At 46.7% G+C, this 61,691-nt stretch overlaps 1 protein-coding gene across 1 annotated transcript; it reads left to right on the forward strand.

The window, feature by feature from the left end:
• Nucleotides 1–48,300: 48,300 nt before the first annotated feature.
• Nucleotides 48,301–49,738, forward strand: LOC125548670 (peroxidase 2-like). The gene is made up of 2 exons (XM_048712230.1): nucleotides 48,301–48,713; nucleotides 48,805–49,738. Exons 1-2 carry the CDS (start codon nucleotides 48,393–48,395, stop codon nucleotides 49,546–49,548), a joined length of 1,065 nt encoding a protein of 354 aa, XP_048568187.1. The 5' UTR covers nucleotides 48,301–48,392; the 3' UTR covers nucleotides 49,549–49,738.
• Nucleotides 49,739–61,691: the final 11,953 nt, after the last annotated feature.

Here is a 61,691-nt window from a genome sequence, read left to right on the forward strand (position 1 = left end):
GTATGCTTGAAGTATTATTATTTCTATGTCAATATTAAACTTTTGTGTTGAATCTTTCGGATCTGAATATTCATACCACAATTAAGAAAATTACATTAAAATTATGCCAAGTAGCATTCCACATCAAAAATTCTGTTTTTATCATTTACCTACTCGACGACGAGCAGGAATTAAGCTTGGGGATGCTTGATACGTCTCCAATGTATCTATAATTTTTGATTGTTTCATGCTATATTATATTCTATTTTGGATATTATTGAGCTTTATTATACACTTTTATATTATTTTTGGGACTAACCTATTAACGGGAGGCCCAGCCCAGAATTGCTATTTTTGCCTATTTTTGGGTTTCGTAGAAAAAGAATATCAAAGGAGTCCAAACGGAATGAAACCTTCGGGAACGTGATTTTTGGAACGAGCATGATCCAGAGGACTTGGACCCTACGTCAAGACATCAACCAGGAGGCCATGAGGTAGGGGGGCGCGCCTACCCCCCTAGGCGCGCCCTCCACCCTCGTGGGCCCCCTATTGCTCCACTGACGTACTCCTTCCTCCTATATATACCTACGTACCCCCAAACTACCAGATACGGAGCAAAAACCCTAATTCCACCGCCGTAACTTTCTGTATCCACGAGATCCCATCTTGGGGCCTGTTCCAAAGCTCCGCCGGAGGGGGCATCAATCATGGAGGGCTTCTACATCAACACCATAGCCCTTCCGATGAAGTGTGAGTATTTTACCTCAGACCTACGGGTCCATAGTTATTAGCTAGATGGCTTCTTCTCTCTTTTTGGATATCAATACAAAGTTCTCCCCCTCTCTTGTGGAGATCTATTCAATGTAATCTTCTTTTGCGGTGTGTTTGTTGAGACCGATGAATTGTGGGTTTATGATCAAGTTTATCTATGAACAATATTTGAATCTTCTCTGAATTCTTTTATGTATGATTGGTTACCTTTGCAAGTCTCTTCAAATTATCAGTTTGGTTTGGCCTACTAGATTGATCTTTCTTGCAATGGGAGAAGTGCTTAGCTTTGGGTTCAATCTTGCGGTGTCCTTTCCCAGTGACAGTAGGGGCAGCAAGGCACGTATTGTATTGTTGCCATCGAGAATAACAAGATGGGGTTTATTTCATATTGCATGAGTTTATCCCTCTACATCATGTCATCTTGCTTAAAGCGTTACTCTATTCTCTTGAACTTAATACTCTAGATGCATGCTGGATAGTGGTCGATGTGTGGAGTAATAGTAGTAGATGCAGGCAGGAGTCGGTCTACTTGTCTCGGACGTGATGCCTATATACATGATCTTACCTAGATATTCTCATAATTATGCTCAATTTTGTCAATTGCTCAACAGTAATTTGTTTACCCGCCGTGAATACTTATGCTCTCGAGAGAAGCCACTAGTGAAACCTATGGCCCCCGGGTCTATCTTTCATCATATTAATCTTCCAATACTTAGTTATTTTTATTGCCTTTTATTTTACTTTGCATCTTTATCATAAAAATACCAAAAATATTATCTTATCATATCTATCAGATCTCACTCTCGTAAGTGACCGTGTAGGGATTGACAACCCCTTATCGTGTTGGTGCGAGGATTTATTTGTTTGTGTAGGTACGAGGGACTCGTGCGTGGCGTCCTATTGGACTGATACCTTGGTTCTCAAATACTGAGGGAAATACTTACGCTACTTTGCCGCACCACCCTTTCCTCTTCAAGGGAAAACCAGCGCAAGTGCTCAAGAGGTAGCAACCGACGAACCCCGGGCGTCTGACAACCTCCAGGCTCCGGACGTCTGGCCCTCCCTGGACGACCGACACTTCCACACCCGAGCCAAAACTACGGACTTCCGATGCCCCACGGACGACCGACGCCCCGGACGTCCGACCTCGATGGGACGTCCGACCGAAGACCACCCGAGCCGAATCTATGGACGTCCGACAGGCACCGTACGTCCGACCGAAGACCTCCCAAGCCGAATCTACGGACGTCCGACAGGCACCGGACTTCTGGACCCTCGTGAGCCTCCGGACGACCGGTGACTCCCGGACGTCCGGCGCCTGTGTGCTGCCATGAGTAGGGACGCAACCCATGTACCCCCCCACTTTGCCCCCTTTTGCACTAAGACTATAAATAGGCCTCCTGTCGGTGTCAAAACTGGCGGATCTCGGGTAGGGGGTCCCAAACTGTGCGTCTAAGGCGGATGGTAACACGAGGTAGGGGACACGATGTTTTACCCAGGTTCGGGCCCTCTTAATGGAGGTAAAACCCTACGTCCTGCTTGATTATTCTTGACAATATGGGTAGTACAAGAGTAGATCTACCATGAGAACAGAGAGGCTAAACCCTAAAAGCTAGTCTATGGTATGATTGTATGTTGTCCTACGGACTAAAACCCTCCGGTTTATATAGACACCGGAGGAGGCTAAGGTTACACAAGGTCGGTTGCAAAGGAGGAGATATCCATATCCGTATTGCCTAGCTTGCCTTCCACGCCAAGTAGAGTCCCATCCGAACACGAGATGAAGTCTTCAATCTCGTATCTTCATAGTCCAACAGTCCGGCCAAAGGATATAGTCCGGCTGTCCGGAGACCCCCTAATCCAGGACTCCCTCAGTAGCCCCTGAACTAGGCTTCAATGACGATGAGTCCGGCATGCAGTGTTGTCTTCAGCATTGCAAGGCGGGTTCCTCCTCTGAATACGCCACGGAAGAGTTTGAATACAAGGATAGTGTCCGACCCTGCAAAATAAGTTCCACATACCACCATAGAGAGAATAATATTTCCACAAATCTAATCTGCTAATACGTTTTGGCAGCATGACATCACGCCACGACCCGGTAATTATTTGAACCGTTTTTCTTTAACTAGCCCCACACATAACGCGAGGCGGTTTCTTGACACGTCTTGTCAAAGCAGAGATCGTGTTCCCCTTATCACGGGATTCTCATCAATACGGACGTGGGTAACCCAACCGCGCCACCAATTACGGCGCTTGGGGGATAAGCGAGTTTTACCAGGCTAGTGGGGGGCGCATAGTTTCGTCCGCCCTTATAAAGGGATAAGGTCTCACCTTTTTCTACCCATGCCTTCTTCCTCCTTGCTCATCCATTCTCACGCACTCGAGCTCCAGCGCCCAAGTCCACATCCTTCTCCTCAACTCTCCTCAAACATGTCCGGAGTGGGAGGCAAGTGGATGGTCTCTTCCGTCACGGAGGGACACATCAAAAAACTACGTGAGGCCGGATACTTAGCCGCAGATATCGCGCACCGGCTGCCAGCCGCGGGGCAGATCGTCCCTACCCCGGAACCTCACGAAAGGGTGGTTTTCCTCCCCCACTTCGTCCGCGGACTGGGGTTTCCCCTCCATCCATTCATCCGCGGCCTTATGTTCTATTATGGGCTGGACTTTCATGATCTGGCCCTGAATTTTATCCTCGACATCTCGGCGTTCATCATCGTGTGTGAAGCTTTCCTCCGCATCCGGCCTCACTTCGGCTTGTGGCTGAAGACATTCAATATCAAGCCGAAGGTGGTTGGCGGCCAACAAGAGGAATGCGGCGGAGCCATGGTGGGAAAAATGCCCAACGTTATATGGCTCGAGGGCTCCTTCATGGAGACCAGAAAGGGGTGGCAATCGGAGTGGTTCTACATCACCGAGCCGCGCGACACCAACTGGGTGGCGGCCCTCGAGTTTCGATCCGGAATCCCCACGTGGCTCACTTCCAGGAAGGAGAAGGGCATGTCCTGGGGCTCATCGGTGGATCTAGACGGACTCCAGAAGTGTATCCGGAACATGACAAGCAAGAAACTTAAGCTTGCCAACATAGTCCAGGTCATGCTCTTCCATCGGATCCTCCCGTGTCAACAACGGGATTTCAACTTATGGGAGTTCGACCCGGCCCAGCACCAGACTCTACATGAGCACTTCGACACGGTGCATAACGACATCTGGAGGATGTTGTTTAACAGCGCCAAGGTCCCTCCTTCTCTTACCGAGGACCATGGGCTAAGCGCGAAGCGCCCTGCGAATTCAGTAAGTTCTATACATCCGGTAGGATATTTATTTCCCATAGCTTAACCATGTGTGGGGTCTAAGCTCCCATGCCTTTGATACAACTGGGTGGAGACATCAGAGCAGATCAACTGCCCGGCCCCTCTGCCCGAAGACCCTGCGGACGCTCTCTTGACGGAGATGCGGACTCCGGCTCCTTATGAGGTGCCGGAGAAGACCAAGAAGAAGGCCAAGGGAACCCGAAAGAGTTCCTGACGCCAGGTGGTATCGGACTCATCATCCGATAACACCGAGACGCACTCCTCCCGTGAAAACGAGGAGAAGGAAGATGAAGATTCTCCCCCTCCAGCCGGGGGAGACAAGAAAAGGAAGGCCGCCCCAACCGGGGAGGCCGAAGGGTCCAAGAAGGGAAGGACTCTCCTTCCGGACTGCTCCACCACCGCCACCGACGATGAAGACGAGTGGCTGCTCAGGGCCAAGCCCCTGGCGAGGTCGTAAGTATTTGGATACCAGAGTAACTCATATCATACCTTTGTTGCACTGCTTCTCCTAACGTCGAATATGATTATGCAGTCTGCCCTGAGCTCGTATCGACGTATCCTCGTTGGACGGCTCCCAGGACTCATCGGACATGGATAGCGATCCACTTCCTACCGCCACCTCCCCTTTCACTACGGACAACGCAGAGGTATTGTCTCAAGAGGCACCGAGCCGGGGGGAGACAGTCCTGGAGGCGACTCAAAGCGACCTGCCGGACTCCAAGAGCGAAGGGAGCAAGACTCCCAAGGGCTCCAAGTTCGGCCCCCAGCCGAACGCCGCGCCGGAACCTCCAGTTGTTCCGGATTCCGGCAGGCGCCCCCCTTCCAAGAGGGGCAGGCCGCCCGTGCCGGTGACCTCTGTCTATCCAGAGGCACCGGACAACCTGCTGGGAGCGCTTCGCGGTGCTTCCATCGACGAAGAGCACCGCACTATTATGAGTGCGGTGATCAAGAAGGTTCAGTCCACCAAGAGTGGACTGACTGAAGCATGTGCCAGCCTTCTAACAGGCTTTGAGGTAAGTATTTAAAATATAGGAAAATATTACCGCATAGACAGTAGCCCCTGATGCTCTGTTTGGTGTTCACAAATAAAAGCCGAATAGAGGATCAAATAATATCTGCAGGAGTCTAATATAAGTATGTCTGTATGCGTATGCAGGCTTCGCTGCTGACCTCTGCCGCACTGACTATGGAGGTCGCCGCGCTGAAGTAGGACCTCGAGGGGTCTAAGAAAGAGCTCGGCCTTGCCAAGAGGCAGCTCGAGGAGAACAAAGGTAAGTAATACCTTGTCTATATAAAAAAGAAAATGTGGTTGCGAAATGACAGGATCATCATGAATGTGCCAGGAGCCATGACCGAAGTGGCGACCCTGAAGCAAGCGCTGTCCGAGGCCGAGAACAAAGCGGCCAAGGAGCGCACCGAGCGGGAAAATCAAGAGGCACGGGTGGGCAAGGTGCAACAAGAGCTCCAGGCTCTCGTGAAGAAGCACGAGGCTTTGGAGCTTGACTCGAAGACGCGAGAGTCCGAGCTTGCCGCGGCCCTCGAGAGCACAAAGCATGCCAAGGCGGAAGCACAAAAGGCCCTCCAGGAGATTGAGGCGATGAGGAAGATAGCGGCGGGTAAGGCATTCAATATGCAAAGCAAGCATGTGAAAGTAAATTACTTGTTACTTACCTGAGTCCGGAGCTCTCCAGGAGCATTCGCAGATTTGCCCCGCAGCGTGTCGGATGCCATGAAATTTTACAAAGCCGAGGAGGGAAGCTCGACGGAGAAGTTGTTCTGGTCTCAGTATACTGGGACCGAACACCCGATGCCTATGAGCGACCAGCTGAAGCAACTGGTCGAGCTGCACAAGGCGGACGAACATGCCATGAGGGGCCTTATAGTCCGGATGTGGCCTGGCGACTCCCTTCCCAACAGCTACTTCAGCCTGGTGAGGCGGCTTGTAGATGCCTGCCCACGGCTGGAGGTCATAAAGCGGTCCGTCTGCATCGAAGGTGCACGCCGGGCCTTTGCCCGTGCGAAGGTGCACTGGGCCAAGATGGACGCCGAGAAGCTGGTGAAGGAGGGGCCGCCACAGGGCAAGGAGTATCGCCACCCCGAAATGTTTTATGAGGGTGTCCTGAAGGGTGCTCGTCTTGTGGCGGACGAGTGTGCGAAGGATGTAATTTTTGAATGAATTTGCTCGTGTGATCCTGTATTATGAAAACTTGTTCATATGCAACACTTGTTTGAATTTAAAATATTACCTTCTGTGCGGCTGTTTATCAAAGATGAGAGATGGCTTAGTCGTCGGCTTATGCCCCCATGCCACGAGTGCTGGGGTGTTCGGGCTACATCTGAGCACTCTTTTTCCCATTGTTGGGTCCTTCGAGGGAGGTGCTCAGCTCAACGAACAAGGCAATCCGACTATAATGCTTTATCACTCTCACTTAGCCATAGAAGTCTACAATTTTAAATTTTGGCGAAGCCCCTAGTATTCGGAAGGCCGAATTCGGGGCACTATACACGCCTTAAGTCGGACAAAGCCGACTCCTCGCTCTAAGCGGCATAAGTCTTTAGGGACTCGAGACCTCTCGAACAATGACCATCTCTCGCCTTATCATGACAGTCAGTTTTAGCTTTCTCTACTGAGGTGCTTAGCCCAGATGAACCGGGGCACAATCGCAGTAGTTCTCCCAGTGCTACTTTAGCCGATATAGTGGAATGTAAGGTACCAAAACATGGGAGCCGGGCAAACCCAACTATTGACCCAAGACATGATTCGGAGCTGATGCATATAATGCTATAAGTTCGGGGTGCCGCACTGTCGAAAGTGTTCGGACTTCTCACGCCGTATTATGGGATACGCTTAAGCCCCTGGCATATGGGCCGTACCAGAGTGTACGGGTGCTGAATGTCATGAATGAACACACACATATATATATACATATAAAAAAGAAGAATAGAGAATGCGATAATAGTCTAGTGCTATGCATTGTTTATTCAAAAAGGTGCGTCGAAGCAGAATGATACAAGTAGTGCGATAAGCAAAAAGTAGGACTATTTGACATGTCCCCTCCAAGGGCAAGCTGGGGAATGGTATTTAAAGCAGGTATTTCACTCGTTAACAGAGACCACCTGGGAATTCCTTGATGCGACGTAGCTTTCTGCCTCCTTGGTTGTTGTATCGTGTGTCCGGCAATCGTACTGCCGGACGGGGCTTCCAGAGAGTAAAGTCCTGAAAGAAATAAAAATAACAAAGCGGGAAGCCCCTAGTGCGGTTGAGCCGCGTCCTGTGGCGTGCTGTAGTTGTGCCCCCCTCCCCCCTATGCCCATGGTATTTTCAATGCGTAATTATGTACGCGTGGCATGGATTTCGCCGTTTGGCTGGGACTGGGGTGGGGGCCGGATTGCTATGCAAGCTCGGAACGTGCCAGGCGGTCTTGTTGCTGATTACTCCGGGTGCGCTTGAAGGTGTCCGGGTCCTTAATCGCCGAACTGGTAGATTGCCTTAAGAGGCTGCTTTGCGCTTCTGCTGCAAGGGCCGCAGTGTGCTCCTCCGTACGGAGAGAGCGCTCTGTGTTTCCGTTGACTGTGATGACCCCCCGAGGTCCTGGCATCTTGAGCTTGAGATATGCATAGTGCGGTACCGCGTTGAATCTCGCAAATGTGGTTCGCCCGAGCAGTGCATGATAGCCACTGCGGAACGGGACTATATCGAAGATTAACTCCTTGCTCCGGAAGTTATCCGGGGATCCGAAGACCACTTCCAGTGTGACTGAGCCTGTGGAATGGGCCTCTACACCTGGTATGACGCCTTTGAAGGTCATTTTTGTGGGTTTGATCCTTGAAGGGTCTATACCCATTTTGCGCACTATGTCCTGATAAAGCAGGTTCAGGCTGCTGCCGCCGTCCATAAGGACTCGAGTGAGTTGAAATCCATCGGTGATTGGGTCTAGGACCAGTGCGGCGAATCCGCCATGACGGATACTAGTGGGATGGTCCCTACGATTGAAGGTGATCGGACAGGAGGACCATGGGTTGAACTTTGGGGCGACTGGCTCCAACGCGTATACATCCCTTAATGCACGCTTTCGCTCCCTCTTAGGGATGTGGGTTGCGTATATCATGTTCACCGTCCGCACTTGTGGGGGGAACCTCTTCTGTCCTCCAGTGTTCGGCTGCCGAGGCTCCTCCTCGTCATCGCTATGTGACCCCTTATCTTTGTTTTCAACATTTAACTTGCCGGCCTACTTGAACACCCAACATTCCCTGTTGGTGTGGTTAGCTGGCTTGTTGGGGGTGCCATGTATTTGGCACGAGCGATCGAGTATTCGGTCCAAACTGGACGGGCCCGGAGTGCTTCTTTGGAATGGCTTTTCCGCTGACCAGGTTTAGAGCCTCTGAATCCGGCATTGACTGCCGTATCCTTGGTATTGTCGTGGTTGATGTGGCACTTGTGTTTGTTGCGATGTGACCTGTCATTGCCATCCTTGGTATCCGAAGTACCATGGTTCTTTGATATATTATTGCTGCGAGCCAGCCAGCTGTCTTCTCCCGCGCAAAAGCGGGCCATTAGTGTCGTGAGGTCTGCCATAGATTTCGGCTTTTCCTGGCCAAGGTGCCGGGCGAGCCACTCGTCGCGGTTGTTGTGCTTAAAAGCTGCTAGGGCCTCTGCATCCGGACAGTCGACGATTTGATTTTTCTTTGTCAGGAACCATGTCCAGAATTGCCTGGCTGATTCCTCTGGCTGCTGAATTATGTGGCTCAAGTCATCGGCATCTGGTGGTCGCACATAAGTGCCCTGGAAGTTGTCAAGGAATGCGGTTTCCAGATCTTCCCAACAGCCGATGGATTCTGCTGGCAGGCTGTTGAGCCAATGCCAAGATGGTCCTTTGAGCTTGAGTGGGAGGTATCTGATGGCGTGTAGATCGTCACCACGGGCCATGTGGATGCGCAGGAGGAAGTCCTCGATCCATACCGCAGGATCTGTTGTGCTGTCGTATGATTCGATATTTACGGGTTTGAAACCCTCTGGGATTTGGTGATCCATTACTTCGTCTGTGAAGCATATGGGGTGTGCGGCGCCTCTACAGTGGGCTATGTCGCGACGCAGCTCGAATGAGTCTTGTCCGCTGTGTTCGGCCCGGCCGGATTTACTTTTACTGTATCCGGCGTGACGGTTATCGTCTCGCGTAGTGGCGTGCCCTCGTGATCTGTGGATCGATCTTGCGTGTTTTGCTTTGTCCTCCAATATGTCTTGCAGGTCTAGCATGTTTCCCGCCTTGTCATTTTTATTTGAGTGGCGTCGGGGTGCGGGCTGAGTTTTTGCCTGAAATGCCTCTCTGTCGCGACCACGAGGTGGCCGATCAGCCACATCATATGCTGGAGATGTAGGTTTGAATGCTTCCTCCTCCAGTCGGGGTAGCAACCTGCGCTTTGGGTAACTCTAGGAGGGGCGTTTGAGTCCATATTCCTCGGCCGCCAGGACTTCAGTCCCTCTGTCAGCTAGCAGATCTTGATCAGCTTGAAGCTGCTGCTGGTATTTCTTATGGCTATTTGCCGTGGCTATAAGCCGGCGCTTGAAGCGCTCTTGCTCGACGGGATCCTCCGGCACGACAAATTCATCATCGTCGAGGCTTGCCTCGTCTTCGGAGGGAGGCATGTAATTATCATCCTCCGCCTCTCCATCTGCCGCTCTCTTGGGAGGGCTGACTTCTCCATCCTCCTACTCTAAATCTTGCTGGAGGGGATTGTTGTCGTCTTCGGCACTGTCCAGAGTGCTATTATCTCCTGTGCCAGTGTCATCACTTTTGCTTTGGCGAGACTTAGAGCGGCGCCGCTGACGTCGGCGCTTGGGTTGCTTCTTGGAGGGGTCATCCTCCGCTGTCCCGTCGCCATTGCCTTCTTTGGGTGTGTCCACCATGTATATATCATATGATGAGGTGGCTGTCCAGTGCCCTGTGGGCAGTGGTTCCTCTTCGTCTCCCGCATCGTCGTCCATACCGTTGATGTCTTCGGAGTCGAAGTCGAGCACATCGGTCAAATTGTCGACAGTGGCTACTAAGTGGGTGGTGGGTGGGCGGCGAATTTCTCCGTCATCCGCATCCCAATCCTGTCGAACATAGTTCGGCCAGGACTCTCCTGATAGGGAGAGAGACCTTAATGAGTTCAGTATGTCGCCGAAAGGCGAGTGCTGAAAGATATCCGTGGAGGTGAACTCCATGATCGGCGCCCAGTCGGATTCGACAGGCACGGGCGCAGGCGGTTCGGAGTCCGTGGCCGGGGAAGAATCCGGTAGTTTGGCGTCACGGCTCCCGTGAAGGGTAAGGTCGATCCTCGGCTCGATCGCCGCTGACAATACGGCCTCCATGGCGGGGTCTATCCACCCATCCATGGATGGCGCAATTGGCTCCGAATTGAGGGTCGGAGCGGTTGCGGTCTCCTGAACATTGTCCGATGGTAGAGCTAAATCATGCTCATCGTGACCGTGTGGCGCACTCGGCAGGGGCTCGAATCCGTCGAAGATCAAGTCTCCGCAGATGTTGGCCGCGTAGTTTAAGCTTCCAAACCTGACCTGATGGCCAGAGGCGTAACTCTCGATCTACTCCAGATGGCCAAGCGAGTTGGCCCGCAGTGCGAAGCCGCCGAATACAATAATCTGTCCGGGGAGAAAAGTCTCACCCTGGACTGCATCGCTATCGATGATCGAAGGATCCATCAAGCCTAACGGTGACGACACAGAGGAACTTTCAATGAAAGCACCAATGTCGGTGTCAAAACCGGCGGATCTCGGGTAGGGGGTCCCGAACTGTGCGTCTAAGGCGGATGGTAACAGGAGGCAGGGGACACGATGTTTTACCCAGGTTCGGGCCTCTTGATGGAGGTAAAACCCTATGTCCTGCTTGATTATTCTTAACAATATGGGTAGTACTGTTGGGGAACGTAGTAATTTCAAAAAAAATTCTACGCACACGCAAGATCATGGTGATGCATAGCAACGAGAGGGAAGAGTGTTGTCTACGTACCCTCGTAGACCGGAAGCGGAAGCGTTAGCACAATGCGGTTGATGTAGTCGTACGTCTTCACGGCTCGACCGATCAAGCACCGAAACTACGGTACCTCCGAGTTCTAGCACACGTTCAGCTCGATGACGATCCCCGGACTCCGATCTAGCAAAGTGTCGGGGAAGAGTTCCGTCAGCACGACGGCGTGGTGACGATCTTGATGTTCTACCGTCGCAGGGCTTCACCTAAGCACCACTACAATATTATCGAGGATTATGGTGGAAGGGGGCACCGCACACGGCTAAGAGAACGATCACGAAGATCAACTTGTGTGTCTAGAGGTGCCCCCTGCCCCTGTATATAAAGGAGCAAGGGGGAGAGGCCGGCTGGCCCTTGGGGCGCGCCAAGGAGGGGGGAGTCCTCCTCCTAGTGGGAGTAGGACTCCCCTTTCCTAGTCCAACTAGGAAGAGAGAAGGGGAAAGGAAAGTGAGGGAGAGGGAGAGGGAAAGAGGGGCCGCGCCCCCTCCCCTAGTCCAATTCGGACTCCCCATGGGAGGGGGCACGCCACCTCCTGGGCTGCTGCCCTCTCTCTCCCCTCAGGCCCACTAAGGCCCAATACTTCCCCGGAGGGTTCCGGTAACCCTTCCGGCACTCCGGTTTTCTCCGAAATCACCCGAAACACTTCCGGTGTCCGAATACAGCCGTCCAATATATCAATCTTTATGTCTCGACTATTTCGAGACTCCTCGTCATGTCCGTGATCATATCCGGGACTCCGAACAACCTTCGGTACATCAAAATATATAAACTCATAATGAAACTGCCATCGTAACGTTAAGCGTGCGGACCCTACGGGTTTGAGAACAATGTAGACATGACCGAGACACCTCTCCAGTCAATAACCAATAGCGGAACCTGGATGCTCATATTGGCTCCTACATATTCTACGAAGATCTTTTATCGGTCAAACCGCATAACAACATACGTTGTTCCCTCTATCATCGTTATGTTACTTGCCCGAGATTCGATCGTCGGTGTCTCAATACCTAGTTCAATCTCGTTATCGGCAAATCTCTTTACTCTTTCCATAATGCAACATCCCACAACTAACTCATTAGTCACATTGCTTGCAAGGCTTATAGTGATGTGCATTACTGAGAGGGCCCAGAGATACCTCTCCGACAATCGGAGTGACAAATCCTATTCTTGATCTATGCCAACTCCACGAACACCATCGGAGACACATGTAGAGCACCTTTATAATCACCCAGTTATGTTGTGACGTTTGGTAGCACACAAAGTGTTCCTCCAGTAAACGGGAGTTGCATAATCTCATAGTCATAGGAACATGTATAAGTCATGAAGAAAGCAATAGCAACAAACTAAACGATGAAGTGCTAAGCTAAAGAAATGGGTCAAGTCAATCACATCATTCTCCTAATGATGTGATCCCGTTAATCAAATGACAACTCATGTCTATGGTTAGGAAACTTAACCATCTTCGATCAACGAGCTAGTCAAGTAGAGGCATACTAGTGACACTATGTTTGTCTATGTATTCACACATGTATTATGTTTCCGGTTAATACAATTCTAGCATGAATAATAAACATTTATCATGATATAAGGAAATAAATAATAACTTTATTATTGCCTCTAGGGCATATTTCCTTCAAGTACAAGATTAGATCTACCATGAGATCAGAGAGGCTAAACCCTGAAAGCTAGCCTATGGTATGATTGTATGTTGTCCTACGGACTAAAACCCTCCGGTTTATATAGACACTGGAGGAGGCTAGGGTTACACAAGGTCGGTTACAAAGGAGGAGATATGCATATCCGTATTGCCTAGCTTGCCTTCCACGCCAAGTAGAGTCCCATCCGGACACGGGACGAAGTCTTCAATCTCGTATCTTCATAGTCCAAAAGTCCGGCCAAAGGATATAGTCCGGCTGTCTAGAGACCCCCTAATCCAGGACTCCCTCACCTCCTATTCCTTCTATCTAGGGTTAGCATTAGTTTAGCTCATATTAGAGATAGAGCATTGCTCATCCACATCGGATCTACTCTACGAGAGAGACCGCGGCCCCTCTTCGGAGAAGATCCCTTTGGGTTCAAGACCTCCTCGCGGAGAAGAACATCAAGACCTCCTCACAGAGAAGACCGGGCTACCTTTGTATCGTCCTTACTTGACCGTGGATCGTGTGATCTCTTATGTACTCGAGGATCTAGCATATGTGTGACTACTTCTTGTTGGTTTAGTGATTCTCTCATGTTTCCCCTCGTGTTTTCCCTAGTGTTCTTCGTGTTCTTCGCGGGATCCGCTCCTTTCATGAAAGATCTGGCGATTGGGGTTCTACCCTACATCATCTTGGTATCAGAGCCACGTTGATCACGATTTTGGAGCCTCCCCGTTGTGTTTCTAGCTTAGTTTTTGTTGATCTTATCCCCAATTCGAAAATTCCCCACAAAAATAGCCCCTGACTTTTTTTGTGATTTGTTGGTGCGTTGAAATTTTGTTGGATTTGATCCATGGATTTGCTTAACATTGAGTGGATCTACCTTTTTCCCCCTTGTCTGCACCCTTTCCATCCACAAAATCCTCTGGATTTGACCATTTTCGCCATCACCACCACGAACCCTAGCTGTTCATCCCGTGCCCGAAAATCGCCCTGGCACCGGACGTCCAACGACCGGACGACCGGCCCAGCCCGGACGTTCGACCTTCCCTGACGAAACTGAATTTTCTTCAGTTTTGTAACCAACACCACCCCACATTTCCGCATACGCACTCCCACCACCTATACATCATCACTACTTCCACATACCACCACCAATGCTTATCCGTTCCGCACTCCGACACGTTTTGCCACTCCGAGCTTTGAGAATTTGAGTTGCGGTCCCGTGTCCTATTTGTGTTTCGGCTATTTAGGTACGGTTCGACATCAACATCACCGCCGCTCATCTTCGCCACGGACGCGTCATCATCAACGACCACCTCGACTACATCTTGGTATTCGTGCCACAATTTTGACACCACCAACCGTTTCTTGCTTACAAGGACCAATGAACGGTAACCTCACCTTGGTATTGGACATATCATTCTTGCCATTACATTGATAGCCACCATATCCTTACTCCTTTGCGTCGCTTACCCATCGAGACTAGCCTTTGAGTATTGCCGGCAACGCGATTTGTGCACATTAGTGATCATACTTCCCATAGCATACATACATCATTGTTGCATATCTTGGTATCATCTCTTGTTTCACTAGGTTGTCATCGCATACACAATTGCTATCTTGGTTCATGAAGCATTGCATGAGAAAAGAGCTCAAACAACAAAGAGCCAAACAAGCTTTTAAGCAAAAGGGAAAGATAAGCAAAGAGCTTTTAAGCAAGAACCATAGCATCATACAACATTAAGATTGTCATACTAGATCATCTTGGATCATATCATAGAAACACCTTGCATAGAGCATACTTGGGATAGAAGTCGTTACATTTTTGCTAAGTAGGTTGTGCACAAGTCTTGTATCCGCCTATTGTGCAATTGTGCTAGCGTCTCTCTAGTGTTGTGCAACAAGAGAATTTTTGTGGACTCCACATTTTGGCTCACCCTTGGTTGCACGACCCCACTTATGTTTTTGCGTGTGTGTTTCCGTGTACCATATATTGCTTGGTCTACTTGTTGCATTGCAAACTTGCGAATCTTTTCCAACATTATTGAAGCTCACTTACAATTGCATCATATTTTGTGCCACCATCCTAACCAAGCTCCACCATAAGCTTTTACTTGTGTAGGTGTGAGAAACCGAGAAGAATTGGTACCAATTGTGCTATTTCCTTGTTCCACATTGGAGTGATCATTGATCCACCTTAAACTTCGGTCAAGGTACATTTGGTATACGTTCTTCTCTTTCTACCACTCAGATTTTTCCCTTGGAATGATGGATAGGCCAAGTATTTCTACCAACCCACTCTTCATTGAGCACGACGACGACATGAACTCCTACGTCACCAAGAGCCATCTCTTTGGTGCACAACGTGCTTTGCATCAAGAGCAACAAGCAATGAGTGAACGCATCGACAACCTCACCACCGACTTGCGATTCTCCAAGCAACGTACAAGGGACTACTTCGACCACAATATCGACGATCACAAGCAAGAGAACGACGCAAGAATGGACGAGATTCGTGCTTTGTTGCTCAACCGCTCTTCTTCCACTAGGTCCTCATCAAGACGAACCTGCTGAAATCAACACTCCGACTTCACCCTCTCCGGCTCAAGTACACCGACATCAAACAATCTTTGATGTTCTGCGCGCAACGATCGTCTAGAAGGCATCAATCCTCTACACGACACCGACTCTCAAGAGCATCGTCAATGGCAAACCCAAGCGGCTTTCGCGCTAGCACGAGATCGGCAACGACAACGCCAACATGAAGAGGAAGAGCGATCCCGTCGACACCAAGTTGCACAAGATGCCAAGGCACAACGTCAAGAAAAACCACTCTGTGAAGCTCCAGCACTTGAGGCGCAACAAGCCCTCCAAGATTCAAGTCGAGCCGTAGCCAACTGAGGCCGAGAAGCTCGTGAACATGAAGAAGCACTTTGTGAAGAAGCTCACGAATGAAGATTTCAAGCTTGTGTGCATCGTCAAGTTCCTCCTCGAGCTCGACAAGCCCCTCCACAAGCTCCTCAAGGACATCAAGCTCGCCAAGAGCATGAAGACAATGGAAATCCTCCACGGCAAGAGCAACATGAGGTCGACAGCCCTCCTCACTAAGGGCAAAACAAGTTTGACAATCATCAACAACATGGGCGTCATCATCCTCGACCCCAACACAATGAAGAGCAATGCTACGACAAGCTAAAGTTCACCATGCCTACGTTCAATGGAAGCAACGATCCCGAAGAGTACCTTTCATGGGAATTGAAGGTCGACAAAATCTTCTGTTTGCACAACTATGAAGAAGAGAAGAAGATCGCGATGGCATCCCTTGAGTTCCAAGACTATGTACTCATTTGGTGGGAACAAGTTATCAAGTGCCGTGAGGCAAGAGGTGAACCACCCATCACTACTTGGGCGCAAATGAAGGATGTCATGCGAGCATGCTTCGTGCCTACCTACTACAACCGCGACCTCTTCAAGAAACTCCAACTACTCAAGCAAGGAACCAAGAGCGTTGAAGAGTACTACAAGGAGATGGAGATTGCCATGATAAGAGCCAATTTCATGAAAGATGATGAGCAAACTATGCCAAGTTTCTTGAATGGACTCAATCATCCTATCAAGAAGATCGCCGACTTCCAACCATACTCGAACCTCATCAAGCTAGTGCATCAAGCTACCAAAGGGGAAAGTCAAGTGCAAGACGATTACAAGTATGCCAAGTTCTTATCCAAGTCATACGGCTTCTCCAACACTCAAGCTTCAACGACTCCAACACCGTCTACCAAGCCTTCTACAAGCAACGTCGACAAGTTGAGTCACAAGAAAGCTTCATCGAACCCAAGTCATCCTACAACGAGCAACTTCAAGTCGAGAGCTTCATCATCCTCTACACCAACCGATGAGACCGTCAAGACGAGTTCCTTCAAATGCTTCACATGCGGAGGCCGAGGCCACAAGTCCTACGAGTGCACCAACAAGCGGACCATAATCCTCAACGACGACGGCACTTATGACTCAATGAGTGAAGGAGAAATGGACGCCCTTGAGCAAGTCGCCATGCACCGACAAGTGAACAATGAAGATGAACAAGTCTTTTGCGATGAAGATTCAAGTCCCGCTCTTGTTGTCTCCAAGGTCTTGACTCTTCAACACCAACAAGAAGAAGACCAACGATGCCACATCTTTCATACCAAGGCCGACATCAATGGACGATCTGTCAAGGTCATCATCAATGGAGGGAGTTGTCATAACCTTGCAAGTGAAGAACTTTTCTCCAAGCTCCAATTGCCCAAGACGAAGCACCCACATCCCTACAAAGTTGAATGACTTAGCGACTCCGGCACTATCCAAGTCGAGAATCGAGTACAAGTCTCCTTCAAAATTGGCGCCTACGAAGACACTTTGGAGTGCGACGTCGTTCCAATGACCGTTTTCCACCTTCTTCGTGGACGCCCATGGCAATTGGATAGAGGTGTCATCCACAACGGCCGAACGAACCACTACATCTTCAAGATGAAAGGAAAGGACTTCGTACTTCACCCCATGTCTCCACGCCAAGTGATCACCGACAAGCAAGCCACCCATCGTGGAGAGAATAGTGAGAGAGCGAGCCACCAAAAAGAGAGTGAGCGCCACAAGCCCAAATCGAGTGCCTCCATGATGAGCGAAAAGAAGAACTTAGTCCTATTTGCAACCAAAAGTGAGATAAGAGGAGTGCGTGAGAACCCATTGAGTGTCCTACACTATGTCCTTTTGTGCAAGGACAATGCAACACAAGCTAACACCTCTCACGCTCTACCTTTAGTGTTGTCTTCTCTTTTGCAGGAATTTCAAGATGTTTCCCCGACGAGCTACCTCCGGCACTACCACCACTACGAGGCATCGAGCACCGCATCGACCTTATACCCGGAGCACCTCTTCCGAACAAAGCTCCATACCGCGTCAACCCTGACGAAACCAAAGAAATACAAAGGCAAGTAAAGCATCTCATATACCATGGACATGTGCGTGAAAGTTTGAGCCCTTGTGCCGTCCCGGCCACTCTTGTGCCAAAAAGAGACGGTAGCTTTCGCATGTGCTCCGGTTGTAGACCTATCAATGCTATCACCGTTCGCTATACGTATCCCATTCCATGCCTTGGTGATATGCTTGATGAACTTAGTGGTGCCACTATATTATCCAAAATTGATCTTAAAAGTGGTTACTATCAAATCCGCATACATGAGGGCGATGAATGGAAAACCACTTTCAAAACCAAGTTTGGGTTGTATGAGTGGTTAGTCATGCCTATGGGTCTATCGGAAGCACCGGGTACTTTTATGCGTCTTATGAATCATGTCTTTCACCCTTACATTGGTGTGTTTGTTGTGGTCTACTTTGATGATATCCTTGTTTATAGCAAATCTCTTCAAGATCGTGTCACCCATGTTCGAACCGTTTTGCAAACTCTTCGAAACGAGCATCTCTTTGCTAACATGGAAAAGTGCCTTTTCAGCGTTGATAAGCTCGTTTTCTTGTGTTTTGTTATTTCTTATAAGGGTGTTCATGTTGATGACTCCAATATCAATGCTATTAAAACTTGGCCACAACCAACCAACTTGCATCAAGTGCGTAGCTTTCTTGGCCTTGCGGGTTTTTATCGTCGCTTTGTGAAAGATTTTAGCACCATTGCTTCCCCTTTGCATGCTTAGAGCAAGAACAATGCGCCTTTTGTTTGGGGATCATCCCAAGATATCGCTTTCAACGAGCGTAAGAATTTGCTTACTCATGCTCCCATGCTTGCTTTACCCAACTTTGACAAACCCTTTGAGATTCATTGTGATGCTAGTGGTAATGGCATAGGAGGTGTGTTAACACAAGAGAAGTGCCCCATAGATTACTTTAGTGAGAAACTCTCCGGAGCGCAACTCAAATACCCCATCTATCACAAAGAGCTATATGCTTTAGTGCGAGTTTTACATGAATGGAAACACTATCTTCGCCCTCATGAATTTATCATTCATACCGATCATGAAACGCTCAAGTACCTTAAGGGCCAAACCAAGTTGAACAAGCGTCATGCTAAATGGAGTGAATTTATTGAGTCTTTTACTTATATCATCAAGTACATTAAAGGTAAGGAAAATATTGTGGCGGATGCCCTTTCCCGCATATGCATGCTTGTTACTCAACTTGAATTGGATGTCATTGGCTTTGAGCACATAAAAGACTTGTATGAGCATGATCCTACTTTTGCTACTCCTTATGCCAAATGTTTGATGCATACCTCTTGGGAACGCTATTACATCAAAAATGGATACCTTATGAGAGCTAACAAGCTTTGCATCCCGAGTCTTCTCTTCGTTTGTTGCTTTTGTAGGAATCTCATGGAGGAGGCTTAATGGGACATTTTGGACGCGACAAGACTTTTGCTACGCTCTCCAAGAACTATTTTTGGCCCAAGATGTTTCGTGACGTCAACCGCTTCACCAACCGATGCTCTACATGTCGCAAAGCTAAGTCCAAAGCTCAATCTCATGGCCTTTACATGCCTCTCCCAATTCCATATCAACCATGGGAAGACATTAGCATGGATTTTGTACTTGGATTTCCCAGGACTAGAAATGGGAAGGATTTGGTATTTTTCGTTGTGGACCGATTCTCTAAGATGGCACATTTCATTCCTTGCAACAAGATAGACGATGTTTCACATGTTGCCAATCTTTTTTGTAGGGAAATATTGCGTCTACATGGAGTGCCAAAGACGATCGTCTCGGACCGCGACGTCAAGTTCCTTAGCTACTTTTGGATGACCCTATGCGCCAAGCTCGGAATCAAGCTACTCCTCTCCACGGCGTATCATCCACAAACCGATGGCTAAACGGAGGTGACCAACCGCACACTCTCTGCTCTACTTCGAGTACTCATCCAGAAGAACATCAAGGAGTGGTAGGAGTGTCTACCTATCGCCGAGTTCGCCTACAACCGCGCAAGTCCCCCTTCGAGGTCGTCTACGGATTCAACCCATTGTCCCCATTGGACATTCTTCCTCTACCACTACAACAACACATCAATATAGACGCAAGTGCACGTGTGACCCATCTCAAGAAGGTGCATGAAGATACAAGGCACACAATCGAGCGCCAAGTATAATGACTTGCAACCAAGCTCAACATCAACAAGAAACCCATGGTATTCAACATTGGTGATCTTGTGTGGCTACACCTTCTCAAAGACCGCTTCCCCAACGAATGCAAGTCCAAGATTCTACCTCGAGTGGATGGACCCTTCAAGGTGCTTGCACGCTACAACAACTACGCTTACAAGATCGACCTCCCGTGCGACGAGTACAACGTGAGCGACATCTTCAATGTCAAGGATCTCTCGCCCTACCATGGTGATGAAGATTTTGATCCGAGGTCGGATCTTCCCCAAGGGAGGGGAGATGATGCGGAGAATCCCAAGGTCATCTCCATGGACCTACCTACGTCCCCTACGACACCACTTGGACCAATGACAAGAGCCCGAGCGAAGGCTATCAAAGATAAGGTGAACTCACTCCTCTCTGAACTACCACTTTCCATGCATGAGAATTGGCTACTACCTCAAGTGGAAACCCTATGTGTGATCAGGTGCTTGGAGGAAGGCCACGAACCAACTACACTCAACGGACAAGACAGTGAGGACGCCAAGTTCATGGGACAAGAAGAAGAACTACTCGAAGTCCCCAGGCTCCGGACGACCGACGAACCCCGGACGTCCGACAACCTCCAGGCTCTGGACGTCCGGCCCTTTCCGGACGACCAACACTTACACACCCAAGCCAAAACTACGGACTTCCGATGCCCCACGGATGACCGACGCCCCGGACGTCCGACCTCGATGGGACGTCCGACCGAAGACCACCCGAGACGAATCTACGGACATCCGACAGGCACCGGACGTCCGGACCCTCGCGAGCCTCCGGACGACTGGTGACTCCCGGATGTCCGGCGCTTGTGTGCTGCCATGAGTTGGGCCGCAACCCATGTACCCCCACTTAGCCCCCTTTTGCAGTAAGACTATAAATAGGCCTCCTATTCCTTCTAGCTAGGGTTAGCATTGGTTTAGCTCATATTAGAGATAGAGCATTGCTCATCCACGTCGGATCTACTCCACGAGAGAGACCGCGGCCCCTCTTCGGAGAAGACCCCTTTGGGTTCAAGTCCTCCTCGCGGAGAAGAACATCAAGACCTCCTCACGGAGAAGATCTGCTACCTTTGTATCGTCCTTAGTTGTCCATGGATCGTGTGATCTCTTATGTACTCGAGGATCTAGCATATGTGTGACTACTTCTTGTTGGTTTAGTGATTCTCTCATGTTTCCCCTTGTTTTTTCCCTCGTGTTCTTCGTGTTCTTCGCGGGATCCGCTCCTTTCGTGAAAGATCGGGCGATTGGGGTTCTACCCTACATCACTTTAGCTCCTTGCAACTGGTCAAACATATCATTGATCATCGGCAATGGGTACTTGTTATTGATAATCACTTCATTCAATGCACGATAATCAACAACCATCCTCAAAGTTCCATCCTTCTTCTCAACCAATAGCACTGGGGCTCCCTACAGTGACAAACTTCGTCGAATGTAACCTTTTTCCAATAACTCCTTAATCTGTTTCTTAATCTCCTCCAGATCATTTGCGGGCATTCGGTATGGTCTCTTCGATATTGGTTCGGTGCCTGGCAACAGTTCTATCAAAAACTCAATGTCTCAATCCAGCGGCATGCCTGGTAACTCTTCTGGAAATACATCCGGATAATCCTTCACTGCAAGCACTTCCTCCTGAACAACCCTTGAGAGGGAATTTACTTGGGTCCTCCTCGGCACATGCCTGGACACATACTTGATCCTTTATCCCTCCGGGGTGAGGGAGTCCTGGACTAAGGGGTCATCGGGCGTCCGGCCTGTTGGCCATGGGCCGGACTGATGGGCTATACGAAGACCGAAGACTGCACCCGTGTCCGGATAGGACTCTCCTTGGCGTGGAAGGCAAGCTTGGCGACCGGATATGTAGATTCTTTTCTTTGTAACCAACCTTGTGTAACCCTAGATCCTCCCGGTGTCTATATAAACAAGAGGACTTAGTCCGGATAGAGGAGACTCATTGTCATAGCCATACAAGCTAGACCTCTAGGGTTTAGCCATTACGATCTCGAGGTAGATAAACTCTTGTAATACTCATATTCATCAATATCAATCAAGCAGGACGTAGGGTCTTATCTCCATAGAGAGGGCCCGAACATGGGTAAACATCGTGTCCCTTGTCTCCTGTTACCATCAACCTTAGACGCACAGTTCGGGACCCCCTACCCGAGATCCGCCGGTTTTGACACCGACATTGGTGCTTTCATTGAGAGTTCCACTGTGTTGTCGCCAAAAGGTTTGATGTCCCCTTCAACCGTCCATAATGACGTTGTCCAAGGAGAAACTTTCCTCCCCGGACAGATCTTCCTGTTCGGTGGCTTCGCACTGAGGGCCAATTCGTTTGGCCATCTGGAGCAGATCGAAAGCTACGCCCTTGGCCATCAGGTCAAATTTGGGAGCTTGAACTACGTTGCGGACATCCGTGGAGACTTGATCTTTGTCGGATTCGAGACCGCGGTAGTCGCACCCGGTCACCCCGATGATCATGACGTAAATCTGTCATCAGGCCGCATCCAGGAGATCTCTCCTGTAACCGCTCCGGCCATAGATCCGGAGCAAGCTGCGCCAACCAAGGACGAGAGGATCAACCCCACCATGGAGGCCACAGATTCCACGGTGTTGGAGCCGCATATAGACTTAACCTCTCACGACGTCTCTGTCAGCCAAACTCCGGACTCATCTCCGGCCATATGTTTCGAACCACGTGAGCCCGCGGACGCCGAACTTGATCGTTTATCGATCTTCGAATTCAGAGCCGCAGACATCTTCCAGTGCTCGCCTTTGGGCGACGTGCTAAACTTGTTAAAGAACCTGTCCTTGGCCGAGGACTCACAACCGAACTATATCCGGCTCGAACTGGGGGCTAATGGTGGAGAATTTTGCTTCCCACCCGCCACCCACTTCATAGCCACGGTCGAGGATTTGACCGACGAACTTGATTACGACTCCGAGGATATCGACGGTATGGACGACAATGCCGGAGAAGAAGAGGCCCAGAACCCGCCATTCACCGGACGCTGGATGGCCACTTCCTCGTATGATGTATACATGGTGGATGCACCAAAGGAGAACAGCGGCAAGGACAAGGAAGATCCAGCTAAGGATAAACCTTCTGAAATACGGTTCAAGCGCCGGCGTTAGCGGCGCCGCTCTAAGTCACGCCGCAACAAAGACAGCAACACCGGCACAGGAGAAGAAAACACTCCAGAAGGTGCCGAAGACAACGCAGACCCCGTCGATAGAGCTAATGAACAAGATGAACGGGAAGGCGGGCAGGTTAGCCCCGGTAAACAGGCCACACACGAAGATTTGGATGACGATAACTATCTTCCACTCTCCGAGGACGAGGTGAGCCTCGACACCGAGGATTTCATCATGCCTGAGGAACCTCTTGAGCAGGAGTGCTTCAAGCGCCAACTAATTGCCACTGCAAGGAGCCTGAAAAAGAAGCAGCAGCAGCTTCAAGCTGACCAAGATCTGCTCAATGATAAATGGACCGATGACCTAGCAGCCGAAGAGTACGGCCTCAAGCGCCCAACCAAAAGCTACCCAAAGCAAAAATTGCTACCTCAGTTTGACGAGGAGGTGCCAAACTACATACCTCCATCGTACAATGCGGCTGACCGACCACCACATGGTCGAGACAAAACGGCAACTCACGCCGAACACCAGCCAGCCCCGCCTCAGCGCACACGCAGAGGTAAATTAGCCCATGGTCATACATATGACCTCCGGAAAAACCTGAGCAATAAAGCAGGACATACTAGATCAATCTATGGATCGTGAGGGCGTGCCTCGACACGCGACGACGACCACCTATTCGGACATGACAAACTTAGTCGCCCGCGGGCCGAAAACCGCAGACGGACTCCATCAGAGCTACGTCGCGACATGACCCGATATAGAGGTGCCGCACACCCTCATTGCTTCACTGATGAGGTCCTGGATCATGAATTCCCAGAAGGCTTCAAACCCGTGAATATAGAATCATACGATGGAACCACGGACCCCGCGGTGTGGATCGAAGACTTCATTCTCCACATTCATATGGCCCGTGGCGATGACCTCCACGCCATCAAATACCTCCCTTTAAAACTCAAGGGGCCAGCTCAGCACTGGCTCAATAGTCTGCCTGCAAATTCTATTGGCAGCTGGGAGGACTTGGAAGAGGCCTTCCTCGATAACTTCCAAGGTACATATGTTCGACCTCCGGACGCAGATGACTTAAGCCATATAGTTCAACATCCCGGAGAGTCCGCCAGGAAATTCTGGACTAGGTTCTTAACTAAAGAGAACCAAATCGTCGATTGTCCGGATGCCGAAGCCCTAGCAGCCTTCAAACACAGCTGATACGTCTTCAACATATCTATAATTTTTGATTGTTCCATGCTATTATATTATCAGTTTTGGATGTTTTATATGCATTTATATGCTATTTTATATGATTTTTGGGACTAACCTATTAACCTAGAGCCCAGTGCTAGTTTCTGTTTTTTCCTGTTTTTAGAGTATCGCGAAAAAGAAAAATCAAACGGAGTCTAATTGACCTGAAACTTCACGGAACTTATTTTTGGACCATAAGAAGCCCACGGAGTATGAGAGATGGACCAGAAGAGTCCCGGGCTGACCACGAGGGTGGGGGGCGCGCCCACCCCCCTCCCCCCCCCGGGCGCGCCCCCTGCCTCATGGACAGCTCAGAGATCCACCGATGTACTTCTTCCTCCTATATATACCCATATACCCTAAAAACTTCGGGGAGTGCAATAGATCGGGAGTTCTGCCGCCAGAAGCCTCCGTAGCCACCGAAAACCAATCTAGACCCGTTCCGGCACCCTGTCGGAGGTGGGGAATCCCTCTCTGATGGCCATCATCATCCCGGTGCTCTCCATGACGAGGAGGGAGTAGTTCTCCCTCGGGGCTGAGGGTATGTACCACTAGCCATGTGTTTGATCTCTCTCTCTCTCTCTCTCTCGTGTTCTTGAGGTGATACGATATTGATGTATCGCGAGCTTTTCTATTATAGTTGGATCTTATGATGTTTCTCCCCCTCTACTCTCTTGTAATGGATTGACTTTTTCCCTTTGAAGTTATCTTATCGGATTGAGTCTTTAAGGATTTGAGAACACTTGATGTATGTCTCGCATGGGATACCCGTGGTGACAATGGGGTATTTTATTGATCCACTTGATGTATGTTTTGGTGATCAACTTGTGGGTTCCGCCCATGAACCTATGCATAGGGGTTGGCACACGTTTTCGTCTTGACTCTCCGGTAGAATCTTTGGGGCACTATTTGAAGTTCTTTGTGTTGGTTTGAATAGATGAATTTGAGATTGTGTGATGCATATCGTATAATCATACCCACAGATACTTGAGGTGACATTGGAGTATCTAGGTGACATTAGGGTTTTGGTTGATTTGTGTATTAAGGTGTTATTCTAGTACGAACTCTATGATAGATTGAACGGAAAGAATAGCTTCATGTTATTTTACTACGGACTCTTGAATAGATCGATCAGAAAGGATAACTTTGAGGTGGTTTCGTACCCTACCATAATCTCTTCGTTTGTTCTCCGCTATTAGTGACTTTGGAGTGACTCTTTGTTGCATGTAGAGGAATAGTTATATGATCCAATTATGTTATTATTGTTGAGAGAACTTGCACTAGTGAAAGTATGAACCCTAGGCCTTGTTTCAATGCATTGCAATACCGTTTACGCTCACTTTTATCATTAGTTACCTTGCTGTTTTTATATTTTCAGATTACAAAAACCTATATCTACCATCCATATTGCACTTGTATCACCATCTCTTCACCGAACTAGTGCACCTATACAATTTGCCATTGTATTGGGTGTGTTGGGGACACAAGAGACTCTTTGTTATTTGGTTGAAGGGTTGCTTGAGAGAGACCATCTTCATCCTACGCCTCCCACGGATTGATAAACCTTAGGTCATCCACTCGAGGGAAATTTTCTACTGTCCTACAAACCTCTGCACTTGGAGGCCCAACAACGTCTACAATAAGAAGGTTGTGTAGTAGACATCAACAGCATCCGCGACGAATGGCTCGCTCGCCACCTCGGCCAAGAAAAGCCAAATCCATGGCAGCCCTCATGGCACTGGTCATGACCCGCTTTTGTGCAGACAAGGACAGTTGGTTGGCCCGTAGCAAAAACAATGCAAGCGATGCCGGAACCCCTGAAGCTAAAACTAGCAAGGACAAGTCTCGACACAACAGATACAAGCGTTGAAACAACAGTGAAGTCGTTCCCAAAGAACAATTCAGGCCCATCCAGCTTGGACCACATACTTGATTGTCCGTGCCAGATTCATGGCACCCCAGACAAACCACCCAATCATACAAATAGAGATTGCCGGGTTTTTAAACAGGCCAGCAAATTAAATGCTGAAAACAGGGAAAAGGGAACGCAAAGCGAGGACGATGACAAAGAGCCCCAACAACCAAACACAGGGGGACAGAAGAAGTTTCCCCCTCAGGTCAAAATGGTGAGCATGATATATGCTATCCACATCCCCAAGAGGGAGCGCAAGCGTGCGCTCAGGGACGTCTACGCGATAGAGCCAGTTGCCCCAAAATTTAATCCATGGTCGTCATGCCCGATCACCTTTGATCGCTAGGATCATCCGACCAGTATCCGTCACGGTGGCTCAGCCGCACTGGTCCTAGACCCAATAATTGATGGGTACCACCTGACTCGCGTCCTTATGGACGGAGGTAGCAGCCTTAATCTGCTATATCAGGATACAGCGCGAAAAATGGGCATTAACCCATCTCGGATCAAGCCCACCAGGATCACCTTCAAAGGAGTCAAGCAGGTGTAGAGGCCCGCTGTACGGGCTCAATCATACTAGAGGTTGTCTTCAGATCTCTCGACAACTTCCGAAGCAAGGAGTTAATCTTTGATATCATCCCATTCCGCAGCAGCTATCATGCACTGCTCGGACGAACCGCGTTTGCTCGATTCAACACAGTACCACACTATGCTTATCTCAAGCTCAAGATGCCCGGTCCATGCGGCATCATAACAGTCAACGGAAATACGGAGCGCTCCCTTCGTACAGAAGAGCACACAGCTGCCTTAGCAGCAGAAGTACAAAGCGGCCTTCTCAAGCAGAAGCTTAATTCGACTGCCAGGCCCACGAACACCGTTAAGAGGGTCCAAACTACTCTGCAGCAGGAGAGCTCGGCTCGTTAGGAGCTCGACTAGCAATTCGGCCTCCATCGCAGTTCCGATCAAGTGGTGGCATTCGTGCCATGCGTACATAATTATGCACTCAAAATCCCATGGGCATCGACGGAGGCATAGCTAGCTTGTGGTTCGTAGCACGGCTCAATCGACATTGGATACACACATACTTTCACTTTTACTTGTTTCCTTTTCAGGTCTCAAGCCCATAGGCACCATCCGATGGTCTGGTCATCGGTCCTCTTAAAGGATAAACACACCAAGACGGCGAGAACGCAGACATATGGGGGCCTTTTTTAGGTGATTCCGTTAACGATAACTTTACCTGTTTTTCAGGACCCACATGCAGCTCTCCCTTGGTTTCGGCATGTTAAATAGCCTGTTGCTTATTGCACTAGCTGTATCAACGCGCTTTGACATGCTAATTAAATTACAATAAGGATAGTTTGTAGCTAGAGCTTCAGGACCCCAGCCTTTTACCTTTGTACCTTCTCTATTTTCTTTCTCTTTTTCAGCTCCCCTGTGGATAACCCTATCAGGTAGCACCCGTACACTTTGGTAAGTTTCATGTTCGCCAGGGGCTACACAGCACCCCACACTACGGCAACAAAAGTCCAAACACTTTTTATAAGTATAGTTTGGCACCCCGAATTTAGCATTATATGCATTGGCCCCGAATCATGTCTTTGGTCAATAGTTGGGTTGCCCGGCTCCTGTTCTTGCTACCTTAAGTTCCGCTATATCGGCTAAGGTAGTAAAGGGAGAACTACAGCGATTGTGCCTTGATTTATCCAAAGGAGCACCTCAGTAGAGAAAGCCGAAAACTGACTGTCATGATGCGGCGAGAGCCAGTCAGCTGTTCGGAGGTTGCAAATCATTGGAGATTTCTTCTGCATTACGCGAAGGATTGGTACTTCCCGATCAGACTCTTATAGCACTCTAGTTCGGATACTAGGGGCTGCGCCCATGTTTTTATTGTCGCACTCCTATGGCTAAGTGAGGGCGTTATAGCCGCATAGTCTGGTTGCCTGGTTCGTTGCGCTAAACAACTCCTTCAAGGACCATCTAATTGGATCAAGATTTTTTAGATTCCATCCCGAACACCCCAGTACTACCTACGTGGGGGCAAAAGCCGACGACTGGTTAACCATCAGATTTTATACAACACGGTCGCACAGGAAGTAAAAATTTAAAAACATGACAAAGAATTATATTGCATAAACAATTTGTTTTATACAAGCAGAGGGAGCTCGAGTACATTCACTCAAAGATGGTGTCCTTCGCACAATGATCCGCAACAATGCGGGACCCCTCTAAAACATCACCGAAGTATCGCTTAGGTGTGTGGTGCTCCTTGCCCTCCGGCGGCCCCCCAGACGCTAACTTGACAGTGTCCAGCTTCGCCCACCAGACCTTGCAATAAGAGAAGGCCAGACGCGCGCCCTCGATGCAGACGGACCGCTTGATGACATCCAGTCGAGGACAGGCATCCACCAGCTTCTTCACGAGGCCGAAGTAGCTACTGGGTATAGCTTTGGCTGGCCACAGCCGGATTATCATATCCTTCATGGCCAGTTCGGCCATCTTGTGCAGCTCGACCAGCTGTTTCAGCTGATTGCTGAAGGGCACCGGATGATCTGGCGCACAATATTGCGACCAGAACAACTTCTCCATGGAGCTCCCTCCTTCGGCTCGGAAGAACTCCGCAGCGTTGGTCACACCGCGTGGCAGATCATCAAAGGCCCCTGGAGAACACCAAATCCGGGTTAGTAAAAGAAATTTCCTCTTCACACTCCTGCTTTGCATATTGAATGCCTTACCCGCCGCGATCTTCCCGGCCTCCTAGATCTCATGGAGGGCGTCCTGGGCTTCAATCCGGGCCGCCTCTGCACTCTTACGAGCCTTGGCAAGTTTGGCCTCTTGTACCGACGCATTGTGCTCCAAGGTCTCGCACTTCCTCACCACGTCCTGGAGCTCCTGTTGGACTTCGTTCACCCGGCCCTTGAGCCTCTTATGGGCGGCCTGCTCCTTGACAGCCTTCCCCTCGGCTTCGACCAGGGCCGCTTTCAGGGCCTCGACCTCGGTCGTCGCCTCTGTTCACATCATGGTATTTCGGTCATTGCATATCATTTTCCTTTTTTCGAAACCATAACAGGTTATTACTTACCTTGTTTTTCCTGGAGCTGCTTCTTCACCTGGCCCAGCTCCTCCTCGGCCTCCGCTAGTATCTGCTTCAGTCTAGAGACTTCGGCAGTATGCGAGGCCGCGGCTAACAGCGATGCCTGCATAGACATTTTAGACAAATTCAGTTAGTTTCCTGCAATAGGAGATTGATCCTCTGTCCAGTTTTTTCTTTTTGAACACCGGACAGTGTCTCAAGGGCTACTGTCTATATCGGGATTTTATCCTTTTTTGCGCTGCTTACCTCAAAAACATGTTAACAGGCTACTGCAGGCTTCGGTTAGTCCGCTCTTGGCGGATTGAACCCTTTCAATTATCATGCCCATAAGGACACGGTGCTCATCCACAATGGAAGCGCCTTGCAGTGCTTCCAGCAGATTATCCGGTGCCCCTGGTTGGACAGGGGTCACTGGGGGAACAGGCATCCCCTTCTCCCGAAGGAGGTCGCATGCCGGATTCCGGAGCAGCCTCGATCTCTGGAATTGAGTCCGGCTGAGGGTCAAACTGAGTCCGGCCCTTCCCACTAGTCTCCATGGGGATTGATTCCCCTTGGTGTCTGGCGACGGGGATTTCGCCTTCTGGCGCCCCCGAGACTCTCCCCCACCTGGAACAGTCCTTCGGGACAGCACCTCCGCATCATCCTTGGCCTTAGGGGACTGAGCGGATGGCAGTGAATCGATGGCCATCGCCTTGGAATCCAGCGAGCCTACGGACGAGGATCACGGGGAGCTGTTGTGGGCCGGACTACAATCAACATAACCAATCATCTCAATGCAATGAGGAGGAGAAACTTTATGGGTGGATGCAAGTCTTAGTACTTATGAGGCGGCCCGAGGCTTAGCGTGGGGGCGTCTCTCCGTACTGTTGTTGACATCCCATGCGGAGTTATCCGCTAGGGAGCCCTTCCCCTTCTTGGGCGCCTCCGCCTCCAGAGTTGTCGAGGCCGCCCTCTTCTTCCTCCCCCATCAGGGGGAGAGTCGTTTTCCTCCTCCTCCTCATCCCCGTCGTCTTCGGCGGCAGGGGAATGGGTCTTGTCTTCGGACGTCACGTCCAAAGTGACCTTGTGGCGGGGGCCACTCCGGATCCCCTTGGCCTTTCCTGTGGCCTTCTTTTCTGGTGCCTTATAAGGTGCCGGCTCCAGCATCTTGGCTAAGCGCGGGATGACTGGTTCTTCGGGCAGGGGAGCCCACGACGGATCTGCTTCGCCTTCTTCAACCAGTACTAAAAAAGGAATGATAATAAAAGCTTAGATATCACCCTTTAAACAAGCAAGTAGGGGATGTGTTGAGAATAAATACCTCATTGGGGGGTGATTTATGTCGTGGCCACAGCCGAATCTATGGCCGGCGGTATCTCGTTGCCCTTGAAGAGCAACTTCCAGGCGTCTTCGTGAGCTGTTTCGAAGAGCCTTTCCAAGGTGTGGTGCTTTTTCGGGTTGAAACCCCATAGAGGGCGGGTTCGTCTCTAGCAGGGGAGGATCAGGTGCACTAGCATCACTTGAATTATGTCGACGAGCTTGATGTCCCTATCGATCATACTTTGAATGCGCGTTTGCAGCGCAATCACCTCGTCTGACGAACACCAGTTCAGGATCTTCTTGACCTAGGAGGTGAGTCACACGTGAGCGCCGGAGTTGAATGCGGCAGCCGCGGCCCAGGTGGCACCGCAGGGTTCGGTGATGTAGAACCATTGTTTCTGCCATTCCTTGACAGACTCCACGAATGTGCCTTTTGGCCAAGAGATATTGGTGAGCTTGCTCACCATGGCGCCCCCGCACTCTGCATGCTGTCCATCCACCACCTTGGGCTTCACGTTAAAGGTTTTGAGCCACAGCCCGAAGTGGGGTTGGATGCGGAGGAAGGCCTCGCACACGACGATGAATGCCGAGATATTGAGCAAGGAGTTCGGGGATAGATCGTGGAAGTCTATCTTGTAGTAGAACATTATCCCGCAGACGAAGGGGTGGAGTGGAAACCCTAGCCCTCGGAGGAAATGAGGGAGGAACGCTACCCTCTCGTCGGGCTTCGGCGTGGGAATGATTTGTCCTTAGGCTGGAAGACGGTGGGTGATTTCCTTCGCTAGGTACCCAGCCGCCCGAAGCTCGGCGATGTCCTCCTCCTTGATGAGGAGGCCATCCACTTGCCTTGACCTCCGGATCCGGACATGGTTGAGTGCTTTCTCGAGTGGGGAATAGATGATAACTTGGGCGCTGGAGCTCAAGAGTGGAAAAGTAGGAAGAAGGCATGAGGGAAGAAGGAGGATTCTTATCTCCTTATAAGGGCAGTGAATATTGAACGCCACCCCACTCGCCTCAAAATTCGCCTATTCCCAAGGGGTGTGTAAATAGCACGGTTGGGTTACCCACACCTGTATTGATGAGAATCCCGTAATAAGGGGACACGATCTTTGCTTTGACAAGATGTGCCAATGACAACCACGTCTCAAAACGTGGAGCGGCAGGCAAAAAAGGTTCGAAATTATGACCGGATGGACGTGATGTCATGTTGTAAAAGTTGTTAGCGGATTGGACTCGTGTACTATTATATTCTCTCTACGTGTGTGTGGTGTGTGTTACAGGTCCGGACACGATCAAGTCGTCCGAAGACTATTTTGAAGTTCAGAAGGAGGAACCCGCCTTGCAATGCCGAAGACAGCACTACGTGTCGGATACCTTGTCATTGAAGCCAGGTTCAGGGGCTACTAAGGGAGTCCTGGACTAAGGGGTCCTCAGGCATCCGGCCTATTGGCCATGGGCCGGACTGATGGGCTATATGAAGACCGAAGACTGCACCCATGTCCGGATATAACTCTCCTTAGCATGGAAGGCAAGCTTGGCGACCGGATATGTAGATTCCTTTCTTTGTAACCGACCTTGTGTAACCCTAGATCCTCCCGGTGTCTATATAAACCGGAGGACTTAGTACGGATAGAGGAGACTCATTATCATAGCCATACAAGCTAGACCTCTAGGGTTTAGCCATTACGATCTTGAGGTAGATCAACTCTTGTAATACGCATATTCATCAATATCAATCAAGCAGGACGTAGGGTATTATCTCCATAGAGACGGCCCGAACCTGGGTAAACATCGTGTCCCTTGTCTCCTGTTACCATCAACCTTAGACGCACAGTTCGGGACCCCCTACCCGAGATCCGCCGGTTTTGACACCGACACGGGGTAGTGATCAATATTGACTTACTGGCGCAATCGATGTTTGCTCCATACATCAACAACCAATCCATTCCTAGTATCACATCCAATCCTTGTGACTCCAAAATTATTAGGTTTGAGGGGAAAACATGGCTACCAATGGTTAAGGGTATCCGATCGCACCATCGGTTGGCCATATATTCTGCTCCTGTTGAGTTGACTAACAAGGGTGTCCTAAGGGCTAAGGTGGGTAACTTAAACTTGCCCATAAATCCCCTTGAAATGTATGAATGTGATGCACTAGTATCAAAAAGAACGAGAGTGGTAAGTGACTTAACCAAAAACTTACCGATAACTGCATTTGGCTGCTCTTCAACCTCCTCCACGTTAACGTGGTTCACTTGTCCCCTGTTGAAAGGGTTGGGCTTCTTCCCAGAGCTTCCATTGCCGTTACCATTCTTTGCTTCAGAACACTCGGTGGCGTAGTGTCCAGTCTTCCCGCACTTGAAACAAGTAGTGTGACTTAGATCCTTCTTGGCGAGTGTGGCTGGGTTAGAGCGGTTCTGATTGCTGCCTGCTCCATTCCCATTTCCATTCTTGGGGCCACTGTGGTTATGCGAACTTCCTCCATTGTGGGTATGGCCTCCATGGTTATGGGTATATCCTCCCAAGTTCGGGGTGAAATGAGGCTTCTGCTGAGCTCCTGAATTGTACTTCCCTTGTCCATACTTCCTTTTGGGGCTCTCAATCTGCTGCTACTTCCCTTCAATCATAAGAGCCTTGTCTACCAACTCCTGGTAGTTGTTGAATGTTGCCACCATTAACTGCATACTCATCTCATCATTCAGCCCTTCCATAAACTTCTCCTGTTTCGCGGCATCTGTAACCACATCATCTGGGGCATAGCAGGCTAACTTGCTAAACTCATCCACGTACTGTCCCACAATACTGTTTCCTTAGCGTAAGTTGTGAAACTCACGCTTCTTCATACTCATAGCTCCAGTTGAGACATGAGCGGTGCGGAATGCTTGCTGAAACTGCTCCCAAGTGACATTGGCTATAGGAAAAGTGGCTGTATAATTCTCCCACCATGAGGCTGCGGGTCCATCCAATTGGTGTGCGGCAAGACGCACCTTCTCAGCATCTGTGTAACATGCGGTGGTCAACTCCCTTCCTATCCCGCGTAGCCAGTCATCAGCAACTATGGGCTCGGTGCTACTGGAAAACACCGGCGGCTGCAACCTCAGAAACGGGCTAAGTTGTTAACTGGAGGTGGTGGCAGTGGGTTGTTGTTGTTGTTGTTGCCTTGGTTCTGGACTAGTAGCAGCATCAAGGCATTCTGCTATTGGATCAACTGGGTGAGCTCCGGTGGGAAGACAAATCCGGGGTCACGTATCGGAGGCATCTGATGGATTTAGAGGGGAGAGATTAGAATAGAATGAGGTCTAGTGGGAAAGCACTACCCATATGCACATGAGAAAACCACATTCATATCACACCAAATCAATTCAAGCAAGGGTATACAATCGATCTAACTATCATTACAAAAGTGCTCGGACCACTGATATATACATGGGGGAAAATACTACTAATAATATGGTGGTCTACTAGAAATTTTGATCGGTGGAAGACTCCATGATGTCTGCTCCAGCTTCGTCTTCATAATCATCATCACTACTGTCGGGGTAGGAGTCGGTGTCGTCGATGATGATGTAGTCTTCAGAATGGATGTCAACGGGATGGTCGTCATCTCCTCCTGGCGCGGGGTCTCCCATGAATACTCCTAGCTTCCTTGTTAGGTTGTCATTCCTCTCCACTAGTATTGTGATTTCCTCCTCGTATCCGTCGCGTGTATACTTGAGTTCCTCTTCTAGCTCCATGTTCCTAGTCATCAACTTCTTCAAATCTATCATGCTTGCGCACATATGGTTCTCCTGTCGACGAATGTGCTGGTTTAACTCCTGGATGAAAGCTGCAATGGACCTGTCCTTCCTGGTGCTGATCATCTCCCATTGCGCATCTCGGTGCCCACATATCTAGTAGATAGTGTCCTTAAGATCCTTGTGATAAACTTTGCCGATGCGTCCCATGGCGACGTGGGCTGCCATGCTCTTACCTAAACTCCAGGTTGGTGCATCAAAGGAAAACTCTATGGGCTCAGTGACTGGCATGAATGTCCTTCCTGGAACTTGAACTCGAATCATCCAACACTCCTCTTCTGGTAAAGTGGCGGTGTAGGTCTCGGTGAAGCTTGGTATTCCAATGTTCAGGTACCTAGTGACTTCCTTTAAGTGGCGTCCAAAAGGTGTGTCTTCATCCGATTGTGCAAACTTGTTCCTTGAGTCTGCCATCCTATAGAGTAGAAAATGGAGAGGAGTCAGAAATGAGTAGAAAAGAGGGACCTATGGCTCATCTTAGTGGTCATGTCCTACAATCAGCGTGTGCTCTGATACCATCTTGTAGCGATCCGACCTCAGGCGGTCAAATCTCTATGCATAAGTGTCATCCCTGGATCGGTAATGCTGACACACACAATACTCGAAGGATTTATAACAGAGTGGCAATCACACACTTATTACATCGAATGTCTCAAAGAGAACTTATTATATTAAATATGGCTTAAGGCCATCTAAATAAGATAAAAACGGAAGGCTTGGAAGATAAAGTGAGTCCATCAACTCCAATGGCATAGCTGAGTGCACGACAACGACCTAGCGCACCTTACTCTTCGTCTGAAAAGTCTGCAACATGATATGTTGCAGCCCGAAACGGGTCAGCACATGGAATATGCTGGCAAGATAACACAGTAGAGCAATGAACCAGTAAAAACTATCACTACATGCATATGAGGCTGGTGGAGGCTCTATGGTTATAATGTTTTGCGAAAAGCCAATTTTTCCCGACAACAAAGGAATATATTTTGTTTAACTATCATGGTAGTTGTTAAACATTGAGAAGGTTCCTCCAACTCAATCCCAATTAAGCAGTATTAAACCCAACAAATTAATTTAGAGTGATGAGATCAACATGATAATCCAAGAACTAGATACTCAAGATGTCCATAACCGGGGACACAGCTAACCATGATTAGTTTGTACACTCTGCAGAGTTTTGCGCACTTTTCCCCACAAGACTCGATCTCCTCCGTTGGATTTCTCGCACTACATGGTGGTTGAGAAACAGATGACCGAGACACAGTCTTTCAGAAGCATTAACTCTAACCATCGGTAGACAATACCAACCTACATCCCCTATATCTGCTAGCCTACCACTGGAAGAGGCCATGCAACTTACTCAACTATGCTAGAGCCCATAATAGCGTGTGTCTGCACACGGAAGTTTCTAGCATGAATAATCTTATGATCCCTTTGAGCCTGGGTGGCGAACCATAGGATGATCACACGGGTACTCCGGGATATCCTAGGACAACACTGGATTCTCCAGGTGCCCGCAACCAATCAACCCAGATGTGTATTTAGGTACCCACCTTAAGTTAACCATTAATCAAAAATCTCACATCTGTCATGGATACACTCAAACCCAATCCACGTCTACGAGCATAGCATGGTAGTATAAGCATAACGTAGAAGTAACTCCCAAGGGTTTGATAATAAAAGGGCAATAGGTTCTACCTCATCAACTACTTCCCAATACCCACAAGTTATCAAATCCTACTCATGAAATGTTTGAGGGTTGAACTAATGCATAAAAACTGGGTAATAAAGGGTATGATCAATGTGTTACTTACCTTGCTGATGATCCGCAAACCCAAGAGACTCGTAGTAGCACGCTGCGCACTCCGGGTATTCTATCGCAAACAAACAATAGCATACATAAGCACTCAAGCATAGATGCAAGGGTAAAACTTCAAATATGAAGATCCAATCTGAAAGTTCAACTGAAGAGATTTGATTTGCAAAAAGAATCAATCGAATCGTAGCTACGAAACTAAAACTACGATCAAAAGAACTTTGAATTCAAATCTGCTTGAAACCAAATTTTAAATTGTCAAAACCTTGTTCAAGTTGATTAAACATAAAGAGGGGCTCGAGATGAAGATTTTGGCGTTGGTTTCACTGGATTTGGACGAACGGTTAAAAATTTGCAAGGGTTTGAAGATCAGGGGCTAATCTGCGATAAAAGTAATCGCGGATAGGTCCATGGCAGAAAATAAAATAAAAAGAAAAATCTATCGGACGAACGTCCGCTAACAGAGACGAACGGGCGAATTCGTTCGCTAAAACGATCGAATGTTCGAAAACGAACTAAACTGAGAAAAATCGAACTGATCTAAATAAAAAAACGATCTAGGCTTTTATAAAAAAACCCGACGGTTTTACCTAAAAACCAAAAAAAACAGCGGCAGCGGAATCCGACGGCGGCGGTGAGAATCCGGCGAGGCAGGGCGGCGAACGGCGGGCTCCGCGGGCGGCGGCGAACGGCGGGCTCCGCGGGCGGCGGCGCGGGGCGGCGGGGCGCGGCAGGCGGCGGCTTGGCGGCGGGGCTGCGGGCACTGCTGGTACTGCTTGCTGCGGCGGCTCGGGGAGGCGAAGTGGGGTGGGGGCAAGGCAGCGGCGAGAGTCCGAGGCGGCGACGGCAAGGCGACGTGCGGCGCTGGGAGACTGGCTCGGGGTCGGGGGCGAGCGGCGCTGGGCTGGCTGGGCTTCGGCCGAGTCGGTCCAAAGATTTTTTTAAATAGATCCCACCGACAAAAAATCCTAAAGAAATATAAAATAAAAAATCTAAAAATGCCAAAAACAATTTTCACCGTCTAAATAAAATATTTAGAACATGGTGAACATTTTGTTGGCCTAAAAATGCAATTTTTGAAAAAATGCATATTTTTTCTAATTCAAATAAAATCACAATAAAATCCAAATAAAATTATTTATTTGATTTTAATGTTTTCCTCCAATATTTCTTTTTATTTTGGAGAAATCATATTATCTCCTCTCATTCAATTTTATATTGAAATATTTCGGAGGGAAAAATAATTAAAACCAAAATGATCCTCTTTTCAATATTTGAGGAAAATTCAAATATGAAAATAATAAAATCCCCAACTCTCTCCGTGGGTCCTTAGTTGCTTAGGATTTTTAGGATCCAAAACCAAAATGCAAATACAATATGATATACATATGATGACCTATGTATAACATTCCAAATTGAAACTTTGGGATGTTACGGTTACTGTGCTGCATCATCCTATCCTCTTCGAGAAAATACCAACGCAGATACAAGCAATCAGTGATGAAGGTGGTGGCTATGGAGATGGGGATGGGAAATGGCGGCTAGGGTTGATGGAGATGGCTTCTTCAAAGATGACAATGTGGCGACTTGTTCTGCTACTCATTTGGCATCGGGCCTTTATAAAGGTTGTTAAAGTGGATCATACACCTCGGTTGGCACGCCATACGACCATCCATATGAGCGGAGATGGTCGTATGGAACACCGCCTTTTCTACGGGTTCCTCTACTACACCTCTCACTTGATCTCCTCTATCTCCACTTTACGCCTTTCCATGTATTCACTTGATTTCGTCCATAAATAACCCATTTTCAGTGGAAAAAATAAATATAGAATATTAGGAATCCTTTGCATTAATTAGTAATTAGTAGCTATATCAGAGCAAATATCTTGGTTTTAATGAAATATCTCAGTTTAAACTCAAGTTAGAGGAGTGTAAAAATATCACTCATCACCATGCGGGTGTCCCACGCAGCCAAGGACCTGTCCGCCTCGGGCCCTCGTGGCTCCCACGGCTTCTATCTTCTGGTTCCCAATGCCTTTTATTGCGTTAAAAATCACAAAAATATTCAGCTCATTCCGTTTCCATGATTTTTTATACCTAAAACCTGAAAAGCAATATAAAACAGGAGCTGACCTCTGGCACTTGATTAACAGGTTAGTCCAAATAAATATTGTGAAAAAGTATAAATAAATAATGTAAATATAGCATGAATACTTCATAAATTATAGATACGTTTGAGATGTATCAATGGCAAATAGGGCAAGCTCCATTTGAGCCAATGTGTCGATTAGTAAGGATAGCTTTGAGAATAACAATTCCACGCACCACTCACCAAAAAATGTGGACTCTATGTCGGACTTGCAATTTCCATAATGGTCTCCGAGTTGCCAAAGGGATGGAGCCTCCAGACCTCCAGGTCACTCCAACATGTTTGCATGCACCCTATAAGTATGTATCCACTCTAGATGGTATGCGGTTCTCACCAAAAAAAGTTATCGTTCTATTTGGCTGCCATGCGACAAAATCATCAAATACTTGATAGTGAAGAGGAATTTGCAAGATCCTTTGAGTGTCCACCAGATTGAAAATGTTCCTAATCAAGGACTCATTGCATATCCCACTTTATGGATCAATGAGGTCACATACCTTGGACAAGATTGTTTCGTCCCTGGGTGTAATCACGTGTCTATCCGAGCTATATGGAGTCCATGGATCATCCTATATCTTAATGTTCTCTCCCATTTCGATTCTCCAAATATATCCTCACTTAAAATTTTCTATCCCCTTAAGAAAGCTCATGTAAATGCGGATCCATTTTTTAGAGTTGCATCCAGTAAACTCCTATTTGAATAATATTTTGCTCTAACAACCGCGCACAAACAGAGTCTGGATCAATAACTAAGCTCTGATATTTTTTTGCCTAGCATTGCTAAGTTAAAAGAGTACAATTCCCTAAGCCCAACCCCCCTTCTTTCTTGGGCATGCAAAGCTTCCACCATGCCACCCAGTCCATCTTTTTATTATCCTCATCGCCCCCATCAGAATTGGGAAAAACTATTTGTAATTTCTTTGCATATATCCTTTAATAAGCTGAACCCATACATATCAAACACATGTATAAATTGGGCTACAACCTTTAATAAGAATTCTTTACATTATTTAATCTCTATCTATTAAATTATTAGAACGAAAGACAAGTAAACCATCAGATTCAACCACATGGGCCAAAAATGTATTCTCCGTTGATCTTAATTATAACTGTGCTGATTAAAGGACAGAACAGTTATGCATCATAACTGTCACGTCACAATGTGTAATTTTTTACATGTCAAATTGTTCTTTTTGTACTGTGCATGTTATGTGTACAAGATGCAAAACCCAAAAATATGTTTCACATGTACATGATGGAAAGCCCAAATGGAATGTGTCACGTGTACATGATGGAAATACTAAGAGCAAGTATAATAAAGTGATGTAAGTGGACAATAAGGCTTTAAATAATGTACCGGGATATCTACCTGACGTTCGATCTGGGAGACACCCAACGCGAACAAATGATAGAGGCGAGGGTCCCGATCTTTCAATGAGATGATAACTATCGATTTGGTGGAGATGACGTTGATGATCCAACTACAAACGTGCACGACGTTGCGCCTTAGCAATCACTAAACCAATCTCCTGAGGTTACCGACGATGCCGGAAGCACGATCAGCCTGACCACGAAGGTCTATTCATGCAAGCAATCAAAGAACATGAAAGAATATGATAATGCAATCTGAATATTGCGAATATAGATGAAGTATTGATAGAGGTGGGGATCCGAAAGCGGTCTTGGTCAGGTCGTTGGACACAAACGAAGTACACGAAGTTGCAATGGCTAACTTTTAACTAAACAAATCCCCATGAAAAAGCTACTAGATGGATCTACTTATATAGGAGCAAGGGGTGGTGGCCAAGGAGGTGGGAGGACGTCCCAAGGCAGTCTAAAACTAACCCTAGGTCGTACAAGGCTCATGGGCCCAAGTGGAGGTGATGCAACACCTTTGGGCTTGTAGTTTGACTCAGATTCTGCTGCAATGTCAGATTGTTTCGCCCATAACTCAAAGCTCCAGACGAATTTGAAGGTGAATCCAATTTTTTTGCAAAGATCACGAAATCTACTTTCAAACAAAAAAGAATCACCCAATTAGGAGTCCGTATGAAAAAGTTGTTGGCATTTTGAGTCAGGTATGTCTATGCAGCCCGAATCTGAATCCACAACATGAGAGACTTGGACTCTATCTTTTCTTGGCCCAAAGTGAAGTGAGAGGACTTTTTGAACAGCACCTAAACTTCTCTTTTCCCCTTATCTTCATATGTGGATTGTACAAATGTCCCATACACCTACAATTAGACATGGCACAAAAGTTTGTGAAGTATTTTTGTCCTGGATGACATAAATAAATTATTGCATAGTTTGCATTAGAAATCACCTCATAAATATACATGTATACAATATTTTTGGTCATATCCAAGGTAGTCATGTCTTCATCATCCTCCCCTTGTTGAAAACAAAGCCGTCCTCGGCGTTGCTTAATCTGAAATGTGGCTAACAAAAGAGATAATGTGTACATGTTGTATATGTATGTGTCATCCATTTTTAACTTTCCTTGGTTTTTGCACAATTGACACATGTATACATGAGTAATTTTCATAGTTCATAAAATTCTAAAGCCAAAAAATTATCAGAAGAAGTAGAAGGCATGAAAATATTGCAACTCAGTTTGCACATATAAGTAAAGCTCTTATTCATTTCAAAAGATTGACAATGTTCATCATTAAACCATCCCAACATTGGTGAATAAACCTTACTTGCATCAAATTTACATGCTACAACATGCTTAAATAAGAAAACATGCAATAAGTCATTGGACATAGAATCATCACCAAGATTAGAGGTCATATAAAAGTGATTAAAACATTGGTTCTTTTGCATCAACAATTAATTCAATGGGTCCACTCAAAGTTGTTGGTATTTCAGTTGCTTGATCACATGATGCATTCATGATAGTAACACGATTCTCTAAAATAGGTGGTGTGCTCAAATCAAGAGGTAACTCAACCCATGATGCATTCAAGTTAACTAGGCATGCATCATTCTCATGTGAAGTTATATCATCAATACCTTTACTGTTACCTTGTCACAAAGACATAGCTGATGTAGGTACGGACGTTGACAATGTACCATACTCTTGAGATGATGTCGCGCTCACATTCCGAGGTGGGGCTGCTCTAGTAGGTGCAACGGTGGAGGAACCAACCGGCGGTGGGGAGCATGAACTAGAATAGTAGTTGTTGTAGTCACCCAATGCATCGTCTTGTATCTGTCTCTCAAAGGTACAAGCACGAACATACATACCAGTAATGCAATGAGGAATATACTGAAATCTTGCCTGAATATCATGGTTCAAACCACCAAAAAAATCTATTCATTGTATCATCCTCAGATTCTTCTATGTCACAGTGATGCATATAAGATTTGAACTCTTGGTAGTAAGCATGAACAGTGTTGTTGCCTTGTTTAAATTGTTTAAATTTGCGAAGAAATTCACGATGATGGTAAGGAGGAAAAATTGTTGTCTCATTACATATTTCAAATATTTCCAAGTTGTGGGGTGGTTATCAATGTTTTTCTTACAATGCACACTCCACTAAACAGAAGCAAAACCAGTAAATGCTCTAGTGGCAGCTCGTACTCGCTCAAGTTCAGAAAGTCATGGTGACTAAAAGCTTATTCTACTTAAAGCTCCCAAGCTAGATAAATAGCAGGATTAAATCTACCCTCAAATGACGGTAAAAAAGATAACCTGACCATGTGCTTGTGTGTGTTGTCCCAACTCTCGTGATGATGAAGATGTGTCCGTCGTCTAAGAACTTCTATCTCCGGAACCTATCATGATTAGTAGAAACAAGAAACAAAATTCGAGAATAATGTTCCTATGAACTACTAGGATGTGGTTGTAAAGTGCTCACAGTAAAGCAAATATCATTATCTTACAAGTTCTTACCATGCGGCAGGTGGTGACAGGCAATCAGCGGTGTCAAATAACTCCGAAGATTGTGTAAAGCGATTGACAGGGGAACGTACGTATACACGGTGTAGAAATATATGGAGCTGGGTTGGCTATATATGGTAGCAAAAAATTAGCAATAATCAATTCAGAGATGCAATGTTGAATAAACGCTCAACGACGGTACTGTGCTGGTCCTAGGCTAGACCGAACTAGAGACGCGAGCCTAGAACACTAAAGAGGTCACGGCGTAGCACAACTAACATCAATAAAGGATACTAAGTAGCTCTGGACAGCAAGATATAAGTGAAGATCACAACGACAGAAAAAATAATGATGAAAAACAACTGTCAAGCAGGATATACAACAACTTTCTCTCAAACTTTTCTCTGGAAAAGTTTGTGCCAATTTTCTGATAATTTTTCTCAAGAATGGCACTGACTCAAGCTTTCAAATGCAAAAAGAATCACTCAGTTCTGAGTTGATATGATGAGTCAAAAAATTCTAAAACTGGCATGAAAAACTGGAACAAGCTGTGTTGCGAACTTCGGAGGGCAAAAATACCTATTTAGAAGCCCATTTTGAGGTGCCAAATATTGAACTTGTCTATGCAACTATTTAGATGCGGCTCATCGCTAGCTTTCATTTGAGTACTCGCGGAGCCAAAACGGTCTTCGTACGAGGAAGTTATGGCTATTTTACTGAACAGTGCGCGAAACAGATTCCAATCCGAAATCAACTACGAGATTGAGTCTAGATAGATCCGAATTTTGTTTTTTTTCTTCTCTCTTTTTCCTCACACTTTTTTTCTTTCTCTCCCTTTTTTCTCTGACTTTCTTTAACTTTTTTTCTCTCTTTTTTTTCTCTGCCTTTTTTTCTCTCTCCCTCTTTCCAAGACAAACCAGATAAGATGCATATTGGATCTAGCGAAGATGTGAACGACCTCAACTATGATTGTGACAATGAACGACGGGTAGCACGTGGTGGAAATTGATGGATGGGTGGTGGACAGCGGAAGGGATAACGGTGCAGCGGCGGCCTAATGTGAACAGAACTCGAAACTCTAAACGAAGTAGACACTAAGACCATCAACTCGACGCGACGATACAACCGATAATTCAACTATGCAAGCAATGAAAAGAAAATTGCAAAGGCTCAGACTGGCTTGGACAAAGGATGAATAGATGTAACTTTTTTGTGGCTTTTTCTTGGACAATAGGTAAGAAAATAACTCTAATCTAGGAAAAACTGGAAATTCTCATCGAGCAACCTGAAAACTGATACCACTTGATAGAGGCGAGGGTCCCGATCTTTCGATGAGATGATAACTATCGATTTGGTGGAGACGACTTTGATGATCCGACTATAAACGTGCACGACGTTGCGCCTTAGCAATCGCTAAACCAATATCCTAAGGTTACCGACGATGCCGGAAGCACGATCAGCCTGACCACGAAGGTCTATTCATGCAAGAAATCAAAGAACAAGCAAGAATATGATAATGCAATCTGAATATTACGAATATAGATGAAGTATTGATAAAGACGGGGATCCGAAAGCGGTCTTGGTCTGGTCGTTGGACACAAACGAAGTACACGAAGTTGCAATGGCTAACTTTTAACTAAACAAACCCCAGGAAAAAGCTACTAGATGGATCTACTTATATAGGAGCAAGGGGTGGCGGCCAAGGAGGTGGGAGGACGTCCCAAGGCAGCCTAAAACTAACCCTAGGTCGTACAAGGTTCATGGGCCCAAGTGGAGGTGATGCAACACCTTTGGGCTTGTAATTTGACTCAGATTCTGCTGCAACGTCAAATTGTTTCGTCCATAACTCAAAGCTCCGGACGAATTTGAAGGTGAATCCAATTGTGTTGTAAAGAGCATGAAATCTACTTTCAAACAAAAAAAGAATCACCCAATTCGAAGTCTGTATGAAAACGTTGTTGGCATTTTGAGTCAGGTATGTCTGTGCAGTCCGAATCTGAATCCAGAACGTGAGAGACTTGGACTCTATCTTCTCTTGGCCCAAAATTGACGTGAGAGGACTTTTTGAACAGCACATAAACTTTTCTTTTCCCCTTATATTCATATTTGCATTGTACAAATGTCCCATACACCTGCAATTAAACATGTCATAAATGTTTTGTGAAGTATTTTTGTCCTGGATGGCATAAATAAATTACTGCATAGTTTGCATTAGAAATTATCTCACAAATATACATGTATGCAATATTTTTGGTTATATTCAAAGTAGTCATGTCTTTGTCAACGAATCATTCCCTGTAGCAATCATTGCCGATCGAACAAGATCGTTCACGCTAGGAGACAGTCTCAAGCGAACGGTTTGGTGTTAGCTATTTCTCTTGGCCCATCCTGTAGGGACCCAGACGGCCGAAAACCAAAAAAGACCAGACACATCCCATCTGCATGTTGTTGCACGTAAAAAAACCACAATACCTAGAAAACAAAAAGAAACAAAATGATAAAAACTAAAAAATCCTTGCTTTCTCTCAAAGAAAAAAACCCTTATTAAAAATAGAACAAAAAATTGGCATGCTTGTGAAACTAAAAAACATGCCATATCTTAAAAGCAAAACAAGATGAAAACCAACCAATTATGTAAGAAACTAACTTGCCATTTTTCCATAAGACATTGGCAAAAAATAGATGAAAACAACATTATGAAAAAACTCTTACAAAAATAATCAAATTTTCCATGGGATGTTTCAAAACATAAAGTTGCCATGGTGTAAAAAGGATTTTCCAAATGTTTTGTTGAAAGATCTTGTACAAAAATTGGAATTTACCAAGTTTTGTTCGGTCTAAACTTTCCATCGTCCAAAAAGAAATAAATGAACTTGCTGCAACACCCAATGTGCCATTGTCCAAAAAATATAGTTGACATGGTACAAAAATAAATAAATTTGCCATGGTGCAAGTTTAACTTTTCCATAATTCAAAAATAAATTTTGCATGGTTAAAAAAGGGAGCAATGTTATTCATACGTACGAGTTCTACAAAAAGATTATGTACTAGTTCATTCTTGCGACGGTTACCAAAAACCAAGGGGGTAGTTACCAAGCTGAATAAACATAATATGTAAGGATTTCGTAGCAGCCGTACTTAAGAAAAGGATTTTTGTCAAAAAAAATTCCATGGTCCATATAATAAATTTGCCATTGTACTTAAAGTAAAAATGCCATGGTCCATAAGTAACTTTGACATGGTAAAAAAAAGTTTGCGATGTTAAAAGAAAAATTGCCAATGTCTAGAAATAAAAATTGACATTAAAAAGGAAATTTAAGATGATACATAAAGTAAATTTGCCATGAACATAAATTAAACTTTCCATCTCCATAAACTAATTTTCCATGCATCTACCAAAAAGAAAAAAATGCAATGTTTCAAAAAATAAATAAATTGCCATGCACTAATTAACACAAATGACATAGTATAAATAATAAAATTTTCCATGATAACTACAAATAAAATATCATGGTATTTAAGTAAAAATGTCATGCCTAATTAAGTTCGTTTTGCCATGATCTAAATAATGAAATTTCCATTCTACCTAAAGAAATTACATTTGCCATGGTGCACAAAAAGAAGATTGTCATGATCCATTAAAAAATGATGTTTCCATGATAAATATACTAAGTTTGCCTTGGTCCCATAGAAAACAATATTTTCCATGTTGCGTAAACAAAATAAATTTTGCCATGGCCCTTGTAGTAAACTTTCCATGATCAATAAAAAATGTATTAAGCAATAGTTCATGACTAAAGATTGCCATGGTCCGTACACACTACTTTTTCACATGATATACAAACTAGATTTGGCATCATTACATCGGAAAAGAAATTTTCATGTTGCAAAAAGAAGAAACATGAATTTGCGATGGTCATAAAAAGTAAAATTGCCGTGATCCGTAGAACTACATTTGCCATGCTACATCAATTAAATTGCCATGGTCCAATAAAATTAAAGTTTTCCATATTCCAAAGAAAGGAAAATTGCCACGATCAGCAAATGAGAAATTTTGCCATGATATCTTGAAGAAAAGAGTTTGCCATCAGATGTTACATAAAAATTGCGATGTACTACCTCGGTCCTGGTTTATTGGTCCCCGTTGTAACCTATGCCAAATTTTGACCATAAATTTAACTAACAAAATGTTCATGCATGTCACAAAAAATTATACCATTGAAAACTTTGTTCAAATACGAATCCAACGATATAATTTTTGTTGACATGCACTAAGTTAAATGTTTGGTCAAAATTTAGCACAAATTACAAAGAAGACTAATAAACTAGGACGGAGGTAGTAGGTATATGAATTTTAACACCGGATTCCATAAAAACTATTTCTGCCATGGCAAAACTTGGAGATATGCCAATTTTTTTTTGTTTCTTTGAAACAAAACATGGCAACTATAATGAAGTTGTCATGGGCAAATACGGGATTTTATGTTCACTACAAAAAATAAGGCAAACTTATGTATTTGCCCCCAGAAAAGTTTATTAGACTATGCTTGTTTTCCTCTTTTCAGTAAGGGGAACTAGAATTCCAATGAACCCAAACAAGTTGGCCACGCATGATACACTAGAAGGCGTTTGTCCCATTGTGTTGTTTTAGCATGATATTGTCATGATAAGTTGGGCTTACTGCAGGCTGTTTTGATACAGAACAGGGTTACCAAAGCTCATGACCAAACAAGCACAGGGGACTGCTACTGTTTTGATTTTATGTAGAGTTCGTTGCAGCCGCAATTTGTATTTTTTTTAACACAATACAGACGCAAGCGCTTATATAAACGCGCATACACTCATCCATATAAACGCACACACGCACACCCTACCTCTATCAGCACCTTCAAGAGACTGAACCGGCATATCATCTTGAGATTTTACGAAGTCACCGTAGGTGCCTCGTAATCGATGGGAATATCTCTTCCTACCGAAAGCATATCACCGGAAATCCTGAAATAAATTCAGGATAAATGCGAGCACCAGAACTTGAACCCTGATGGGCTGGGATACCATCCACCTAACCATCTCAACCACAATTTGTATTTAATATGTGTCCATCCGGTTCGCAAACATGTCAATTTCAGGCTAGACATTTTTGGTGGAAGGGGCCCGTTTCTCGTCAAAACGAGATTGGGGATGTTTATTTTTTCGGGAGTGTTAATTTTTTTGCCCCCCCCCCCCCCATCCCACACATACACGCAACACATTCACATACCCTTTTTTAACACTGTACAGACGGAAGCGCTCATAGGTACGCACATACACTCATCCCTATGAACTCACACAACACCATATTCCTGTGAGCACCTTCGAGAGACTCAGCCGGCATATCATCTTGAGATTTACAAAATCCTCTTAGGCGCCTCGTCATCGACGGGAGCTTCTGCTCCCACTGAAATTGCATCGCCAGAAATCCTAAAATAAATTCAGGAATAATACGAACACCAGGACTTAGAACCCTGATGGACAAGGATACCACTGTCCCTCTAACCATCCAACCACATGTTGGTTCGTGCATTCACATACCCTTGAGCAACGCAAGAGCATCTCCTATCATATTTGTACAGACAGAAAAAACTACTAAAAGCACTCGCATGCATAATGCGTGTAGATTATTATAAGCACCTTCGCCTAACTGAAGTTACAAATAGACATACACTAGGAGAGTATACTACTCCTCTGCAAGCGCTGGCCGGATCACCCGTTATCCATGCGAATGTCAAACGTAATCTGCCAGAGTTAATGCAACCGGTTAGGAGCTGTATAGCATATGATGCCTGCATGGAGTGGTTGTTGGCGTTGTGGGTATTTTCCACGCAATGAACAAGTCCGGCGAGGACAGCACGGCGGAAGCCGATCAGACCGACGGCGCGCAATCAGTGAGATAAATCCCAACTTGATCCGTCGAACGTCGCTGCTTGAGCTGTCCGGTGGATATTGGCGTGCATCGCAACGTGCTCCGCCCACGAAATGCGGCCGTGCTTATACGTCATTGCCTTCGTCGTCGTCGTCTCGTCCGGGACGACCTATAAGAATGCCACCCGGCCGTAACCCAGCCGGAGAAAACAACACACGAGACACGACACGAAACGACCATCTATCCAGTTAGTGGCTAGTGCGAAAAGAAGATGGCGACTAAGCTCGCAGCGCTCGTCGTCTTGGTCGCGTTCCTCGCTGGGCCCGCGGCGTGCGAGGGCACCTACATTTGCTTCAACGGTTGGCTGAGGCTTCCTAGCATCCTGGACAAGCTGCTCTGTCCTCGCGGCTCCGGCACTCGGCGGGAGCCGGTCCCTTCTCCCTCGGGGTCAGGGCTCAGCTACGGCTATTACAGCACCAGCTGCCCTAGTGCGGAGAAGATCGTTAAGGAAGCCGTGAAGAAGGCCGTGGATGAGAACCCCGGCATTGGCGCGGGGCTCGTCCGTCTCTTCTTCCATGATTGCTTCGTTCGGGTACGTACATACAGCTCGTCGATTAAGCTTATTATATATACTAATAACTGCATTGTCGTTTCACAAGATGACCATGTTCATTGTTATCCAGGGGTGCGATGCTTCCGTCCTCCTCAACACGACCAACTCCAATAACGAGACGGAGAGGGAAGGCCTTCCCAACATGAACAGCCTACGAGGGTTCGAGGTGATCGACGAGGCCAAGACGGCGATCGAGGCCGCCTGCAACAATACAGTCTCATGCGCGGACATCGTCGCCTTCGCCGCCCGCGACGCATCCTACTTCCTCAGCAACGGCAGCATCAATATCCCGATGCCAGGCGGCCGCTACGACGGGCGCGAGTCCTTCGCCAGCGAGACCGACCAGCTGCCCGGGCCCTTCTCCAACGTCGCGGAGCTTAACGCGAGCTTCGCAGCCAAGGGGTTCACCCTCGACGAGATGGTCACGCTCTCCGGCGCGCACACCATCGGCCGCGCCCGCTGCATGTTCTTCTCCAGCCGCTTCTCTGAGATGAACCAGACATATGCCGCCAACCTCAGGGCCGAGTGCAGCAACAACGGCGACACCAACGTGAACCAAGACAGTGTGACCTCCAACGTCCTGGATAAGCAGTACTACCAGAACGTGATCGACAACAAAGTGTTGTTCACCTCGGACGCCGTGCTCAACTCGACAGAAACGAGAACGCAGGTGATAGACAACGCGGACAAGCCCGGAGAGTGGGAGAGGAAGTTCGAGAAAGCCATGGAGAAAATGGGGAAAATCAAAGGCGACCAGCAAGGCCTGGAGATCAGGAAGGTATGCTGGAGAGTCAACAACGTTGGCCAGTATTAATGCGTGGTGGCTGGCTGGCTCTATGGCGGGATCGCCTGATGGACGAGATGTAACTTCGTCTAGCTACTGTCATTGTTGGTTTTTTTGTACTAAAATTCGGTGTGTGTGTGTGTGTGTGTTTGTGTGTGTGTGTGTGTGTTAATAAAGATATAAGTATCAAGTAAATGTGTATGTTCAGTACTTCAGTTCACCTACGACTATTTTCCTGGTTGTTTCTGGCGATTAAAAACTGACAGGAGATCAGAAAAATGCATTCATTTTCTCATTTGGTCTTAACAAATGACTGAACCAATAGTTACAGTCATTTTTCTCGAAAAAAAACGCCACAAAAATTGATTTATTATTGTCAAAGGAAAAAATCCTCTCCAAATATACCCCTCTTTTTCTAGAATGCTCTCCAAATATACCTTTTTTAGGGGCAAACACAGTCATTTTACATCACAATGCAAGGCACAATACTTGTGTCATTTGGTTGTAAGAGCCAAATATGGCGACCATGCTCAGGGACAGCCAGCTTTGTTTTTACAAAATTATGTGCTTCAGTGTTTGAAGCCCTTCCCTCCTGAATAAACCGGACCTCCGTAAAGGCTCCGCGGCAAGCTTCTATCTTCTGCAGAATCGAGCCGTAGACTCCTCTGCCCCTTCGTTAATTTGCTTCGTCAATCGTCACTTGTGATGCCTCACATGCAATGACAAGGTTTTGCACATTCAAATCAGTGGCTAGGGTCAATGCTTAATATGCCAGCGCTTCAAGGGTTCCAGATCCATGCAATCATCAATCACACGTGCAGAAGACCCCAAGTATACGCCCTTGTTATCCCGGCAACATGCCGCCACCGCACCATTTCTTCTGTTTTTGGCAATCCCTTTGTCTACATTGATCTTCACAAAACCCATAGGTGGCGGGATCCATCTGGACACCCTTGGGGGCACCGCTGCAGCATACTTCAGTGGTCTTGCGTTAGTGATCTCTAGGTCCGCCAGGCAACGCACGATGAAGCCGTGAATGGAGAACGGACTCTGAAAATGGCTTGTGTATCGTCTTGCGCCAAGCACTCCAAATAGCCCATAAGGTGATCAGTACCTTTGTCAACTCTTGGCCGGGGTCATTCCCCTTTTCGAAAAAAGAAACCTTTGTCAACTCTTGATGTGATATCGATCCCATCATACTATAAAACAACCACTTCCTTGCATGCGGCCATGCGGGCACTTGTTCATGCTGTCATGCACATATCCTTAGTGAGTGACTCGTCGACAGGCGCCCATACACACCTTGCCAAGGTGCAGTCCAGCATATGGAGTGATGCCATTTACCATCTGAAGCATAACACAACTCACAACACGGCGAGGTTGCCATTTGTCGTCGATGCAACTCTACACTAGAAGGTAGCGACCGCTGGGTAAGGCGCCAAGGGAACACCCTTACCTTCAACGGTACTTTTGTCTTCCGTAGCCTTGATCAAGTCTTCTCTGATCTATTGGAGCTTGTGTTCGGTTGCCCTTCTAGCCAATCTTTCTATACTTTTTTCCTTGGGACTAACAACTTGTATGCCGATCTGACAGAGAAGACCCTTATTTTTTTCATGATGCCAAGCCAGAAATCTTCCTGTTGGACAATGCTTAATGGTATATTACAAATTTCCTCAATGTCCATGGGCAGGAAATATATCGCTAATTCTCCTCTGTTCCACCATCCTGATCTGTGGTCAACCAGTTCTGACACCATCTCCGGGGGTTATCTGAAACAGCGGCACCGGAGCCAGTCTTTCTGTCTGAGGGATTCAGTTGTTAGTCTCGCGTAGATTGTCCATTGCCTATTCCATGGATAATCCCCAACGTCAAAATATCTCTTCCTTCCACTAAAGATCGCCACGCCTGGGAAGGGGACGAGCCCAAAGTTGCTTGCATAATGTCAATGTTTGGAAAATATATAGATATGAGGATCTTACCGCTAAGTAATTCCAGTGTTTGCAGAATTCTCCACATTTGATGTGCTAATAAGGCCAAGTTGAAAAGCTCAATGTCTCTAAAGCCTAAGCCCCCACTACTGCAAGAATGCCCGAATCTGAATCCACAACATGAGAGACTTGGACTCTATCTTTTCTTGGCCCAAAGTGAAGTGAGAGGACTTTTTGAACAGCACATAAATTTCTCTTTTCCCCTTATCTTCATATGTGGATTGTACAAATGTCCCATACACCTACAATTAGACATGGCACAAAAGTTTATGAAGTATTTTTGTCCTGGATGACATAAATAAATTATTGCATAGTTTGCATTAGAAATCACCTCATAAATATACATGTATACAATATTTTTGGTCATATCCAAGGTAGTCATGTCTTCATCATCCTCCCCTTCTTGAAAACAAAGCCGTCCTCGGCGTTGCTTAATCTGAAATGTGGCTAACAAAAGAGACAATGTGTACATGTTGTATATGTATGTGTCATCCATTTTTAACTTTCCTTGGTTTTTGCACAATTGACACATGTATACATGAGTAATTTTCATAGTTCATAAAATCTGAAGCCGAAATATTATCACAAGAAGTAGAAGGCATGAAAATATTGCAACACAATTTGCACATATAAGTGAAGCTCTTTTTCATATCAAAGGATTGACAATGTTCATCATTAAACCATCCCAACATTGGTGAATAAACCTTACTTGCATCAAATTTACATGCTACAACATGCTTAAATAAGCAAACATGCAATAAGTCATTTGACACATAATCATCACCAAGATTAGAGGTCATATCAAAATGATTAAACATGTTGGAAATATGCCCTAGAGGCAACAATAAAATGATTATTATATTTCCTTGTTCATGATAATTGTCTATTATTCATGCTATAATTGTATTATCCGGAAATCGTAATACATGTGTGAATACATAAACCACAATGTGTCCCTAGTGAGCCTCTAGTTGACTAGCTCGTTGATCAACACATAGTCATGGTTTCCTGGCTATGGACATGGGGATGTCATTGATAATGGGATCACATCATTAGGAGAATGATGTGAGGGACAAGACCCAATCCTAAGCTTAGCTCAAAGATCGTGTAGTTCGTTTGCTGTAGCTTTTCTGAATGTCAAGTATCATTTCCTTAGACCATGAGATTGTGCAACTCCCGGATACCGTAGGAGTGCTTTGGGTGTGCCAAACGTCACAACGTAACTGGGTGACTATAAAGGTACATTACAGGTGTCTCCGAAAGTGTCTGTTGGGTTGGCACGAATCGAGACTGGGATTTGTCACTCCGTATGACGGAGAGGTATCTCTGGGCCCACTCGGTAATGCATCATCATAATGAGCTCAATGTAATCAAGTGGTTGATCACGGGATCATGCATTACGGTACGAGTAAAGTGACTTGCCGGTAACGAGACTAAACAAGGTATTGGGATACCGACGATCGAGTCTCGGGCAAGTAACGTACCGATTGACAAAGGGAATTGAATACGGGATTGATTAAGTCCTCGACATCGTGGTTCATCCGATGAGATCATCGAGGAGCATGTGGGAGCCAACATGGGTATCCAGATCCCGATGTTGGTTATTGGCTAGAGAGCCATCTCGGTCATGTCTACGTGTCTCCCGAACCCGTAGGGTCTACACACTTAAGGTTTGGTGACGCTAGGGTTGTAGAGATATGAGTATGCAGTAATCCGAAAGTTGTTCGGAGTCCCGGATGAGATCCTGGACTTCACGAGGAGTTCCGGAATGGTCCGGAGGTGAAGAATTATATATAGGAAGTGTAGTTTCGGCCATCGGGAAAGATTCGGGGTCACCGATATTGTACCGTGACCACCGGATTGGTCCCGAGGGTCCACCGGGTGGGGCCACCCATCCCAGAGGGCCCCATGGGCTGAAGTGGGGAGGATAACTAGCCCATAGTGGGCTGGTGAGCCCCCCCTTGGGCCCCCCTGCGCCTAGGGTTGGAAACCCTAGGGTGGGGGGCGCCTCCACTTGCCTTGGGGGGCACTCCACCCCCCTTGGCCGCCACCCCCTTGGGAGATCCCATCTCCAGGGCCGGCGCCCCCCCCCCAGGGGGCCTATATAAAGGGGGAGGGAGGGCAGCCTCACCTCAAGTCTTGGCGCCTCCCTCTCCCCTGCTACACCTCTCCCTCTCGCAGAAGCTCGGCGAAGCCCTGCTGCGGTCATTGCTGCATCCACCACCACGCCGTCGTGCTGCTGGATCTTCATCAACCTCTCCTTCCCCCTTGCTGGATCAAGAAAGAGGAGACGTCATCCGCTCCGTACGTGTGTTGAACGTGGAGGTGCTGTCCGTTCGGCACTTGGTCATCGGTGATTTGGATCACGGCAAGTACGACTCCATCATCCCCGTTCACTTGAACGCTTCCGCTCGCGGTCTACAAGGGTATGTAGATGCACTCCTATTCCCCTCGTTGCTAGAATACTCCATAGATTGATCTTGGTGATGCGTAGAAATTTTTTAATTTCTGCTACGATCCCCGACAGTGGCATCATGAGCCAGGTCTATGCGTAGTTACTATGTACGAGTAGAACACAAAGTAGTTGTGGGCGTCGATATTGTCAATTTACTTGCCGTTACTAGTCTTATCTTGATTCGGTGGCATCGTGGGATGAAGCGGCCCGGACCAACCTTACACGTACGCTTACGTGAGACCGGTTCCACCGACTGACATGCACTAGTTGCATAAGGTGGCTGGCGGGTGTCTGTCTCTCCCACTTTAGTCGGATCGGATTCGATGAACAGGGTCCTTATGAAGGGTAAATAGAAATTGGCAATTCACGTTGTGGTTTTGGCGTAGGTAAGAAACGTTCTTGCTAGAAACCTATAGCAGCCACGTGAAAACTTGCAACAACAATTAGAGGACGTCTAACTTGTTTTTGCAGCAAGTGTTTTGTGATGTGATATGGCCAAAGGTTGTGATGAATGATGAATGATATATGTGATATATGAGATTGATCATGCTCTTGTAATAGGAATAACGACTTGCATGTCGATGAGTATGACAACCGGCAGGAGCCACAGTTGTCTTTATTTTTTGTATGACCTGCGTGTCATTGAGAAACACCATGTAAATTACTTTACTTTATTGCTAAACGTGTTAGCCATAGTAGTAGAAGTAATAGTTGGCGAGCAACTTCATGAAGACACGATGATGGAGATCATGATGATGGAGATCATGGTGTCATGCCGGTGACAAGATGATCATGGAGCCCCAAGATGGAGATCAAAGGAGCTATATGATATTGGCCATATCATGTCACTATTATTTGATTGAATGTGATGTTTATCATGTTTTTGCATCTTGTTTACTTAGAACGACGGTAGTAAATAAGATGATCCCTCATAATAATTTCAAGAAAGTGTTCCCCCTAACTGTGCGCCGTTGCGACAGTTCGTTGTTTCGAAGCACCACGTGATGATCGGGTGTGATAGATTCCAACGTTCACATACAGCGGGTGTAAGACAGATTTACACATGCAATACACTTAGGTTGACTTGACAAGCCTAGCATGTACAGACATGGCCTCGGAACACAGAAGACCGAAAGGTCGAGCATGAGTCGTATAGAAGATACGATCAACATGAAGATGTTCACCGATGTTGACTAGTCCGTCTCACGTGATGATCGGACACGGCCTAGTCAACTCGGATCATGTTATACTTAGATGACTGGAGGGATGTCTATCTAAGTGGGAGTTCATTGAATAATTTGATTAGATGAACTTAATTATCATGAACGTAGTCTAAAATCTTTACAATATGTCTTGTAGATCAAATGGCCAACGTTGTCCTCAACTTCAACACGTTCCTAGAGAAAACCAAGCTGAAAGACGATGGCAACAACTATACGGACTGGGTCCGGAACCTAAGGATCATCCTCATAGCTGCCAAGAAAGATTATGTCCTAGAAGCACCGCTAGGTGACGCACCTGTCCCACAGAACCAAGACGTTATGAATGCTTGGCAGACACGTGCTGATGATTACTCCCTCATTCAGTGCGGCATGCTTTACAGCTTAGAACCGGGGCTCCAAAAGCATTTTGAGCGACACGGAGCATATGAGATGTTCGAAGAGCTGAAAATGGTTTTCCAAGCTCATGCCCGGGTCGAGAGATATGAAGTCTCCGACAAGTTCTTCAGCTGTAAGATGGAGGAAAATAGTTCTGTCAGTGAGCACATACTCAAAATGTCTGGGTTGCATAACTGCTTGACTCAGCTGGGAGTTAATCTCCCGGATGAGGTGGTCATTGACAGAATCCTTCAGTCGCTTCCACCGAGCTACAAGAGCTTTGTGATGAACTTCAATATGCAGGGGATGGAAAAGACCATTCCTGAAGTATTTGCAATGCTGAAATCAGTAGAGGTAGAAATCAAAAAGGAACATCAAGTGTTGATGGTGAATAAAACCACTAAGTTCAAGAAAGGCAAGGGTAAGAAGAACTTCAAGAAGGACGGCAAGGGATTTGCCGTGCCCGGTAAGCAAGCTGCCGGGAAGAAGCCAAAGAATGGACCCAAGCCCGAGACTGAGTGTTTTTATTGCAAGGGAAGTGGTCACTGGAAGTGGAACTGCCCCAAATATTTAGCGGACAAGAAGGCCAGCATCACAAAAGGTATATGTGATATACATGTAATTGATGTGTACCTTACCAGTCTCGTAGTAGCTCTTGGGTATTTGATACTGGTGCGGTTGCTCACATTTGTAACTCAAAGCAGGAGCTGCGGAATAAACGGAGACTGGCAAAGGACGAGGTGACGATGCGTGTCGGGAATGGTTCCAAGGTTGATGTGATTGCCGTCGGCATGCTACCTCTACATTTACCTATGGGATTAGTTTTAAACCTCAATAATTGTTATTTAGTGCCAGCTTTGAGCATGAACATTGTATCAGGATCTCGTTTAATACGAGACGGCTACTCATTTAAATCCGAGAATAATGGTTGTTCTATTTATATGAGAGATATGTTTTATGGTCATGCTCCGATGGTGAATGGTTTATTCTTAATGAATCTCGAGCGTAATGCTACACATGTTCATAGTGTGAATACCAAAAGATGTAAGGTTGATAATGATAGTCCCACATACTTGTGGCACTGCCGCCTTGGTCACATAGGTGTCAAACGCATGAAGAAGCTCCATGCACATGGACTTTTAGAGTCTCTTGATTACGAATCATTTGACACGTGTGAACCATGCCTCATGGGTAAAATGACCAAGACTCCGTTCTCAGGAACAATGGAGCGAGCAACCAACTTATTGGAAATCATACATACTGATGTGTGCGGTCCAATGAGTGTTGAGGCTCGCGGTGGCTATCGCTATGTTCTCACCCTCACTGATGACTTGAGTAGATATGGGTATGTCTACTTAATGAAACACAAGTCTGAGACCTTTGAAAAGTTCAAGGAATTTCAGAGTGAGGTTGAGAATCAACGTGACAGGAAAATCAAGTTCTTGCGATCAGATCGTGGGGGAGAATACTTGAGTCACGAATTTGGCACACACTTAAGAAAATGTGGAATAGTTTCACAACTCACGCCGCCTGGAACACCTCAGCGTAATGGTGTGTCCGAACGTCAGAATCGCACTCTATTAGATATGGTGCGATCTATGATGTCTCTTACCGATTTACCGCTATCATTCGGGGGCTATGCTTTAGAGACTGCCGCATTCACTTTAAATAGGGCTCCGTCGAAATTCGTTGAGACGACACCGTATGAATTATGGTTTGGGAAGAAACCTAAGCTGTCATTTCTAAAAGTTTGGGGATGCGATGCTTATGTCAAGAAACTTCAACCTGAAAAGCTCGAACCCAAGTCGGAAAAATGCGTCTTCATAGGATACCCTAAAGAAACTGTTGGGTATACCTTCTACCTCAGATCCGAAGGCAAGATCTTTGTTGCCAAGAATGGGTCCTTTCTAGAGAAAGAGTTTCTCTCGAAAGAAATAAGTGGGAGGAAGGTAGAACTTGATGAAGTATTACCTCTTGAACCGGTAAGTGGCGCAGCTCAAGAAAATGTTCCTGAGGTGCCTGCACCGACTAGAGAGGAAGTTGATGATGATGATCATGAAACTTCAGATCAAGTTGCTACTGAACTTCGTAGGTCCACAAGGACACGTTTCGCACCAGAGTGGTACGGCAACCCTGTCTTGGAAATCATGTTGTTAGAAAACGGTGAACCTTCGAACTATGAAGAAGCGATGGCGGGCCCGGATTCCGACAAATGGCTGGAAACCATGAAATCCGAGATAGGATCCATGTATGAAAACGAAGTATGGACTTTGACTGACTTGCCCGTTGATCGGCGAGCCATAGAAAATAAATGGATCTTTAAGAAGAAGACAGACGCGGATGGTAATGTGACCATCTATAAAGCTCGGCTTGTCGCTAAGGGTTATCGACAAGTTCAAGGGGTTGACTACGATGAGACTTTCTCACCTGTAGCGAAGCTGAAGTCTGTCTAAATCATGTTAGCAATTGCCGCATTCCATGATTATGAGATATGGCAAATGGACGTCAAAACGGCATTCCTTAATGGTTTCCTTAAGGAAGAATTGTATATGATGCAGCCGGAAGGTTTTGTCGATCCTAAGAATGCTGACAAGGTGTGCAAGCTCCAACGCTCGATTTATGGGCTCGTGCAAGCATCTCGGAGTTGGAACATTCGCTTTGATGAGATGATCAAAGCGTTTGGGTTTATGCAGACTTATGGAGAAGCTTGCATTTACAAGAAAGTGAGTGGGAGCTCTGTAGCATTTCTCATATTGTATGTGGATGATATACTGTTGATGGGAAATGATATAGAATTCTTGGAAAGCATAAAGGCCTATTTGCACAAGTGTTTTTCAATGAAGGACCTTGGAGAAGCTGCTTATATATTAGGCATCAAGATCTATAGAGATAGATCGAGACGCCTCATTGGTCTTTCATAGAGTACGTACCTTGACAAGATATTGAAGAAGTTCAAAATGGATCAGTCAAAGAAGGGGTTCTTGCCTGTATTGCAAGGTATGAGATTGAGCATGGCTCAATGCCCGACCACGGCAGAAGATAGAGAAAAGATGAGTGTCGTCCCCTATGCCTCGGCCATAGGGTCTATCATGTATGCTATGATGTGTACCAGACATGAAGTAAACCTTGCCGTGAGTTTGGTAGGAAGGTACCAAAGTAATCTCGGCATGGAACACTGGACAGCGATCAAGAATATCCTAAAGTACCTGAAAAGGACCAAGGAAATGTTTCTCGTTTATGGAGGTGACGAAGAGCTCGTCGTAAAGGGTTACGTCGATGCTAGCTTCGACACAGATCTGGATGACTCTAAGTCACAAACCGGATACGTGTATATTTTGAATGGTGGGGCAGTAAGCTGGTGCAGTTGCAAGCAAAGCGTTGTGGCGGGATCTACATGTGAAGCGGAGTACATGGCAGCCTCGGAGGCAGCACACGAAGTAGTCTGGGTGAAGGAGTTCATTACCGACCTAGGAGTCATACCCAATGCGTCGGGGCCGATGACTCTCTTCTGTGACAACACTGAAGCTATTGCCCTTGCCAAGGATCCCAGGTTTCACAGTAAGACCAGGCATATCAAGCGTCGCTTCAACTCCATTCGTGAAAGTGTTCAAAATGGAGACATAGAAATTTGTAAAGTACATACGGACCTGAATGTAGCAGATCCGTTGACTAAACCTCTCCCTAGAGCAAAACATGATCAACACCATAATTCTATGGGTGTTCGATTCATCACAATGTAACTAGATGATTGACTCTAGTGCAAGTGGGAGACTGTTGGAAATATGCCCTAGAGGCAATAATAAAATGATTATTATATTTCCTTGTTCATGATAATTGTCTATTATTCATGCTATAATTGTATTATCCGGAAATCGTAATACATGTGTGAATACATAGACCACAATGTGTCCCTAGTGAGCCTCTACTTGACTAGCTCGTTGATCAACAGATAGTCATGGTTTCCTGGCTATGGACATGGGGATGTCATTGATAACGGGATCACATCATTAGGAGAATGATGTGATGGACAAGACCCAATCCTAAGCTTAGCTCAAAGATCGTGTAATTCGTTTGCTGTAGCTTTTCTGAATGTCAAGTATCATTTCCTTAGACCATGAGATTGTGCAACTCCTGGATACCATAGGAGTGCTTTGGGTGTGCCAAACGTCACAACGTAACTGGGTGACTATAAAGGTACATTACAGGTGTCTCCGAAAGTGTCTGTTGGGTTGGCACGAATCGAGACTGGGATTTGTCACTCCGTATGACGGAGAGGTATCTCTGGGCCCACTCAGTAATGCATCATCATAATGAGCTCAGTGTGATCAAGTGGTTGATCATGGGATCATGCATTACGGTACGAGTAAAGTGACTTGCCGGTAACGAGACTGAACAAGGTATTGGGATACCGACGATCGAGTCTCGGGCAAGTAACGTACCGATTGACAAAGGGAATTGAATACGGGATTGATTAAGTCCTCGACATCGTGGTTCATCCGATGAGATCATCGAGGAGCATGTGGGAGCCAACATGGGTATCCAGATCCCGCTGTTGGTTATTGGCCGGAGAGCCGTCTCGGTCATGTCTACGTGTCTCCCGAATCCGTAGGGTCTACACACTTAAGGTTCGGTGACGCTAGGGTTGTAGAGATATGAGTATGCAGTAATCCGAAAGTTGTTCGGAGTCCCGGATGAGATCCTGGACGTCACGAGGAGTTCCGGAATGGTCCAGAGGTGAAGAATTATATATAGGAAGTGTAGTTTCGGCCATCAGGAAAGATTCGGGGTCACTGGTATTGTACCGGGACCACCGGATTGGTCCCGGGGTACACCGTGTGGGGCCACCCATCCCGGAGGGCCCCATGGGCTGAAGTGGGGAGAAGAACCAGCCCATAGTGGGCTGGTGCGCCCCCTCTTGGGCCCCCCTGCGCCTAGGGATGGAAACCCTAGGGTGGGGGCGCCTCCACTTGCCTTGGGGGGCACTCCACCCCCCTTGGCCGCCGCCCCCTTGGGAGATCCCATCTCCAGGGCCGGCGCCCCCCAGGGGGCCTATATAAAGGGGAGAGGGAGGGCAGACGCACCTCAAGTCTTGGCGCCTCCCTCTCCCCTACTACACCTCTCCCTCTCGCAGAAGCTCGGCGAAGCCCTGCTGCGGTCACTGCTGCATCCACCACCACGTTGTCGTGCTGCTGGATCTTCATCAACCTCTCCTTCCCCCTTGCTAGATCAAGGAGGAGGATACATCATCCGCTCCGTACGTGTGTTGAACGCGGAGGTGATGTCCGTTCGGCACTTGGTCATCGGTGATTTGGATCACGGCGAGTACGACTCCATCATCCCCGTTCACTTGAACGCTTCCGCTCATGATCTACAAGGGTATGTAGATGCACTCCTATTCCCCTCGTTGCTGGAATACTCCATAGATTGATCTTGGTGATGCGTAGAAATTTTTTAATTTCTGCTACGATCCCCAATAAAACATTGGTTCTTTTGCATCAACAATTAATTCAATGGGTCCACTCAAAGTTGATGGTATTTCAGTTGTTTGATCACATGATGCATTCATGATAGTAACACGATTCTCTAAAATAGGTGGTGTGCTCAAATCAAGAGGTAACTCAACCCATGATGCATTCAAGTTAACTAGGCATGCATCATTCTCATGTGAAGTTATATCATCAATACCTTTACTGTTACCTTGTCACAAAGACATAGCTGATGTAGGTACGGACGTTGACAATGTACCATACTCTTGAGATGATGTCGCGCTCACAATCCGAGGTGGGGCTGCTCTAGTAGGTGCAACGGTGGAGGAACCAACCGGCGGTGGGGAGCATGAACTAGAATAGTAGTTGTTGTAGTCACCCAATGCATCATCCTGTATCTGTCTCTCAAAGGTACAAGCACGAACATACATACCAGTAATGCAATGAGGAATATACTGAAATCTTGCCTGAATATCATGGTTCAAACCACCAAAAAAATCTATTCATTGTATCATCCTCAGATTCTTCTATGTCACAGTGATGCATATAAGATTTGAACTCTTGGTAGTAAGCATGAACAGTGTTGTTGCCTTGTTTAAATTGTTTAAATTTGCGAAGAAATTCACGATGATGGTAGGAGGAAAAA

The sequence above is a fragment of the Triticum urartu genome, chromosome 3 (genome assembly GCF_003073215.2).
Source record: "Triticum urartu cultivar G1812 chromosome 3, Tu2.1, whole genome shotgun sequence".
Lineage (NCBI taxonomy): Eukaryota > Viridiplantae > Streptophyta > Magnoliopsida > Poales > Poaceae > Triticum > Triticum urartu.

Excerpts from the sequence above, each read along its gene's own strand:
- LOC125548670 (XM_048712230.1), top strand. The coding sequence starts at position 48,393 with ATGGCGACTAAGCTCGCAGCGCTCGTCGTCTTGGTCGCGTTCCTCGCT. Across the intron at positions 48,714-48,804 it reads TCCATGATTGCTTCGTTCGG|GGGTGCGATGCTTCCGTCCT; the intron begins GTACGTACATAC and ends ATTGTTATCCAG.